This window comes from Apus apus, chromosome Z (assembly GCF_020740795.1).
Source record: "Apus apus isolate bApuApu2 chromosome Z, bApuApu2.pri.cur, whole genome shotgun sequence".
Taxonomy (NCBI): Eukaryota; Metazoa; Chordata; class Aves; order Apodiformes; family Apodidae; genus Apus; species Apus apus.
Genome location: NC_067312.1, coordinates 34,034,393 through 34,095,340, shown reverse-complemented (window position 1 = coordinate 34,095,340; position 60,948 = coordinate 34,034,393). Strand labels below are relative to the sequence as shown.

The 60,948-nt window shown below is 39.0% G+C and overlaps 1 protein-coding gene across 4 annotated transcripts; it reads left to right on the top strand.

Moving 5' to 3' along the window:
• Positions 1-3,917: 3,917 nt before the first annotated feature.
• ZDHHC21 (zinc finger DHHC-type palmitoyltransferase 21) lies at positions 3,918-50,032 on the top strand. 4 transcript variants are annotated; one of them, XM_051643088.1, is made up of 10 exons: positions 3,996-4,008; positions 4,584-4,663; positions 7,085-7,178; positions 10,475-10,678; positions 11,487-11,585; positions 14,523-14,634; positions 16,366-16,504; positions 29,507-29,623; positions 42,655-42,698; positions 43,256-50,032. In XM_051643088.1, exons 4-10 carry the CDS (start codon positions 10,525-10,527, stop codon positions 43,386-43,388), a joined length of 798 nt encoding a protein of 265 aa, XP_051499048.1. In that variant the 5' UTR covers positions 3,996-4,008; positions 4,584-4,663; positions 7,085-7,178; positions 10,475-10,524; the 3' UTR covers positions 43,389-50,032. The 4 variants fall into 4 exon arrangements, with proteins under 4 accessions (XP_051499049.1, XP_051499048.1, XP_051499051.1 ...); XM_051643089.1 differs by lacking the exon at positions 4,584-4,663 and having other exon boundaries at positions 3,918-4,008; XM_051643091.1 differs by lacking the exon at positions 29,507-29,623.
• The last annotated feature ends 10,916 nt before the right edge of the window (positions 50,033-60,948 follow it).

The window sequence follows — 60,948 nt, the reverse complement described above, 5'->3', positions numbered from 1 at the left end:
TGATTTAATATTTACAGAGTGCCAACAAAATTTATATGATGACAGCTGGTGGCTCCTGTGGTAATTTATAAACAGCAACAACAGCACAACACAGACATCAGCAGCTCCAAGAGGAATTCTACACTATTGTGCAATATTCAGCACCAAAGGATGTGGGTATTTTTCTGATTTTGCAGACTTCTAATAATCTTTGTGTAATACATCCATGTTGGACTTTATGTGAAATTCCTATTATGCAAAGTTAATATCTCCTTTAGGTGTGTTTTTTTCCTTCAGAATGGAGTTCACCACAAAGACTTATTGTCTATCAATCTGGATTTGATACTCTGGCAAAAGCATCAGGTAATTTCTATACCTTGAGCCTTTGCAAGTTCCATTGGGAAGTTCAGCACATGATTGTCTGCTTTTCTTCCAGCACTGTGCTTCCCCAAAAGAAATATTAACAAATGGGAACTGCTGTGCGGATGACTGAGCCAGAATAGACTGTTGCCCTTGTTCAACAACCTGTTTACTCTATACATCCATGAGTAGAAAAATAGTAAAAGACTTGATGTCCGACAAGTCCCCAGATGTAAAGACTAGCCATTATCAGTGTACCACTAGAGACATGCAGATACCTGGTATTAGACTAGAAGATGACATAATTAACTGATCCTTCTTCATTCTACAAGAAACTTTTATCAATCATACTACCCATCTTCCTTTGTCTCTCTATTATATTCCCCTGGTCCTTGGTTTCCTTTCCTTTGTTTGTTGCTTTTTGTTTTTGTTTCTTTACATTTATTCTTTAAATCAGTGAAAAGTTTACACAAAGAGCTTATTATGTGTTTTACATACAGGCATAAATTAATATGTGCATTTGTTGTGGAACGGAGGCAGAGGCTGTTTTTTATTTTCAACACCTTTCCAGTGATTTTTTGGTCACATTTTTTAATAGTCCAATTAAATAAGTCTGTTCTTTTCAATGCTACCTGTTCCTAGGAACATATGTAGGTTTTTCTTGAGGAAATGCTATCCTCAGGTTTACCTGCAACATGCTTCCATTCTCTTCCCAGACAACATCCAGTTCCTGCTAAGAATTTGTCTTTTCAGGTCAGAGAAAATTTAGCTTGAAAAACACTGAAAAATAAATCCCAGGAAGGCCCAAATTTTTTGACAAAAGCTTGACATCCACCTAAACACGAAACTGAAATTTTGGGTAATGTCTTTTCAGAATTACCATATTATTATTAAGTTTTAGGAAGAGTTCTCTGTCTCGTTGCTGATCATCATATCACTCTTCATCCATTTAATCCATCATTGTGTAGGAAAAATGCTCCAGGGCAAAGGCCCATCAATTTAGAATGGGAACCGTGCCACTCAGACAGATGGGGATACCTTTGGGTAGCCAAAAGATCATGTATCTGCATCAGCAATGGGTGCTCAAGGCATGATTCCCAGCTGGGAACACTGAAAATGCTGTCCATTACAAGCTGTCTGTGGCTTTTAGCCACTGCAAATCCCTTGCGGGTCAGAATTATCTTTTAAAAACAAAAATTGGCTTCCATGGCCATATAAGGGTCTTTCATGAGAAAGAGGCACAGCAGGGGACCTCAGCGTCATGAAAAATTCACAAAGAGTCCATGCCAGCCCAGGGAGGCTAGGACACAAAGTACATAATTAGAAGAACAATTCTTTATTCAAGCACATGGGTTGTCCTGCTCGAATTGGGGCACAGTGAATGCAGTTTTACACATGGTTCTAATACTTTTCAAACATTCAGATATAACACGATTTGACCACTCTCTACTTAATGTATACCTACTATCATTTTGAAAAGCAACGGTCATTCTATGGTGCCATCATACATCTGCTTCTTTCTTCATCTAGGTGTCCCTGGAGCAGGTCTTGCTGCAGTTACTTAACTATGGTGCCAAATAAGGGGAAGGTTCCATAGGAGTGTTGGAGGGGATGGAATGTTGAGCATTATCTTGCTAGTCCTAGGGTATCCTTTCTTCTTTGTTGTTGAAGAATGGCTTGAGCAGCAAGGCCATGGGTCCTTGCTATCTCCTTGAGAGGCCTTGAGAGGTTAACACAAATAGCAGCTGTACAAGCAATCTCTTTTTTAGCCTAACACAAGTATAAACAATCTCTGTGCTATCTTAAACTAACTCAAGGACAAGGTAGTGAAGTAGAATAACAGAAAACAAGGAAGAACCCTGGAACTCAGTGTGTATGTTACTATCCAGTAAAATCACTACAAGTAGTTACCATCCAGTGAAATCACTACAAGTAGTTACTATCCAATGAATTCACTACAAGTAGGTTTGGAAAAGGGTATAAAAGTAACACTGTGTATTCAATAAATCGAAGCTTGCTTTATCAATCACATTGATTCTGAACTGCTTGCTTCCCTCGCCGCCGGCACTTTGTGGATAGCTTTAAGAGTCTGAGAAACAAAATGTTCTTCTCTTTCTTGAAGTGAGTTGGGCCCTTTAGTTATGCTGACTTACCCATGATTATGCAATATACAAGGTAAAATACATATCTCTTAAGAAAGCAAATACGATGTCATACTATTAAGAAAGTTTATTCAATTTCATACTATAAAAACTTATTGGAATAGTAGCTAGGAAATGAGATTCACATGACAGGAGCCAGAGACCAAGGCAGAGGCCTTGTCCACAGAACTTGTTTTGTCAGAAATCGCAAAAGTACAGGATAGAGACAAAGAAGAGTGATGGACCCGTCTTGACTAATGCCTGTGCTTGGGAATAAGCTGGTGCCAGAGCTCATGGCTTGGATGTGCATACACTTTGCTGGATAAAACATAAGTTGGACAGCCAGGTCCAAAGAATTCAGTTGAATGGAGTTAAATCCAGTTGGTGGCCAGTCACAAGTGGTGTTCCCCAGGGCTCAGTGCTGGGGCTGCTCCTGTTTAATATCTTTATTGATTATTTGGATGAGGGGACAGAGTACACCCTCAGTAACTTTGCAGATGACACTAAGGTGGGTGAGAATGTTGATCTGCTTGAGGGGTAGAGAGCCTCTGCAGAGGGATCTGGACAAGCTTGATCCATAGGCTGAGGCCAACTATATGAGTTTCAATAAAATCAAATGTTGAGTCCTCCACTTGGGCCACAACAACCCCTGGCAGCGCTATGAGCCTGGGGAGGAGCGGCTGCAGAGCTGCCCAGCAGAGAGGGACCTGGGGGTGCTGACTGACAGCTGGCTGAACATGAGCCAGCAGTGTGCCCAGGTGGCCAAGAGGGCCAACAGCATCCTGGCCTGCACCAGGAACAGTGTGACCAGCAGGACCAAGGAGGTGATCCTGCCCCTGTATTTGGCACTGATGAGGCTGCACCTCGAGCACTGGGTGCAGTTTTGGGCACCGCAGGAGAGGAAGGACATGGAGGTGCTGGAGAAGGTGCAGAGAAGGGCAGCCAGGCTGATTAGGGGTCTGGAGAACAGTCTTTTGAGGAGAGGCTGAGGGAGCTGGGGCTGTTCAGCCTGGAGAAGAGGAGGCTGAGGGGAGACCTCATTGCTCTCTGCAGCTATCTGAAAGGAGGTTGTGGTGAAGTGGGTGTTGGCCTCTCCTCCCTGGTGACCAGCGACAGGAGCAGAGGGAATGGGGTCGAGTTGTGCCATGGGAGATTCAGATTGGATATTGGGAACGATTTCTTCACAGAAAGAGTGGTGAGGCATTGGAACAGGCTGCCCACGGAGGTGATGGAGGCACCATCCCTGGAGGAGTTAAAACACGGACGTGTTGTTTTGGGAGACGGATCAGTGGTGAGGGCCTGTAGGGCGGATGCTGGGACTCGGTGACCCCGAAGGCCTTTTCCAACCCGGACGATTCCGCGCCCGCCCGCCCCGCATGCGCGGCTCCAACGGCGGAAGCGGAAAGTGCCGCTGGGGCGGCGGGGGTTGGGCGCGCGCGGGGGCGCGTGCTGCGAGCGGCCGAGGGGGCGCCCGCGGTTGCCATGGAGAGCGGGGGCGAGGGGGGCGCGCGACCGGCCTCGCCCAACGGTTGGTTCCGTCGCGTGCCCCGGGGCGGGGGAGGGGCGCGGGGGGTGGGGGCCGGGGCCGGGGCCGGGGCGGGAGGGGCCGGGCTCCGGGGGGCGGCCGTGGCGGCCGCGCTGGCGTGGAAAGCGGCTGCTGCCCCCCCGGCGCGTTTCGGCCTGGTCCTGGGAAGGGGTAGCGGTGGTCGGCGTCCTCCGGGGTGCGTCTTGGACGCCGGCTTTGCCCGCCTTGGAATCTGCGTTGGCGGCCGCGGAGGGCGGCTTTACCTGTGTTAACTGCCGCCTCAGAAGTGCTGTTACCTGAAGAGAGAGTGGGGGGAGGGAAGTGCCTAGAAAACTGCACGAATACCTCACTGTCTACATAATAAAGAAAGGCTGTTGTCATTTCTATGAAACTCCAAAATGCTGGGTTTTTTTTCTTTTCTTTTTTTTTTTCCCCTAAATGGCGAGGCGGGCGTTCACTGCCCTAGAGGTAGTAATGGGGGCGGTGTGTGGATTGTCGGGGCGATGCGCTCGGGTGGCCCCGCACAAGGAAGTGAAATGCCCTCTGCCCTTTCTTCGTGTCACACTTTCGTTTTCCAGCTGCAGCAGGTAGTGACGTGAAGTTCTGGGTCTCTGTTCCCTTCACACTGAAGATCCAAACAGTGATGCGGTTTATAAGCGTACGTTAAATGTCTGCAGGTGGCTTGTTGGGTCAGCAGTGTGTGAAGGTATTGTTCATGGGGTTTTTAGCAATGAGGACAGTGTGTGTATGCGTTAATATCAAGCCACATCCCACTCCAAGCTCGTGTGGCATCTCATGAAGGCAGTGGGTGTTTACAGGTAGGTCTTGCAAGATCCTATCTATAAAAAGAATGGATCACCTACCTTAACCAACTTGTCAACAGCCACCATACAGTGGTACCAAGGTTTCTACTAGCAACCATTTTCTGCCAAGATGTGCCAGATACATGGGGTTTTGTTATGGCAAAAATATGCTGTTGCTTGTGTTAACTGTTTTTTCCGGTACTAGTTATGTTAAATGAAGAGCTGTGAAAGGCATAATGGCAATTCTAATCTGACACTAGATAGCATCACATAAGTCACTTCTTTAAAGTGTAGTTGCAAGTAATTTACTTGTTTGGTTCAAGTAATTTATTTTTTTTTCCCTAGTGAAGTGTATTTTTAGTGGCAGTAATTCTTAAGTTTTCAGGAAAGGTACAGGTCTAAAACCACTGCTAGATCCACAAGTTGCAGAGGTTGATGATTGTTATGGCCTTGCCTGGGCTAGAACAAATGTAGCATTGTGTCTCTAATGATTCTACTCTCCCGTCCTTTTTCTGTCTCCATTTCCTAGGATACAGACTTTATAGAAAGCGGTGTTTCTCTCACTCTGGAAGTGCATTTTGTATAGTCCAGTGTTCAGTTTGTGTGGGGTATTAAAATTGTGTTTCATAGTTAACCAGACTATGAGTTATTGATCTGTGTAATTCTGAACTTGTTTAAGCACATGGGATTTTCTGGAAGTCAGATTTCACAAATCTTATTTTCCTTACTGAGGTAGAAATCCAGGACTAAAGTGAGGCAGAATGTATAGAATTTTGTTTTTTAGTTATATATCAATGCAAAACCTGTAAAAGTGCAAGAAGCAGAATTTCATCAGAACCAGATGTCATTATTCTCAGGATGAAAAATTGAGTAGTGCTTGTGTTGTCTATGTATGAAACAGAATTTTCCAAGTATGTATTGTTACAGTCTTTGTGTGAAGTTGTATATTTTTTTTTAAGTTTGAGTTCAAATTAGTCTATTTAAACAATCTCTGTTTCATGTTAACTTTTCTAGTTAGTGCAAAGCTTTCTTGTTTCTTTGAAGGTGACTTTCTGGCTACCTGTCTCATTCTGTGGTCTCATTATTCAGTGAACATTGCATCAGAATTTGAGGTGATTGTAGTGAACAAATGCTGAGTTTATGATACCAGTAGTTGTGCTGGGCAGAAAGAAAAGAGTTAGGAAAAAATGCCATCCAGACATCCTGTAGTAAAAGTACTTTTTGGAAAGGCAAGAGCAATTCATGATCATATAAGAAAGACTCGGTCAAGTTTTGGCACATCTGAAGCTTTTCATGGCCACAGCTACTGTTTGCTTTTAAATGCTTTGTGCTTGAGATGTTTATTTAGAAAGAAAAAAAAAGGCTATAAAGGTAAGAGAAAAGAAAACCACAAAACCTCCAACATCAGTGTTTTGTATTTTATCCTACATTAATTATTTTGTTGGACAATTTTTAGGCATTGCATGTATGTATACTGGATGTATATGGATATAAATCACTCAGTTGTTTCTTTTCAACTAATTTGTTGTAAACTTGCTCGTAGACTTTTTTTCTTCTATGTATTGTAGTTATGAGAAAATATGCCTCCTAAAGAGCACGTGTTTGAGATTGGTCTACTTTTGATGTTGTATTGGAAAGTGTAAATATAGATTATTTTTTTTAAAAGTATGTTTAAAAAGAGAAGACTATAAATTCACCTTGTCGGCGAGTGAGATTGGAATCTAGTACTTTCTACCTAATCATCATGTTGTGCATGTGTTAGGTGTTCTTTATTTCCTCCTCCACTCTTACCTATTTATATCTAGTATGTAAACCAAGAGGGAGAGGGGAAGAAGCTCGCTTTGGTGAAGGAAATGAGTATCTTAACAGTGTTTATGCAGTATTGCTGGCAAAAGTGTAATGAAAAGTGTAACACTTAATTTGTCATTATAATAGACATGCAGGAACCAAGTGTTTCACAATTTAGAGCAAATAAAATACACTGACAGTAGTGCAGTTTTATAGAGATCTTGCTCTGAACACTCACATCCTTCTAAATGTATGTTAAAATTGTGAAATGTCCTAGAACTGAAATTTAAGGAAAGCTAGTTATAATCAGCATGTCAGTTAAGATGTAAGAGGCAAAGGGTCTGGGTATCTCTTTAAACAGTTTGTGAGGAAGTTGTATCAGTGACGTGCAGTGTGAAGAACAGAATAGGAGCTAATCTATTGTGTACTGCCTTTCAAACCATTGATATTGATTACTTGAGTATCACACTGTTTTCTGTCTCTTTCAGAAAAGATACAGAAGATGGTGAAAAATCTCACTTTCTTGAGAATGAGGCCTTTTTTTGCATAGTTCCAACTTTGTTGTGGAACTTGCTGTCCAAGGTATGGCGTTGGGGTGTGTGTGTGTGTTTGTTTTTGTTTTGTCTTGTTTTCTGTTGTGTTGGGTTTTTTTTAATTATGGAAGTGAATAATGTACTACAGGAAAATGGTAGGCATTGAGTTGTAAAAACTTGGGATGTATTTCCATTATAGACATTACTGCTTTCTGCAGGATCTCGCTCACAGCTTACTGCTCACACAGTATACTTAGAAGGTCACTTGGAAACAAGTATTTCATTATTTATATCTCTCTGTTTTGTTTGTTAAACTGTTATTTCACCTTCTGAGGGAGCGCTGTGAAATCATGGAATCTCTGCTGCTCTGGTAGGATGGAAAACAGATGGTTTCCTCAGTGGTCTTTAGTGTTTCTAGCTGCCTCTGTTTTTTTTGTCCTCTGTGTTTTTGTCAGTCTGCATGATTTTCCCTGCATAAATCCATGCTGACTACTCCCATTCATCCTCTTGCCCTTTACATGCTTGGAAACAGTTTCCAGGGTTATTTGCTCCACCTTTCCAGGGATCAGGGTGAGGCTAACAGGCCTTTTGTTGCCTGGATTCTCTGCTTGGCCTTGAAAACACAGTTGACGCTTGCTTTCTTGACTGCTCTGGGACTCCATCCATCAGCCTAAAAATTTCAAACGTAATTGAGAAAGGCCTGGCAATGACAGGACCAGCTCTGTCAGCGTTCTTAGTGGTGTCTCATCAGGTCTCATGAGAGTGTTATGTCCAGTTTGTTTGAAGTTTTCTTTATCTGATTCTCTTTCACTTAGATAAAATCTTTTTTGCTCCAGACTTTCCCACTGGTCTCAAGGGCTTGGGATTCCAGAAAGCAGGTCTTACCTGTAGAAAGCAAGGTGAAGAAGGTGCTTTGACCTTTTTTGTGTCCTTTTACCGGGTACCCCACCCCATTCAGCAGCAAGCCCTTTCCCCTAGCCTTCCTTAACATGCTCATGTACCTCTTCAAGACTTCCCTTTTGACTTCCATATCCCTCACCAGTTTCAACTGCAGGTGGACTTTAGGTTTCGTAACCCCATCCCAATACACCCAAGTGATATTTCTGTATCAAATGTGTACGTGTACTTGATGTAGCCCCACTTCACCTCTGTTTTCTTGATAACAAGATCACTATTATCCAAAATATCCTGCATCCTTTGATTGCAAACTCCAACCACCACTTCCTCCCTCAGTCGCAGGTCACCACCTCTCACTCTCATTGTTCCTACCCTTAAGCCTTCCTTTAGGAGATTTACCAGCCTGTTGGCAAAGATACTTTGACTCCACATAATGTCAGGTGGATCCTGCTCATCCTCTCCCACAGTTACTGATCCTCAGAGAAGGTCTTATGGATGTAAAAGCAGCGTCCCAGCTTTTGACACAAGCTGCACAAGCACTTGTTGGTCTGTGAGATCTGTCTACTCATCTTCCAATCTTTCACCTTCACCAGCATGAGGGAGAAGACACTCACTACCTGGTCCCAAAGCCCTGGTCCTCATACTCCAAGCTATGTAGTTATGATTCATATGCTCCTGGTTCTCCTGGCTTTATGCATGATGACTCTATGAAAGAGCAGATGAAGGTAATAGTCTGAGGGTCAGACTACTACCAACTTCAACTTGCCAAGTGACAGGAGATCCCTCTGTCCCTGCAGCCGGGAGTTTCCTGCCAATGTTCCTTCCCACATCGTGCCCACACTGCCACAGAACTTGAGCACAGCCAGCTTGGAGTCTTCAGTGGACAGAGCTCCCTGTCTTTGCCTGCTGCCAGGACTTGGAACCTGCTCTGTAGATCAGAGCTACAAGCAGAGCATGAGCTGAAGCTTGCAAACTCCTCAGCTTCCTCAGACTTGGCATCTCCATGTCTAGCTTGACAAGCTAAGGCTCTGCCTTCATCTCCCTGGTGCAGTGGGGATTTCTGCAGGGTCCCGGAGGGGATCTGACCCATCTCCTTTTCAGCATTTCTGATGTTCAGTCTGCTCACCTCCCACAGCTTCTCTGCTTGACGAGACAGATCCTCCATCAGTGCATGCTTAGAGGGATATAAAATATTTTTTAGTTCTAAACCTGCTGGTTGCCAAAGCTAACTTAAAATACTTTAAGCCAGTTTTAAGGGCACAGTAGCCGTATTCAGTATGCAAAGTGGATTTGTCAAACACGTGTTAGCAAAATTGATGCATTTTTAGGATAAGAATAAGCACTTACTACTCTGCTATACTTTGCAAATAATATTGCACTACAGTACAGCAGACAAAGGTTTATAATACACAATGCATAGGAGAAGTGTGAAAAAATGTCGTGCCCTATTAAGGTCTGATTTTGATTAGAGATCTAGAAAAAGAAAAAAACAAGACTTTATTGAAACTTACAGATAATAATAAGCAGAGAAATCATGAATGCAAGTGAGGATAAACATACATGAAGCAAATAAACAAAAGCCCTGAAAACAGGTGTCTGACTGATAAACAAGGTGAAATATCAATGCAGTAGAAGTAGAAGCTGAAAGGAATGGAAGGAAATCCAGAAAGCAGGGAAACTGATGGGTAGGAGAATAGCCTGGGGTTTATGTGTGAGTTGCAATATTAAAATATGTTTATTAAGGCAGCCTGATAACATAATAGTTGTAATATTTTCCTTGAAGGAAGTATGAATATGAATAGTTCATATGACCTAGTGCGGTGTTTTTTATGGACATCAGTTAATGAAGCTCTGAAGTTCATACTGCAGGACTTGGTGGGCATTCTTCAGTCTAAAACAAAAAAGAGTACTGTGGTTCCTTTCTCTTTTGGTTTGCTATAAATGCTACAAAGGAGTTGCTTTAAGCAGGGAAAAATGACAAATTCCGAGGCAAGTTTATGACTCTTTTAGCAAACAAGCTTTTAAAAATTCATCTGGAAACACATTTGGGAGGTGGGACAAATCCTTGTCTAACATAAATAATTCCCTGTATTTCTTACTTGCTTTGCAACCTTTTAATTTTGTTGGGAAACTTCTTTAATGTTTATATCTTTTGCTGCTGACAGTTGCTTGCTTTACCTATTACTTAATAGTTGTCCCAGGTGTTTGTTTTACTTGCATCTTAATGATAATGTTACTTTTTAGCAAGATAGAATTAATTAATGAAATAATAAAATATTCTCCTCTTGGTACTTGGAATAGTGTGTATGAAATATCTGTAAGTTTTAGTTTAGTTCTTTAAATCAACAGCTGGCAGTTGTTGGGTTTCCTTTCTATTTGAATGTATGTAGAACCCTGTAGGTTGCATTATACTAGTTAATTTACTTTTTCTGTTTTGTTTATCTCTAGGATAATATTTTTGTCCTGCGTTGTGACAGATTATTACCTATTTGTATTCAATGGGACGAAGAATTCACTTTGTGGTTGACCCTCAGGGTTGGTGCTGCATGGGTCTGATTATCTTTGTCTGGCTGTACAATACAATCTTCATTCCAAAAGTCATCCTTTTTCCTCACTATGAAGAGGGACATATTTCAGTCATGGCAATTTTGTGTAAGTCAATTTAACTTACTAGTAAAAACAGTGTCTTTTGGGCAGTAGTTAATGTATGTGAGGAAGTTCAGAAACTAAAGAATAAGGTGATGGATAAGGGGCAAGATACAGAATGAGAGTACTGGGATGCATCCTATTTTTTTTGTGTTCTGAGAAGTTGAGATGTTTATTTCATTTATTTCAAAGGTGCAATGGTAAAACTTGGTTGTGTGGAACCAAGAAAAGCACTAATATGGCTTTCAGACTCTGTAACTAAAACTTGGTGACAGAATTTCAGGCTCATGAGTCTTAGTTCTTGTCATAATTTGGGTCATTTGTACTGATGGTTGACAAACTGAGTTTTGTTAGTTTTGTCATATGCCCCTGGATGGGTCAGCTAATGTGCATTATGCTAATAGGTTTTTCTGGGCAAAAGGCTTAAATTGTAATTTGGCATCAGCTTTAAAATGGAGGTGTATTACTGGGCGTGTCCTTTCACATAGGGGCTTTGAGGTCTTGAATGATTGATGCTTATTTGATAAGACAGTGGAGGAACTTCTTAAATGCAGTAGGAAGGTCATCGTGGCATTCCACTGGTGCTATCAAAGCAAGTGTTTGCTGCTACCTCTTCTTCTCCCTTTTTAAGACTGAAGAGTATTTAATATTGTAGACTACGTAGTACCAAGAATATATCTGGAATTGAATGAGAAGGCTGAGTAATTTCCAATTTAGTGCTGCTGCATCTAGATTTTTGCTGCAGTGTATAGTAGGTACTTTGTACACCTGGAAAAGACTTAATATGGCTAATTTTTTCATTTTTAATTTTCAGGTTATTACTTCTGCTCTGTATTTTGTATAGCTTCCTTGCTAAGAGCCTCAATAGCTGATCCAGGAAAGCTGCCTGAAAACCCAAAGATACCAATTACAGGTACATTAAATTGTTTCTATGTATTTGAATAAAAGTTATTTTAATGCCCTCAAAATAATTAGGACTGAGTGTGATTTTGTGAGATTGGATTGAAGCCATGAGCTGTCTCTGCTGAAGCCTATATTCTTAACTAAATTAAAACTGCTATGTCATTGTTTTTATCTTGCAAGTTTCTAGCAATTTACTGAAAACGTTTTTTTCAAAACTTGTATTCTGCCAGAAGTTTAGCTGTTTAGAAATTTCTGCTAGGAAATTTTTCCATGGGAAGAGTTTTTTTTGCATCCTAGACTTTCCAGCACACTGCTTTACTTCTAACTTGATAACACTTAATAAAATATGTTTAGAGATCATTAGTCATTGTAGTTCTAAAGCTTTTTTGTGAGTAAATTTGTAAGATTTTCAAAGTGGTGGTAGAAGGAGCCTTTATGCTGGATTTTACCTGTGCATTTTTTACACGTTTTTTTCAGGGACTTACATTTGTATGGGCTGTTAACTAAACAAATTTGACACTAATTACGTTGTGTTACTGCAGAGTAGCAACTTAACATTTGAGAATTCCCTTCTTTCGTGGTGAATTTATCCCTCAACTCCTGTATGTTATCCAATACTCCAGAAGCAGGAGGAAATTTTAAACCTTAATAATTCTCCAGAGAGAAAGCCTCTATTTTTCTTAACTGTCTGATGCTATTAAGGTCCTTGTCTAATGCTTTTACATAGCAGTTTAGAGTGAAGTAGGGCTATTAAACAGTATGATCTTTGTCACAGCAACAGAAAATACTTTTTCAATGTAGAAAATGCATCAAATGCAGTGAGAGATGAATATTTCTGTCTTGTCTTGGAACTTGGTGAATACTAGGAGTGACATTTTGCTGTCTCTTCCTGATGTTAGTGAGAATGTAGGATAATGTGTTTGGAAACATGGTCTGTGTAGCTTCAGCACTGATGTTATGATGTGCACAAAGTAGGCAGCAGATAGTAGGAAGGGATATATCTACTGAGGATTCAGATGTGAAACACTGATTGCAGAACATCTCATATCTGTTCTTTCTGCACCTGGTAACTGAGCCTGTGATCCAGTAAGACAAATGATGGCTCAGATTTGCATTAAGCTGCAGAATGAACAGTATGCAACGCAAGCTGGAGAATGGAGACATTCAGTACAGTTACAGATAATTACATATATGAATGAATGTTGATTTACCTGCAAAATACCAGGACTGCTACAAATTCCCTTTTTGTGCAACTGTGTATTTCTCTTTGAGGAGTCCTGTTGAATAGTTCTCCAGCTTCTTCATGATGCATTTGTCTCATAACACAGTGGTACTTCATAGGTACTTCTGAGGATGGAACACTTAGGCTTGACTGTGACAATGACATTATTATTTTGGTGTGTGTTAAATCACAATTTTTGTACTTTCTAAAGTAGCATTTCAGTTCTCTGGTGTTCTCTAGGTTGACAGGAAGATACATTTTTCATGGTATAAATTGTAGTTAAAAATTAAGTTGGGGTGTTTTAGAACTGCTGGTAGCTGCCTTGTTAGGGAGTGACACCTTTGTGACACTGGATTTATTGGAACAGATTGTACATGTCAGTTTCCATCTGGCATTTCTACTAGTTTAATGATCTTGGATACTGGGCTTTTTTACTTACAGTGTCCAAATGTTGTTTTGCTGCAAGAAAGACAAGATTAGAGCTGTCTGCAGGTGGCTCAGAAGTGCTAAATGTAACTTATTTTGTTTGCATAGAGATAATGCTTTACCATACAGAATTTCAGAATACTCTACTGTAAAAGCTAGGCTTATTTCCCCCCCCTAGGATTTAAGAAATTTCTTTGCATCAGAAAGGTTTTATTTAGTTAGAAACAACCTGTCAAAGTATTTGAGATTCTCAGTTATGCAGCTGTTTTCCTTAAAGACAGAAAATAAATGTTTTTGTGAATTGGACTGTTACAGTGTTGGTGTGATTTATTTCCCATGTGAAGATTAACTTTCCAAATATATAATCTGAATTCTCTTTTTTTAAAGCTTCCTTTAATTTGGGTGGTGCAATTTCAGATAAATAATAAGTGAGCTGAGAAACAGTAGAATCATAGAGAGGTTTGGGGCTGAGGGGACCTTAAAGATCATCTAGTTCCAACCCCCCTGCATGGGCAGGGACACCTCCCACTAGACCAGGTTGCTTAAAGCCCCATATAACCTGGCCTTGAACACTTGCAGGGAGGGGGCATCCACATCTTCCCTGAGCAACATATGACAGTGTCTCACCACCCTCACAGTAAAGAAAGTCTTCCTAATATCTGATCTAAATCTACTCTCTTTCAGTAGCTCATGGCAGTTCCAAGTACTTAGTATGTCTGGAGGTCACCTTAAAGAATCTCACACTGAGTATCCAGAATAGTGTATGTTTTTGAATACAAGCCTGTCCTCTGTCTTTTCCTTGGTTGCCTTACATGTAAAATTGGATGTTACGGGAGATGCAGATCCACCTGTGCTTTGATACGGAACATGCTACTGAAGTGTTCATTTTTAATTTTTTTTTTAATTTTAGTTAGCTAGCTTTGAGAAATGCAGATAGCAGTATTTCCTCAGGAGATAGTACTGCAGTTCTTTGTAGCAGATATGTTTTTTCACAGTAGACATGTAAGAAAATAATTGAATTATCGTCTTCCTTGTTTGAGTGAGCTTTTTCTCTGTACTAATTACTCCCTAGAAATATGTAGGTGGAGAGAGGATTTTGGAGGAGAAAAGTGGGCAGATTGGCAGCAATTTCTTCTGGTTTAATTAAGGTGACAGTGGGAAAGGTTTTTTGTATGCTGCTTACCCTTCTCAAATCATAATAGAAACTTTTTTCTCTTTAAATCAGTAGCATACAAATCTAGCATGAGTGTGCTGTACCGAGTTTAAATCTCTCTAAGGTATCTTTACATTTTCACCTAGAACGAGAATATTGGGAATTATGTAACAAATGCAATATGATGAGACCAAAGCGTTCACACCATTGCAGTCGTTGTGGACATTGCGTGAGGAGGATGGATCACCACTGTCCATGGTAAGACCAGAACATTTATTCTAACAACCTACTGTTGTTGTACTCAGTCATTCAAAGCTCATGGTCTTGACTGTTGCGCATCTGTCATACTTCTTTCCCAGTAATGCTTAATCATTTAGGCTTTTAAAGCAGGGAAAGAACAGCTTTGAGAGTTTCTTGTATCTACAAGTAAAACTGACAGTAAGAACTGTTGCAGTGTAACACTTTATCAATGTCAAATTGTTATATGCCATACAATTTTGGAAAATTCACATATTTTGTTTAGAGGATTGGAATTTTTATTCCTAAAGCTGATCATTGTGGATTTATTTTCATTTGTTGCAGCTTAGTTTTTGATGCTGGAAAAGTATTTTATGTAGGAAATTAAACAATATTTATGTTTCTTGAATTGAAATAAAATAGTTTCAACATAAGAGGGGATGCTATTTATAATAGTATAAGCAGATAATGTTTTTTTGGTTTTTAGTTTACCGAATGGCTGCACTGAGTAGAAAATATTACTGGCTTATACCATGCCCCACTTGTCATAGCCTCTCTGATTTTGTAGTGAAACTGCTTATTTTAGTGTTCTGTAACTAATTTCAGTCAAAATGAACTAATCTTGCTAAAATCTCTCTTCAAACTGATTGATTGTAACTTAAAATGAAAACAAACATTTGCTAGTAGTTGTGAGGTATTCTTTCCAGCAAGACAACACTGATGAGCTGCAGAAGAAAGATTTGACATCAGGATCCTCATGTGTTGATTTAGTGATTTTTCAAACTACCCTTTTTGTTAATTGTTACTCCAGGAATGGTGCCAGTAGAGCACTTTAGTGATTATGACTTAGCTTGGTGCTGATATCTGTGCCGAAGCTTTAATGAAATTTCACACCTACCATATTTCTTGCATCAATATCATTTATGTGAAGCAGACTGGACCTCAGTTTCAAAGGTTTTTAATCTGGTACTTATTCTAGAATGCTTGTAGTTCCTTTACTCCTTTATTTTAGAGTATGCAGGAGTTTCTGAATAGAGATTCTGATTCTGTCTTCTGTATCTTAGGTTCCTTCCTAAGGCATGCTTACAGGTCATTGAGATACCCTGTAGTCACATTTGTTTCAAACCATTCATTTTTATTTCCAGTTTTTGGACTCTGCATAGTTCACAACAAGTGAAATGTGTTGAGCAGCAGAAGATACACATATTACTGAGAAATATTGTAGACTTAACAAATAGTTTTGTTACTTGAATATTACTTAAAATTCTAAGAGCAGAATCATAGAATCACAGAATGGTTTGAGTTGGACTGGACTGTAAAGATCATCTAGTTCCAAATCCCCTGCATAGGCAGGGACATCCTCCACTAGACCAGCTCCCATTCAGACTGGCCTTGAACACTTCCAGGCTGGGGCATCCACATCTTCCCTGGGCAACCTGTGCCTGTGTCTCAACATCCTTACACTGAAATATCTCTGTTGTGTGAATATACAGAGAAATATGTCTCCTGCTTGAAGCAGTCATCTCAGTAATGCAACCTACAATTTAAGTGGCAGTGTAAGGAAATCACTCCTTAAAGGAACTGTCATCTCTTTTATACAGACCATCACTTTGACTAAGAATGGAGTGATTACTTGGTGGTTCTTGTATTTGCTCTGTAAATAATCATAACTTCTATTATTCACAATGTCATAACTACAGTGTTAAAGTATTTTTAGTTCTGTCTTTATATGTACATTTTGTTTCTTTGCAGGATTAATAATTGTGTTGGTGAAGACAATCATTGGCTGTTTTTACAGCTATGTTTCTACACTCAGATCCTTAGTTCCTATACACTGATACTTGATTTCTGCCATTACTACTATTTTTTGCCTCTGAAAAAAGAAAACTGGGTAAGAATCTGTTTTCTCTACATCATGAATAAATTGCTGGTACTGCAATGCAATTTATTTTGGTATCTAATTACACCACCTGGTTCATTTGTTGATGTGAAGAGAATTCATGTAGATGTTGTCAAGGGAGCAAATTAATTTAGGCTAACTAACAAAATACCATTCTAGAAAAGTATATTATTTCTATGTGTTAAAAACACAATTGTTTTCTTAGAAATCTAGGAGAGAAGGAACCAGTTGAGTTCCTTTAGAAGTGATTAGTGAATACTGAGAAGCAAGGTGACTACTTTAGGTGTATTCAAATATTGTTTTACTTTCTCCAAAGTAGATTTATGCGTAGTATATATATTTTAAGTCCCTGTTTAAAAGTGTTTGTATCACCAGAAAAATTAGAAAAAACATACGATCACTCTGAAAGGAGAAAAATATATGTTAGTTTGGAAGCAATATTTTTTGTGGCTTTGAAAAGATCATGTTGGTTCAGGGAGAATGAATTTTGGATTGTTGTACTTCAACTCTGCTATTACCATATTTTCACATCTTGTAATCAGCAAAATGCAGTTGAACACAGTTACAGAGAAGACGGACTTACGAATTGAAACAGAGTAAAAAATTACAGGATTCCTTCCATTATGGAATTGTAGCTGTGAAGTCCCTAGTGCTCATTTATGTCTATTAGCCATTAAGTTTAGAATATTCAAGAGCTTTTCTTGAAAGCTGCTGAATGCTTGGAAGCCTTAGAGCAGCAAAGCTTGGTACTCTTTCTTTTGAAGAAAATATTATGAGATCTTGCTCTTAAAATAGTATTAAAAATTCTACCCAAAATCTGAAACAAGCTTTGTATTTGTACTGGACTATAACAAATACAAGCACACTAAAGAGAAAAACCTAGAAAACGAGTTTAAAACTTGTTCAAAATTAGGTGCATTCCAGATGTCCTTAGTGAAGAGACGAAGACCATCCCAGAAGTGTACTCTAAATATTTTTGAGATTCTTTCTAAGTATTGAAGTGCTGCAGATTTTTTTATTCCGCTGATTCAGGTCCGACAACAATGCTCTCGATCCCCTCCCCCCCCACCCAGTCAGGGAAGGAGAGAGAGAAAAGGAGAGAGACTTGGCTGGATTGAAAACTAAACTACACAGCTTTAATTAAAACACTAATGAATCACACAAGAAAATACATACAATTATATACAGATATATTCAGATATGGGCAAAAGCCTCTCGCCTCCCCCCACCCCCAGCAACTCCCACAGCACTCCCCTGAAATGGCAAGAGTCCCGAGAAATCCCGGAGCCGCTGCTGGAGAAAGCGGAGAGTTATGAGGGTCAGGAGAGCTCGTGCCTAAGGGTCGGCGGTGATGGATGAGCAGAGTCCTCCCCGGACGCCGGCCATGGACGGAAGAGAGCGGCGAGAAGAAGGAGGAAGCTGTCTTCTAAGATCTCTGTCCTTCCTCTGAGCTTACGTAGATATATGGAATGGAATATCTTTGGCCAATTTTGCTGTCTGTCTAATTCAGCCTCCCACGGGGGGGGTCAGAGATCTCCCCATAGTGTCTGAGCCGGCAGAGTGAAGGTGTAACCTTGAAGCCTCAGTAGTTAGAAAAACATTCCACTGTCTTATCAGCCTAGCAGAACACACAGTTGCTAGCTAAAAGAAAGCTTACTGAAGGAAGAAAAAGTCAGTGAAAAGAAAATTGGCTTAATCCTGGCTCAAACCAGTTGATGTGACACCTCAGAATACTCCTTACTAGTGATGTCACATCCATCTTTGAAGGCTGTTGGAGACTGGCCTTTGATTATGGATAAGGAAGGTCCCATTCTCCATTTTGTTGAACAACAGTATAAAATAGAAATACTGCACTTCCTGGAGAATTCTACTTCTGGAAAAGAATGGAGCATAGCCGTCCAAGCTCTCTGTTTCCTCCCGTATCAGTTTGCAGTGGATGTGTTGTTCCAGGAAAGTGTATAGGAAGATGATGTGTCAAAGGAGAGCTAAAAATGTGGGAAGACTGTACTCCTTGGATCAGCCAGAGCTGAAAAGTTCTTATATTTGAGTTCGTATTTACCAACTTTTTTATCATAGGCAATGTCCCAAGTTGAGGATTTTTTTAAATCTCTTTTAAAATAGCTTCTATTGTAAAGGAATTTAATTATTTAATTTTTTCATCTATCTAAATATTTCCATTTAAATTGGAAATAAGGGACTGTAGAAATACAAAAAAAGATAAGAATGTGCTCTCTGCTTGGAGCATTGTTCAGTAGATTCTACCCTGTAAACTGAGACAGACCTGTAAAACTTGTCTCTTAAAATGGAGTACTCATGTTTTTCACTTTGTTTCTAATTTGATGCAGATGGATTTTTAATATTCATGCTCATCTCACCTGGTGAGAATTGAGTGAGCTATTTTGATTTGTTGTAGCTACATGCAAGTTAAAAGGGGTGTCAAATTGCAGCCTTTCTGTCTTAGTGAAGAAATCTGTTGTCTGAGTAAAATTTCTCAGATACTGTACATTTTGGGTTTTTGGAAAGGTAATATTTTTTAAAGGTAACACTGTAAATGCCTTTGCTTCTAGTTTCAGTAGCTTTGTAAAGTTTTTTTTTAATATATAAACTAAGTAAACCTGCTACCTTTCTGGACAGAGTAAAATTGTACTTTCTGTGTTCTGAAGGCTTCTTGTGCGTGGGGTTTGCTGGTTCAAGCAACAAAGCCTCTCAGTGATAATGATCTGACTCTTGGATTGGGTATTGCAGTGCTTCCAGAAGGAGTCTTATTTTCCAAAGATAAAATCTTTGTATTAAATTGGTGGTGCTTCTTTAATAGTATTATTTTGTTTTTGTTGTGACAGTGCCCTGAATATTCTATCTTAAATTAAGTACTTAAACAATGTGTAGATAACAAACCCAAGTTTTGTTTGTTAGCCTTGCTTTTTGAAAGCAGGAAGGAGAACCAAGCTTTGGCTTGCAGGTGGTCTGTGGAAGAGAGGAGAAAGGAAATCATGTTTACTTCAGACACTTTACAACCTCTAAAAAAGTAATAACAAATAGTTATTAATAACAGTTCAAAAAATGGATACCTATAAAACTTTGTTCTTAATGTTTTAACTTGATGGTTATTTTCAAGTCTTTGGGAGAGAGACACACTTTTCATATCTAGCCTTTAGAAGATGTGACAGGTTAGGAGGCAGAATACATAGACAATAATTATTTAAAATCAGTTTATAGTAGTTGCCTGTAGAGTGGATCGGGTTCCCATATTTGACTGCCTAAATTTACACATAGTCATGGAAAAAAGAAGTACCCTATTCTGTTTAATTTTATTTTGTTCTAGATGTGTGGGTTTTTTTCCCGTTGTGACACAGAATAATTTGTCAGAATTACGTAATTTTGACATAAAATTAACAGGACCAATGGGAAGATTTGTTTACTATTACTTAGGTTCTAGGCAAGCATCCTGTAAGATTCTTTAGTCTTTGTATATCAACTAAAGCTGAAGTACGACAGCATTTCAGAGACCACAGTACCGTCTACTTTTCATGGAATTGGTCAACCAAGAGCTGTCTGAATTGACAGAGGCTACTGTTTAGCACAAGCTAAATAATGATAATGATAGTTTTTTTTCTAAAAAGCCATCTGGAACTAGCTTAATTCCTGCTCGTTAAAAATACTTGTGAATTTTTTGGCGGTATGCCTTCATCTTAGTTTTCATTCTTTGGATATAAAATAATGCATAATGCAGAAGCAGAAGAATTTAAAGTTATTTTAATGCAGTTGTGAATAATTGTATCACAGTATTTATTAATGCATTATGAAAATCAGATCACGGTATGCATATTACTATTTCCTTCTGAATGAAAAATTGTGTTCATATTTTTGAAGGATTATGTAAGAAAGAACCCAAACACTTTTAATTAAGCATGGTAAGATAGAAGCTATTGGGGAAGTCACTGCAATATAGATACAATCTTTCAGTTTCTGGTCTTACACCTGAAAATAGCTTTATAGTAATCTTGGCTCCTGTAATTGATACACTGTCAAAAAGATGGGTTGTGGTTATTGCATGTGTTTGTCCAGCAGGAGGCATGCAATAACTGCTAGAAAGGAAGGAAATTTTTATGAAATTGATTATGAGAGATTATGGTTATAAGAGATCCTAGCAGAAGAAAAAAATATATTTTGAGTGAAACAGCATATGAGTTACTTTGTTAGCTTTGGTGATTTTCAGAGGCTCAGACTGGAACATTCTTAATTTCGCATCCTTATTAAAAAAAACAAGGTCAGGAAGTCTGTATCTTTTAGGAAGCATTCAATATTGTGGATAGTGAGATGAGAAGAATAAATATTAATCTTCTCATGTCTATGTAGTTACTCTCTACAGGACTGTGCTGGCACAGATTCTATACACAAGTGGTAAAGCAGAAGAAAATAAATGCTTTGGCAGTATATTTTACCTGATTCATAGAAAGCTTTTTATCTTCTTGTGAAAGAAGTTTCTGTGATACATCCTGTTTGCTAGAATTGTTGCTAGAAAGAATGTCACAGCAGAAACACTGACATACAAAAAATAAAACTAAACCAGAGAAAATGAGTTTTATTTTTTGTCCTGGTTCTGCAATTATCCACTGCATAATATGAAAATGCTGTTTCTTCACGTAATTTTTAGTGTTCTGAGCTCTACTGGTAGAGGCATTGAGGGAAGCATTGAGGAGACCTGCTCTGTCTGAGATTCAGCTTTCCCAGTTCCAGATAAAAAGTGTTGAGAAATATTCATTAAACTTAGTGAGAAATATTTATTTCAAAATTATGTAGTAATTAGTATTACAGAACTACAGAATAACTTAGGTTGGAAAAGATCTTCAAGATCATCTAGTCCAACCATTAACCCAACTCTACCAAGTCCAGCACTAAGTCATATACCCAAGCACCACATCTAGACAACTTTTAAACACCTCCAGGGATGGTGACTCCGCCACTTCCCTGGGCAGCGTGTTCCAATGTCTGACAGCCCTTTCAGTGAAAAAGTTCTTCCTTATGTCTAGTCTAAACTTCCCCTGGTGCAGCTTGAGGCCATTTTCTTTTGTTCTTTCACCAGTTACTTGTGAGAAGAGACCAGTGCCTACCTCTTTACAATGTCCTTTCAGGTAGCTGTGGAAGGTGATGAGGCCTCCCCTCAGCCTCCTTTCCTTCAGACTAAACAGCCCCAGCTCCCTCAGCTGCTCCTTATAAGACTTGTTCTCAAGGCCCTTCACCAGCTTCATTGCCCTTCTTTGAACACGCTCCAGTACCTTGAGGCCTTTCATGTATTGAGGTGCCCAAAACTGGACACAGTATTCAAGGTGTGGCTTCACCAATGCTGAGTACAGAGGGACTATCACCTCCCTGGTCCTGCTTGCTACATTATTTCTAATACAAGCCAGGATGCCATCAACCTTCTTGGCCACCTGGCCACACTGCTGATCAATCAGAACCCCCAGGTCACTTTCTGCTAGGCAGCTTTCCTGCCGCTCTTCCCCAAGCCTGTAGCGTTGCCTGGGGTTGTTGTGGCCCAAGTGCAGGACCTGGTACTTGGCTTTGTTGAATCTTATACAATTGACCATAGCCCATCAATCTAGTCTGTCCAAAACTCTGTGTAGAGCATCCCTAACTTCGGGCAGATCAACATTCCCTCCCAACTTGGTGTTGTCTGCAGACTTACCAAGGGTGCATTCTGTCTCCTCATCAAGAACATTGATAAAGATGTTAAGAAGAAGTGGTGCCAACACTGAGCCCTGAGGAACCCCACTTGTGGCCAGCTGCCAGCTGGATTTAACTCCATTCAGCACCACTCTCAACCCAGCCATCCAGATGGTGTTTTACCCAGCAGAGCATGTGCCTGTCAAGCCATGAGCAGCTAGTTTTTGTCATCAGAATGCTGTGGGAACCAGTGTCAAAGGTAGACAACATCCCCAGCCTTTCCCTCATCAACCAAGTGAGTCACCTTGTCATAGAAAGAGATGAGGTTCATCAAGCAAGACCTTCCTTTCATAAACCCATGCTGACTGGACCTGATCACCTGGTTGTTTTGTATATGGTGTGTAAGGGCACTCAAGATGATCTGCTCCATGACCTTCCCTGGCTCCAAGGTCAGACTGACATGTCTGTAGTTCCCTGGATCCTCCTTTTAGCCTTTCTTGTGGATGGGTATCACATTTGCTACCCTCCAGCCCACTGGGACCTCCCCAGTTAGCCAGGACTGCTGGTAAATGATGGAAAGAGGCTTGGTGAGTGCATCCACCAACTCCTTCAGTCCTCTTGGGTGCAACCCATCTGGCCCCACAGACTTAGGGGTGTTTAGGGGGTGTAGCAGGTCATCGACCATTTTGTGAAGGTCTCATTCTGCACCACCTCCCTGTTTTCCAGCTCAGGGGACTAGGTGTCTAAGGAACAGCCTGTTCTATGGCTGAAGACTGAGGCAAAGAGGGCATTTAGCACCTCGGCCTCATCCTTTGTCACTGTGTTTCCCCCTGCATCCAACAAGGAATGGAGATTCTCCCTACTCCTCCTTTTGTTATTAATGTATTTATTGAAAGATTTTTTTGTTGTCTTAGACAGCAATAGCCAAGTTGAGTTCAAGTTGGGCTTTGGCCCTTCTAATTTTCTCCCTGCATTGCCTGATTACATCTCTGTATTCCTCATGAGAGGCCTGTCCTCTGTTCCACAGGCATAAACTCTTCTTTTTTTCCTGAGCTCTAGCCAAATTTTGCTATTCAGCCATACTGGTCTTCTTCCCTGGAGGCTCATCTTTGGGCACAGGGGGACAGCCTGCTCCTGGGCCTCTAAGACTTCCTTCTTGAAGTATGTCCAGCCTTCCTGGACTCCTTTACCCTTCATGGCAGTCTCCTGAGGGACTGTGTCAATCAGTCTCCTGAACAGATCAAAGTCTACCCTCTGGAAGTCCAAGGTGGCAGTTTTACTGACCCCTCTCCTTACTTCTCCAAGAATTGAAAACTCTGTAGGTTCATGGTCACTGTGCCCTAGACTTCCTACAACTGTTACTTCCCCCATAAATGCTTCTCTGTTCTTGAGCAGCAAGTCCAGGAGGGCACGTTCCCTGGTTGGCTCCCTTACCAGCTGTGTTAGGTAGTTATATTCCATGCACTCCAGGAACCTCCAGGACTGTTCTCTCTCTGCTTGGTTGTATTTCCAGCAGACATCTGGAAAGTTGAAGTCTGCCATTAGGACAAGGGGTAGCAATTGTGAAAAGTCTCCCAACTGCTTAAGAGTATTTTATCCACCTCCTCATCCTGGTTAGGTGGTCTGTAGCAGACTCCAACCTCTATATCACCCTTGTTGGCCTTTCCCTTGATTCTTATCCATGGGGACTCAACCCTATAATCACTCATCAATTTTTAGGCATTCATATGTCTCTCTGATGTAGAGGGCCACCCCACCACCTCTTCTTCCTCACCTGTCCCTTTTGAAACTCCTGTTGTGTGAGTCATCCCTCCAGGCTTCTGTGATGGCAACTATGTTATAATTCTCTTGCTGCACAGTGGCCTCCAGCTTCTCCGGTTTATTGCCCATGGTGTGTGCATTGGTGCAGAGGCACTTTGGCTGGGCTAAATATTAATTTAAAAATATAATAATATAATATTAATTAAAACATTTGAAATATGTATAATCCAAAGTCCATTTGTAAGGAGAATCTAAAGGGAGTCTTTTGTCTTATGGTCATGAAATAACCTACAGAATATGAGTTTTAAAAAAATAATAATTTAAAAAATTGAAATTTCCTTCTCAGTGTTCTGCAAATCCAACATAATCATGCTCTTGTCCTGTATAATTATAGGGACAGTGTGAGTACTGAATGAAGCTTAGAAAGTGAACACATGGTTTGTAGAGAAAAGATAGAAAAGACTAGGAAGATAAAATTTTGTTAAAAGTTAATAAATTGATGGTGTCATTATTCTGCAAAGATAGTAAGGCCATTTGTTAAAGTCTGTTCTGGTCTGAAATTATTCCACAATTACCACTTTGGATTGAACTCGGTGTAGACAGTTGCATTTGTAATCAGAGTGCTATTCCATTTTTTCTTTAAATCAAATCAGTCATGAATTAGACTTAAAAATTACTCATATAGTAGACATGAAATTGTCCTGAATCAAAAAGTGCTTTACATAAACTTCAGTTGTTAATAATAAATATATTTACAAAAGGGCTGATTAAAATGCAGCTCAAGTTCTGTGAATTACTTTTTTTTAAACTTGAGTGAATTTTCTCCCTTGTGCCTCTCATCCCTCTTTACTCCTGCAAAACCTGCAGTCTATTTTTTTCATTTGCTTTTTGAGTCTGACAGCCGTGGGGTTTTTTTTGTTGTTTTATGATAGCCATGTTGATAGACTAACTTCATCACCATGCTAGGACAGACATCCCAGGCCTTTGCAACTGAGAACAGACATACAGGTTAGCATGTGTTACATAAGGTATCCCTTCCCCAAGAGAAAGGTGGAGTATCTTAACGTATTTTGTTAATATATTAATTTCTGTGTATGTTGTGTTTCAGAAAAGAATTGAGAATGAGTAAGTTAGTCTTAATGAAAATTTATGAAGATTGTTTTTCCCCTTTGTCTCTTCCATCCATTTTTATAAGTACCCAGCTATCCTTGGAGTTTGGATGCATAGAAATAGTGGCTAAAGAGAACTTAAGAACCTTTGGAATAAGCAACATACAAGGGGAGGGCACATCTGAGCTGCATAGGAAATGCTGAATAGGAATACAATGGCAGCAACCTTTGTGAACTGAAGTTCTCACAGAGCAGTTAGGCAGTGAAGCTGGCAAAAATGAATGTAAACAGGGGTTGCCTAAAGGGCAGCTCTCACATTGTTAAATCTGTAGTTAAACATCTGTGCCAAGGCCACATAAACGAGCCTGGTCCAATGTGGGGAAAAAAAGTTGCTATGGGACAAAACTCCATTGTGCCATGAGGGAGAATTCATGCATTGGTGATGTTAACCTGAGTGTGCTTATGCTTTGTGGCTCAGTCTATGTAGTAGTCTAAGTAGTTATTTCTCTTAGCACAGACAGTGTGATTTTGGAGGTTGGGGGGCAGGCTGTCTCAGTACTCATCTTGAGATTGGTGAGTCCTAAATGGTGTTTGAACAAGAGGATCTGTTCAAAACACATTAAAAGAGGGATTGATTAATTATGGACTAGTCTTGTGAGGTCATTTATTATACATAGATTTGGTTTCTTAGTTGGGAAAAATGTTTTTGTTGGTTCTGAGAAGGAATAATAAAAACAAACTGGGTTGAACTTTTATGTAAAGCAGCAACATCCTAAGTGTATGAAGAAGGGAAGAGCAACTGACATCACCTACCTGGACTTCTACTAAGTATTTGTCCACTGTTAGCCTCCACTTGCAATCAGGCTTTTGCACTGGCCAGATTGGACTGTTGAAGGGTGAGTCCTGCTGATCACTCCCTGGCTCTCTAATTGCCCGATCAGCTTATGAATGGGGATCACAGAGTCTCTGTTGGTGTGATATTGTCGTCTGTGCACTGTTGAAGTGGCAATTGGCACCTGTTGATCTTCAACCTTCAGCAACCCCATCAGAGAAGAGTCATCTGGAAGGCCAGGCAAAGTATGTAGCTGTTCAGCGTCCTCAGTCTCTACAGCTGCTATACCAAAGGCCCAGCAGTACCCTTTTGGGTCACAGAAGTATCTTTTCCTGAGACAGTCTATGCCAAGGATGCAGTGTTAGTACTGGGACTGGTGCTGTTTATTTTCTTTGTCAGAGACATGAACAGTGGCATTGAGTGCACCCTCAGCATTGGCTGACAACACTGAACTGTGTGGTGAGGTCGACATGCTGGAGGGATGGGAGACCATCCAGAGGGACCTTGACAGGCCTGAGGGGCAGACCCATGGTAATTTGATGAAGTTTAGTAAGGCCAAGTGCAAAATCCTGAACATGGGTTGGGGCAATGCCAGACACAAATATAGGTTGGGCAGAGGATGAATTGAGAGCAGTTCTGAGGAAAAGGACTTGGGCATGTTGATTGATGACAAGCTCAACATGAGCTGGCAATACGTGCTTGCAGCCCAGAAAGCCAACCATATCCTGGGCTACATCAAAAGAAATGTGGCCAGCAGGTCAAGAGAGGTGATTCTCTCCCTCTACTCCTCTCTATTGAGACCCCAGCTGCAGTACTGTGTCCCGTTCTGGAGACCCCAGCGCAGGAAGGACATGGAGCTCTTGGAGTGAGTCCCATGAAGATGATCACAGGGCTGGAGCACAGACTGAGACAGTTGGGCTTGTTCAGCCTGGAGAAGAGAAGGCTCCTGGGAGACTTCACAGCAACCTTCCAGTACCTGAAGGGTGCCTACAGGAAAGCTGGAGAAGGACTTCTTACAAGGGCATGTAGTGATAGGACAAGGGGCAATGGTCTTGTACTTGTAAGACGACAGATTTAGGTTAGACATTAGGAAGAGATTCTTTCCTGTGAGGGTAGTGAGACAGTGGAATGGCTTGCCCAGGGAAGTTGTGGATGCCCCATCCCTGTAAGTGTTCAAGGCCAGAATGGATGGGGTTTTCAACAGCCTGGTGTAGTGGGAGGTGTCCCTGCCCATGCAGGGGTGTTGGAACTAGGTTGTCTTTAAGGTCCCTTCCAACTTAAACTATTCTATGATTCTGTTATCATCATTATCATTATTATGACTGAATGAATTTTTAAATGGTCTTTTTTTTTCTGTTTTCATAGAGTCACATGTTTCTACTTCAATGCAGAATAGTGAAAGTAGCTCTGTTATTAAGGTCTTGATTACCAAAAGACTATTCCTGCAGATACTTCGTTTTCTATAGAAAAATGCTGTTCTTTCTGTACAGATTGCTTGGTGAGGGCTCAGTATTGATTTCCAGATCATCATTGCCTCCGAGACTTTGGTTCCCTTTGTGTTGAGTAATGACTGGAAAAAACACTAGTGGTGTCACCTCTTCTCCCAAGTAATCCATCAGGGAAAGGAAAAGAGAAATGAAAAAAAGGAAAAGGAGACAGGGTAGCATTCTTTGATGTTCATTTCAGTATGAAGGGTCTTTCTTTTTCTGTACTTGTAGCTTAACTATGAGGTAGAAGAGCCAGATGCAAAATGCAGCCTGCCTTCTTTATTCTAGGATTTTCAGTTGTCATGTGTTGGAGCATGTCCCTCTTTCCTGCTGAAGATGTTGTCTGAGAGAAGGAACATGTCTCATTAGAATGTTGGGGAGATGCTAAGTGCTGTGTGATGAACTTTTTTCTAATGGATGAGTGTGATATTAGATCCAGAATAATGTGAGTTCACTGTTGGCAGCTCTTCTCTCAGATTTCACTGTGTTCTGTCAGGTTGAGTTTGAATACAGCAAAAAGTTTCTGATAAAATAAAACAACATACCTGTGAAGAGAAAGTATTTTACAGCTAGTAGAACTTGTGTCTTACTTTGCTTTTCTTTGAATCTTTGGTGGACTGATTGGAAAGGGGAAAAAAAAAAAACAAACAAACCCACTAGTATGGATGCTTTTATTTTGAGTTGATTTATCTTTGAATTAACTTGTAAAGTGAGTAAGAAGTGTTGTGTTTTGTTTTTTTTTTAAAAAGGAAATTAAGCATATATTTTCTACAGCAGCAAGAAAGGCCAATGCTAACAAGAGCTGTTACCAGTTGAGAAAAGACTGATTGGGTTTGCTTTTTGTTTTAGCTGGTTGACTAGTGTTTTCTGCTTGTTCATTAAATACTGATTTTCTTCCCAGCTTCAGTAGCCAGTGTAAACTTTTTTTCCAGGGTTTATAGTTTGAATCTTCATGGAAATAATTTAATTCTAAAATCAGACTCTTTTACTAAATATAATTTGCTTTAACTAATCTCTGTTTAATTAAAACCCAGTATTCCTGAACCTAAGAATTCCTTTTTCTCTAGTTCTACAGGTCGAATGTAAAGAAAGAAAGATCAAAAACCCTGGATTTTTTTTTTACTTTTTATTTTCCTTTTTTCTTTTTTTTCCCTAAATTCATTTCATGTTAATCTTCTGGTTGTAATTGAAAGTTTTCCTGAAAGGTTTTAATAGTTTCCTGCTGTGAAGTGGCTTTTCTAACTGGAAAAGCATATGTGTACATTCAAACAACAGCCTTGAGAACATAATCAAAACTATTTATAAGAGAGTAGGTGTGTTAACTCATTATCAAAGGGTAAGATGGGGTGTGAACTTGCAGTACATGTGCAGTAACTGCCATGTGCAGATGTTTTCCCGGGATAAAAATAAGGTGTTTTATCCTTTGAAAAAGTTCTACAAAACTCTCTTAGCTTTTTCATATTTTCTGCTGGGTGAAGGCAGGCTTTCCAGAGCAGCTGATACAGTAAATTTATTCCTCCTGTACCCTGAGACAACTTGGTTGGGCACCCATATTCAAAGTTATAATAATCCACTTAAGGCGAACATTTAAAATATTAAGATAAGTTTATTTTGGGTAATACATAGCATTACAGTGATACCAGTCTAATACAGTTACTTTGATTCTGTTGGTATCATCTTCAAGAGTCAAGCTAGGAATGTTATATTTATTACAGAAGAGGTGATGTTAAAACGAAATTTGCTGTGGCTGTGAATTGAGATACAGGAGTCTTACAAATCAGACTGTTCAACAGAATGATTTCCTTAAGTTTTGGAGCTTGTGTGTAGCAGTCTGGCACAGTTTGAGGTGGAAGATTGAGGAGTAACCCATTTGCGCTTAATCTACTCCCAAAACTTATATAGCCAAATGAGGTTTTTTAACAGTCTGGCAAAAAACCTCATCTGTTCACATGTATAAATAAAAGATTACTGATTTAGCACATAAATATATGAGTGCTTTACAGTGCACCTCAAAAATCCCATATGTGCCTTTAGCTATAAGTCTTCAGGAACAGGTCTAATCTAGTATTTCCAGTTGGTTGAAAGACTTAAATTAATTCAAAAGTGCTGAAGTCTCTCTCTTCTTTCTGTTTTGTTCTAGGATGTTTTTGTATTTAGACATGAACTTGCTCTCCTAAGAATATCTGCCTTCATGGGTCTAATAATATTAATTGGAATAAGTGGACTTTTTTACACTCAGCTAATGGGTATTTTCACTGTAAGTATCTAATTTTAGAAACACATTCGTTTCACTTTCAATAAAATGAATAAAGCAGAAAAGTGGGAAAGGAAAGAGTATTTTTTAAGGAAAGAATAGAAGGAAGTACTTGCACTATGAGGCACCTATTTGGTATGTGCTCTGCAAAGAAGTCTTACGAAGCCCACTAGCAAGGGTCTAATAATTCACCTATCCAGTAAATTTCCTGATTTTTGTTATGAAATAAAGCCATACATTGTTACGGAATTTTTCAGTGTACAAGGTATGTATGCGATTTTATTTTTATTTTTATTTTAAACATATGTCTCCTTTATACTTTATATATGGTCTTCTTTATACATTTTGACAGTGAGGCCCACTGATAAATCATGCATTCTGAGAACGTGGACTTTTTTGTTAAATGTTTTAATAAAGATGCTTATGTTCATATCTCTTCAGTTTCTAAACTGTGGAATGGAATAATGTACAATTTACAGTCCAAACACACATTCTGTATTTTAAGATACAGAAAAATGTCCTCTGCATGGAAAAAATTTCCAGTTAAATGAATTGGTAGTATAATAAATGTCTTCAAAAAACAAGCTTTTTTTGCTGTAGCATCCTGTTCTGGACATTAGAAATTTATCACTGCCAGTGAATGCATAGAAGTGTTTGAAGTACTGCAGTGTTGAATAGAGATAGTACATTAGTTTGATCTGGACATGTCTGAAAAGGTTTATGATCTGGGCTGCAGAACTTTTTTAAAAGACAGTAGTGTACAAGATAACAGCATCTTTGTGTCTACAACTAATTGAGATCTGCCTGAGATTTCATTTGGGATTTTGAGGGTTTACACAGTATTAAACTTTGTAGGTGCATAGTGGAAAACCTCCTAACTGTATTATGTATTATGTATTATGGTCAGCACTGTAGTATGGGGATTTGCTTCCTCCATAAGCACTTACTAACAGCTTTCACTAGCCAATGGAAAAGGCAGAGGTAACAGCAGCAGGTGAGTGAGTGGTTTCCTGCAGGCTCCCCAGAGATGTGCCTGTGATGCATAGAACAGGGAAACAAACAAACTGGGTATGCCCACCCACAGTGCTGAGTGCTCAGTGTGGAAAATATTCATGTCCTGTAGAAACAATGAACTGTGATCAGTGATATTCCTACTGTTACTGTTCAGCATCTAACCTCCCTGTATAAAGCAAATTGTATCTGAAAGAAGCTCTATTTGAAACAATGAAAACCTAACTTAGTATAAGGTACAGATGAAAATTAAACAGCAAAACATAATAATTGAAGTGTAATAGTGCAGACTTGAGGTTAACTTAGAATCTCAAACATTTTAAGGCATAGATACACAGAGTTAAAGCATTCATGTTATATTAGTTGCTCCATAGGTATTATTGAGATCATTCATTTCAGTGATCGCTGAAGATGCACAGAGATGTGTGCAAGTGAGGTGGACAAGAGCATGGACCTTTTGGCAAAGGTGAAGCAGAACTTCCTGCTTTTGCAGGAAGACACAAACATTTTCCTAGTTCATGCTCCATGCCTGTGCCTGCTGTTTAAAATCAAGCCAAGATTAATTCCGCAGTTCCTGGATAAAAGTTATTTTTAAATAACAGAGGCAGTCAGCATTGCAGCTCTGTGATCTAAACTTTTGACTGGTACATCCTGCCTGGATGTGTGGGCCCAAGGAGTTGTGGTGAATGGAGTTAGATCCAGTTGGCAGCTGATCACAAGTGATGTTCCCCAGGGCTCAGTGTTTAGGTCAGTTCTCTTTATTGTCTTTATCAGTGACCTGAATGAGGGGATCTAGTGCACCCTCAGTAAGTTTGTGGATGACACCAAGTTGGGCAGGAGCATTGATTTAGGGTAGGAAAGCTTTGCAGAGGCATTTGAACAGGCTGGATTGGTGGGCCAAGGCCAGTTGTATGAGGTTCAAAAAGGCTCAGTGTTAGATCCTCCACTTGGGCCACAACAACCCCATGCAATGCTACAAACTTGGGGGGAGTGGCTGGAGAGCTGCCTGATGGAAAAGGACCTTGGGGTGTTGGTTGACAGGCAGCTAAACATGAGCCAGCGGTGTGCCCAGGTGGCCAAGAAGGCCAACATCATCCTGGCTCGTATCAGCAACAGTGTGGCTAGCAGGAGTAGGGAAGGGATCATCGCTCTGTACTTGGCACTGCTGAGGCTGTGCCTTGAATCCTGTGTTCAGTTATGGGCCCCTCACTACAAGAAGGACATTGAGGTGCTGGAGAAAGTCCAGTGAAGGGCAATGAAGCTGGTGAAGGATCCCGAGCACAAGTCTTATGATAAGTGGCCAAAGGAACTGGGTTTGTTCAGTCTGGAGAAAAGGAGGCTGAGGAGGCTGACCCTCTTGCTCTCTAAACTACCTGAAAGGAGGTTGTAGCAAGGTGAGGATCAGTCTCTTCTCCCCAGTAACAAGTGATACGACAAGAGGAAGTAGCCTGAAGTTGAACCAAGGGAGGTTTAGATGAGATATTAAGAAGAATTTCTTTACTGAAAGAGTGGTCAGGCCCTAGAACAGGCTGCCCAGGGAGATGGTTGAATCCCAGACCCTGCAGGTATTTACAAGATTTGTGGATGTAGTCCTTAGTTCCATGCTTTGGTGGTGGATTTGGTAGTGCTAGGTTAACAGTTGGACTTGATGATATTTTCTAACTAAAACAATTCCATGATTCAGTGATTCTACTGTTACCAAATGAGTCCAGCAAGTTCAGGTTTGTTGAAGTTTAATGTTATTTATCTGTGTGTCACATGCTGCAAAAATTGTATTTTTGGAAAAAACCCCAAGATTTATCAAACTTTGACCCTTTTGTTGCAAAATTTCCTGATTCTCAAGAGGGTAAACTTGCTTTAATGTCATTATATAGTTTCCCAGAAACCAAGACAATAGTTTCTGTTCTAAGTAATATAAAGCTAAGGCTAACTTTTGCCAGGAATATTGATATCCATATTAAAAAAAGTCCCCAGTTCTCAGTCCTTTGGTATCTTTTACATGTAGAATGTGCTTTGCTTACTGTCAGTCACACAGAGGCAACTTGGGATAATGAAACTGCAGAGTTTTTTGTCCTCCCTTAGCATCATTAGTAATAAGGAACCTGGACTTGAAATGGCAACTTCATGGTTCGTTGTTTATGGTCTATTTTCACAGGCTGTACCCAAATGTAAATGATTGGAATGTGGTATGCATTAGGAAGTGTGAGAGGTACCCTAGGTCAGAGCACTCACGCTGATTCTTCTTATGTACAGAGGTTTATCCTTTTGCCGCTGTAGCAAGATAAAGTTGAATGCTTAGAATTAATTTGCATTAAGTGACCTTTGAGTGAGTCATTTTTATAAGCAGAGTTGCTCTTTGCTAGAATTGAGCTAAGTGATAGCTTGACAAACCATAAAAATGAGCAGAAGTTTTTAATAGGATTTTAAGGAGTAATGCATTTTCCCCTCTTTCATAGATTTTTTCAGAAGTCAAAAAATGTTATCCAGCTGAACATGTAATGGAAAGGATATATCTGATACACCCCAGCATGTTTTTCTGGAACAAGGCAATACCTAAAATAGGAAGGCAAAGCTTCACATTGTGAAGTGCAGGTGAAATACTCTGCTGTGTGTGCTGGCACTTTCCAAAATTCTGTGTTGTTGTGCAGTTGTCTGATCTGTGCCTGTCATTGTTATAACTGTAGATCCATTATGTAAAAATTCTTTTAAGAAAAAAATTAATATATTCTACTGTTACCCTGTTATATGTTGTGTTCAGCAGATTCTAAGATGTTTGGAAAAAAATGTGGTTTCTGGTAAAAAGGAAAACTTTGTAACCTGTGTACTCAGATTTGGCTCTTTCACAATGTTCTTAAGGCTGTACTGCTTGAAAAGGTGATTAATAGACCAAGTTCTCTAATATGCAGTAATTTATCTGAGTATTTTTATCTCATCTCTTATTGTAGTATCACTGTTGGGGTATCATTAAGACAAGGCTATTCATATCTCATTTGGCGGTCCAGGAAGCCACAGAGCAAGGGAGGTGACTTCATACAATGAGAGAACAGCTGGCTGGCAAAAACTTCTTAGAGGAACTCTTGACATTACTAGTTTTGATGAAGACGAGAGCAGCTGAGATGGCCTCTGTTTATGAGACAAGTTCTTTCTCCCTAGAAACTAGTGTACGTGAAAAACACTTCTAGCAGAAGGGGCAGGTGGCTCTTTTCATCCTCCTTCTCCAATTGCTTTTCCCAAGCTCTGTTTACCTTGCACTCACCGTCATCCAGAATTTTAACTCTTCTTCATCAGCTCGCTCTTGAGAAACTCTTATTTGAATGCTTCGGAAATAGAGGTATATAAATTCTCTCTAATTGAGAAGACTCTAAAATAGAATTTTAAGACCCTAATTTAGGAACCCTAGGATCCTTAGAAAATACTCTTCTTAAAATCTCAGCATAACAATTATGCTTCTTGCTTACAATTTTCATGTGTCTAGAGATCTTAATGGAAGAAATCCATTCCACCCATGGAGAAGGCACTGTCTAATGTAATTTCCAAAATGGTCACACGTTTATATCGCATGCCTGCTTATCTTCCATGCTTGGTGCTAGCTTTTCCAGTCCTCTATTCCTTGTAATTGCTCGTAGTGCAAGTTTGAATTGTATGTTCTTTAATTGGAAACAAGCCTGTATTCTTACATTTGCAGACAGCATGATGTTTTTTAGTGACTCTGCTTGAGAAGAAAAGCAAGTTTAGAATAAAACAGTAAGGAAAAAAATAATAATAGTCAGTTTCAGTCTAGAAAAAATAAATGTTCTTCTACAGAATTCTTCTAAAGAATAACAGCTTTTCTTCTTTTTTTTTTAAACTTACTTGTACTCCTACTTCAGACTACTTCTAACTGCAGACCATTATTCCTCTTTCGCCTCAACCACTATAGGATAACAAGATAGCTCTAGTATAGACACTTTCAAACTTCATGAAGGTGGAGAGGATTTTTTTTTATTTGGTGGTTTGTCATAAATAGTAAAAATACTATTTATAGACAAATTATCACTTTGCTTGAGATGGATAGTTCCTTTTCAGAAAGTTTTTAATTTTTCCACCAAAAAAAATCAAAACATCCAATGGACAATCTATTGTCCATACCCATTAATGACATTGTATCGCGATGGCAAATGCAAAGTTAATCTAGAAAACAATATTTTGCACTTAACCTGGAAGACAATCTTGAGGAGGACATAGATCTGTGTTACTCAGTCTTGTTCCCAATTACTTTTTCCCTGCATTTATCCTCATATAAAATAAGAAAATTTAAGTGGAAGCTAAATCAAGTGGTATCCAGAAGCTTGCTTGCTCAAGACATATTTTCTTGTCATATTTTTTTAAGAAATCTCTCTTATTTGGTAATTGATATGCAACAGACACTTGTTTTTCCAAAAAAAAGAAAAAAAAATTCTTAACTAGCCTTTTTATTCTTTTATTTGTAGGAAAATACATACATTCACCTTGGGGTGGGGGCCGGGGGGGGAAAGGTCTGTTTTATCTAGTACAGATTGCATCTGATTTATGATTGTAGAAAGTAAAGAGCTGCAATTCCAGCTTTTGAAAAATGGGAACTGCCAGGGTGTTTGTGTGTATATTAGTACAAGACTAGCCCTGGCATTTGTATTTCTCTCCCTCATGTTTGTTTTTGTCACTTCAACAGTTAAATGATGTTAAAGAACAGTTTTTCTATTTATATAGTGAGATTCCAATATTTCTTATGTCTGATCTACAAGGCATGACTGTAGAACAAGTAATAAATAATGCAGCATGCTTTATTAAGCAACGGCTTGTCTGATTATTTTGATTCTTGTTCATATCTAGTGAGGTTTTAAATTGCATCAGACACTACTAAGAAATATTCAATATGCTGACCTTTTGTAAGGGCGATGCCTTTTGCATATGTGAGGTTTTCTTCCTCTTCAAGATCTTATGCTGTTCTTTATTTTGCTGGCCACCACCTGTCTGAAGCAATCAGCGATTTCTTTCTGTTCCTCTGTACAAAAAGAAAATCCCTTCTTCCCATGAACAGTGGAAGGTAACAGGATAATCAGTTCAGCAGTGATCCTCTGATGTCTTTGCGGGAGTCCTGTAAAGCGGATTATCTGTGACCCAGATAAAATAATTAGAAATTACTTGGACATGTACAAATAACTGATCTACTAATCTCATTTCCAATGTTAAAAAAGGCCTGTCTCTCAACATAACAATACCAGATGTTTCAGTTAAACAGCATCCTTTGCAGACACTAATCTGAACCCTAATTTTGAAGGATTACCTTAGATTGTTTTTTATTTCAAACACTAAACAGTTTGTGTTTTCATTTTTCCACATGTTCAAACAAAGTATTTACGTGGAATTAAAGACATTTTCTTCATTTTTTTCCGGTATAGTCCATCAAATATGACTTTGTGTGATTTTTGTTTGTTACCATTGTAGAGAAAACTTTTCATTCAAATTATTTGATAATTAATTTGTTTCTCTGTGCAGAATTAGAAAATGGATGGGCTTTTATAAATTCAGTAGATACCATGTGGTCTTTGTGCAAGGTAGTGGCTGCATTATCATAAACTAAGTGGACAGTGACTTTATTAATTTAATTAATTCTACCAGGGTTTCCTGTTAATTAACTGTTAGAATGGTGTACAGTGATATGCCAATATCCTGGTCCACCAGTACTGTGTGGATGTGGTACAGAAGAAATTTCACTTTACTTGCTTTGGGGAGGATGGAAGGGAAAATAGTTTTAACAGCTGCTGTTCAGCAGTCTGTCTGGTGCATAATACAATACCTTCCACATAAAAGCCTACCCTTATAAGCATTTTAAAATGTTATTTGCTAAGTGCCATGATTTATTATAATTGTGGTGTTCCTTCTTTCCACCTGCAAATAGCAAGTATATTTCACTATCATTTTTTTGTTGTTACAAATAGACCCATCTCCCCATTAACATCTTGAATTTAATAATGACTGTATTTTAACTCTTTTACTTAGGGTAACTGATATTTAGAGTGAGCATGTTGTAAGGAACATTATTCATTTTGCTCAGGGCTTCTTTTCTTCTCAAAAGGACAAAACTTAAGCAAATTGGAAAAGGATTAAAATTGTACAAATTAATTTTCTGAATGTTTATCCCAAAGGAATTTTATCAAGCAGTTGATTTTCTTTAGGAATACATTTCATATAACACTATAATGCAAAAATAGAAGGCATACAATAAAAATGCCTGTGAAAATGTAGAATGCTTTGTGTAATTTTATGACAGAAAGAATTTTATGAAGGTTGAAATGCAAAATAGTGAAAATCTAACTGCAGTAGTTCTACTAATAAAACCAAAGGATTTTAAATTCTTTGCATTTTTCATAGGATTGATCCACTGGTTTTTTTAATGTACAGAGTGCACAAGTGATCTAGTTCTGCTAAAATGCTTTCTGTCTTTAAAAATAAGTATCTTACAATGAAAAATATTGTAATAATATCTTTAATCAAATAATAAAATAAATACTATTTTGATTAGTGAAACACTAAGGGCTTTTTCTGGCTTTTTAAACGCAGCAGAAATGTAATCAAGAAACTATTAACCCCCATAATTAAGTTTAGCACAGAAGAAATCAGGATTGGAAGTGGAAATTAGGATTCCCAAGCAAATCTACTCTTTACCTGGCTATAATAAACTTGTCAGATGTGAAGTAATTGCAGAGGGAGAGAGTAAAAGGTATATAAACTATTAACCCAAATAGTAATTTGAAATCAGTGACATTAGAGAAAATAACGTTAATGATGCCTGTTTGCATGTGCCACTTTATCCTTTCTCCTTTTTCTGTCTCTACCTTTAATTCACCTATTGGTAAATCTTCTATTAGAAGACTGCATAAAGTCCTGGAAATTAAACTGTCAGGAATTAGTAATGTCCTGGTATTTGATTGGGATTTTGTTAACTGTGTAAAGTTTTTTGTATCTTTATTTTTCTCAAATGGATTGACAATTTGTTTAAATTTTTTTCATTAATGTATACTAAAATCTTAAGACACCTATTTACCATCAAATAAATTTTTATTTAGAAAGCCTCTTTTATGACCTATTTAAAATTTAAGAATAAATTTAAGTGTAAGACACACACTTAAGTGTCAAAAGATCTCTTATGTTTTATTTAGATCACTACTACATGATTATGGGGAAAGTGGGGATAATTTATTGAAATTATTTACAATATTATTAAGGAAAAGCCTAAGTTAGAAAACCTAATGCAAGTTACTTTATGCTGTGCAGAGGGTAAAAAAATACCATTCCAAAAAAGATCCCTTGTTGGTCATCCAAGGGAGAGGTCCTTTTACAAGTCAGTTATTTTTCTGAATAGTAAAGAAAGTACCTTTAAGCAATAGAAAATAAGTAACTCTAATAATGGTGTTCTGAGGGCTGAGCACATTTTGTTTAAATTTAGACAACAGATCATTAAAAAGGCTTCTGAGTAAGAAAAGTTGACAGGTAGCTTTTCTAAGCATTTTTCATAATATTCTTGTCTTAAGGATGTGTTTTTAAGTATCAAGAAAAAGAATGTTTTGTCATGTCTGTTACTGTTATGCAGCTGTCTGCACTTAAACCATGGATTTGAAATAGACTGAAAAGTGGACAAATGTAAACTCAAAAATGTAATTAATGCCAAAAAGGAAAAAACCTGAAATATGACATGTTCAGTATTTTATATTCTTTAATTGCTCACCTGTCATTTACACATACACATTTAAAGGATGTTAGGTAGAAGGAAAGAGAAAGTGTATTGTTCAGATAGAGGATGTGTTGTCTCACAGTTCTGGATAAAAGCAATGGCTGCAAATCCAGGAAGGCTTGCAAGTTGTGTTTGTTTTCTCTCTTTCTGCTTTATAATACTTTCCTGCTGATTCTTATATCCTGAGTGTTTGAAAATACTACACTCAGAATGCGTGACATAATACTTACATTCTTCTGTTGCGAGTATTACAGAAAGCTGTGCTGATTACGCATCACTTTGAGCAAACAAAGAATACTGAAGCAGAGATTGTGGCTGCATGCTTTGGAGTTAGTCCTGTGAGTTACAAATTACAGTTTCTCCTTTGGAAAACATGAACTGGTAAGAAATCAGAAGAGATCAGAAAGAAATTGATTCTTTCTGTGTGCTTCCTTCCATGGTAGATTAGTTGGTGATGAATCCCATCCTATAGCACAGTTTGTTGAGCAGAGCATGCGATATTTTTAAAAAAACCTGTTTTGCAGGCAGTTGGTTATGCTAATTAAAAATGTAGGTGTGACAGATAAATTCCTCTTAGTAGCTAATACAGGTGCGCTTGTTTGCAGTTAAATCTGAAGTTGTTCTGCAGAATTCACTTGATGCCCTTACATTTGTCTCTCCATTCCCCTAATAACAGTCTTAGCTGTGGTAGTAGCTTACTTCACTTAGAGTAGACAAGCTGCTCTTGCAGACATTTAGTAAGTCCTCAAAGCAAAAAAAGAGTTGCCATCCCCTCAGCAGAATCTGAACTCTTTGCCCTTTTCCTCTTATTTTGAAGGTATGTATTGTTAATGATTGCTGTGTTTATTTCCCCTAATCTCTTTTGCCTTTCTCACTAAGGTATGTTTATTATTATTTGTTTTGCTTAGTGGCTTTAAGATGCTTATGAACGAGCATGTATCACTGAATAACCAGGTGCAGGAACAATAGTTGTTACCAGTCTGGATTATGACTTTGGACGTCCAGATGACCCATCATTTGAAATTAATCAGTTGTGCGTTCGTAAATTTCGTCTTGTCCGCAATTGTAAATGTTACAGGATTTTTGGAGATGAAGATTACCAGGACTGAATAGATGTTTGCTCATACCAAGCTATTTTCAATTTTTGGATCGGTGCCAATTCTCCAAAAGGCTTTAACATCAGCATTAGCTGTGAATCTGGAAAAAAAAACAACTTAGGAGAGTTCTATTTGTATTAATAGTAATCCAAGCTGATAATAGATGCAGACAGCCAAAGCCTCTTAGGCTGAACACAGTAATACTGATATTTTAGCAAAACCTTGTTAGCCATTGAATGCATAGTTAAGAGAAATTATATTCTAGTTGAAAAACATTTTTGAGATGTGTTAATGAACAGAACCCTTGTCATTAAGAAGTAAAGGTTATTCTGATCCTCCTGTCTCCAAAAGAAGAAAAACTCATCTGTCTAAGAAGACAGCTGTAAATAAAAGCCAAAACTCAACTGTGGCCCTCTCCTTTTCCTTCCTCTCCTGTCTTCAGAGGGGCTACCAAGTTTCCTCGGGTGCTGTGAAGTTTCACTTTCATGCGAAGACGTAAATCGGTTCAGTCTGAAATGAAAGTCTATTTTGAATGAGCCCAGCTGCTTGGCAGCAGTTTTGGGAGAGGGAAGCTGTGAGGGGAATTTGGTTTCTTAAGTTCTGTCACTAGCACTTGATAAGCAGCTAACTTCAGAGAGATGTTTCACTCCATTTCCTCTAGACCTAGTTCACAGCTTTTAAAGTGTGGCTCTGGAGGGAGGGAGGGAGGAAGGGACAAAGGGACAAGAGCAGGGAGGAGGTAGAGGAATTTCCCTTGAATTCATATGCAAATAAAATCCTTAGGATTATTTAAAGGTGTGGAAGCCTACAGTCTTTTCTTACAGACATTTTCTGCAGTTCCTGTTTAGGTGCTTTCACTTAGTTCATTAATGTAATGGTTTGTATCTTTGAGGTGAACACACCCCGATGAGGATCTTTTAGGTCTTGGTAACATGCAATTATAACAATTAAAAAGAAATACAAACCCTAGTTCCTAATCTGGGAATTCCTCTAAAAATCCCAAATACAGTATTTTAGGGAGCAGTACAAATGTATTAATGAATAAACAATGTGAAGAAACATAGCAAAAAGCCATATATAAGGCATGATTTTGTTAGGTTACTTCTACACCCAAAACTTGTTGAAGGTTCTTTTTGTGAAATTTTAGCATAGATAGCTAGAAATCAATTGCAGCTTTGACTAGCTTGCTACTGTTGTTCAAAAAATCATTGGCAATCATTGCTTTCAAACATAACAATATTATTTTGTACTCTCAGGTTATTAGCTTCAAGTTGACCACAGGATAAGTCCTAGAGCAGAGATATTTTTGCAGTTATGGATGAAGCTACAGCATCTCCTGAAAACTCAGTTACAAACTCACTGACATCTCATGGAAATAATATCTGTGTTTAGTTAGTTCTTTTTACTCTGAAAGCTGTGTGTGATTTACAGTGGTCAGAAAAGGTAGTATTTGTTCTGGCAAGAGCTGGACAAAAAGTCTGCCAAAGCAAGTGGAATATGTGGTAGCTGTGCAGTCAGGTCCTGCCCTAAAGAGTGTGGCTTGTGTTTTGTAAAGCTTTCCTGCCACCTGTAGCAGGTGAGGTGGAATATGCTAGAAAGGCCCATGAAGTGGACAGGAGAAGCAGTTAATCTGTGGAAATCAAAACAAAATACTGTATTTGCAGTCTGCTGCCTCCAGCCCTGTCCTCTCTTGCTATTGAGCAGTTGTTCAAATCCACCTCATGACAGGGCCAGAATGGTAGGTTGGTAGGAGAAGGGGGACTTCCCTCCTTTGCCATATTGCCTCTGGAATTCAGCTGGGTAGGTCGTGGGCAGAATTTTTTCCATTTAGCGTGAGATAAAGGATCCTTTTCCAAAACTCATCAGAGCTGGGAAGGGGTTTTAGAAGGACAAACTTTGGCAAGGGTAGTTGAAGACAGCTGTGTCTGGTGGAGCAGGGAAGTATCTTCCTATACATAATTTCCCACTTGCACTTCATCCCAACCCTTCTAAGCTTTATGAAAGATGGTGGCAGAATCCCAGCAGTGCTTGCACTGAACAGGATGCACTGATGGCAGGAACAATCAGTATGGGTTTAGTGATGGGTAGTGTTTTCAGATGACAATGAAGTTGCAGCCTAATAATTAAACCACAGCCTTAGTGTCTCTGTATGGCTGTGACAACAGAGACTAGCTCTTGGTTTCAATCAAACACTTGTGTAAGCTGACAGATGCATTATGTACATGCCTAACTGAGTGAACAGTAAAGGGAAATATTAAGCTGCCAGGAAAAGGAGATAGGACCATGAGAAATATTTCTATTATTGTCTTTTAGACCTCATGAGTGATTTTGGGACAGAATGAACTATGAATGTCCATAGAAAACACTAATACTTCTGGTGTTAAAATTGATACAATGCAAGCTTTTTTGTTGTACAGTGCAAAAGTGAGATGAAAGTACTATTCCTGGTAGCTTTAAAAGTTTTATTTGGGGGTGATCTAATTTTTTAATTCTAGAACTTAGTGACTCATTAAATTAATCATGTTCAGAAAAGTAAATATTAATTTAATTTGCTGTTCATTCACTCTGCACAGCATTTCGATTTTCCTGCACTTTAAAAGAGCAATTTTTACATTTGATATTTACCTGTAGAGACTATAGAAGCTGATATATTCCTAGTGGTGGTGTTTGCATTGTAATACTCATGAAGTTAACATTTTTTAAACTCAATAGCTCCTGCTTTTCAAAGTACTATATCTGCTCATAGTTGCATTTTACAAAATGTTCCTGTGGTTATCTCAGTGGGCTACTCCAAGTCTGGAAAAGGTGATTGTGAAAAGTATTGCAAGAGTTACACATTACTTACACACATTACTTCTGAATGCCCCATGAATTAATTGTAATATCTGAATTAATTTTGGCTGTATCAGCGCTCTAAAGTTTTGTTGACATTCTGTGGTATGTGTTATCATAGTAAAACTACACGGTATAGTTTCACGCCGTGTTTGTAAAAGTTGTTTAACAGAGTGACTGAGTAAATTTGTGCGTATAATCTCACAGCTGTTTGAAATCAGGATCACATATGAGTAATATGTAACCTACTGGATGCTCTGCTTTCATTAGTTGCTTTCATAATGACTTTAACATTTAGGAATATAAATAAATACTCTTTCATTGTGTTTTCTTTTCTTCAACAGGACACTACAAGTATAGAAAAAATGTCAAACTGTTGTGAAGACATGTAAGTGCTGTAATATTTCTATATTTCTTTGCTGAAAAACTAAAGGAGTAGCTACTTTGGTTTTTTAGTTTGTTTTTTTTTGTAACAGTGTGAGAAAGAGAAGGCACAGACAGCACTTCGTTAAAATTATTTTGCATGGTTCTGTGCCCTGTACTTCCTATCCCTAGCAGCAGTTCACTTTCTTTTAATGAAGGTTGTACACAAAGTAGCCTCACATTATCACCGTACCTTCCCTACCCCAAGCCAGTGGAACTGTATTATCTTTCAAAAGTACAGATCAAAGACACTTTCTGCTGTGTTTTGATATACATGTCATTGATTCTGAGAGTCTCCTCTGCTTCAAACGTTGCCTTTGGTTGATTGACGACACAGATAGTTTATGTTCTCCGAAGTTAAGTCACAGCTGCGTGCTGTAATGAAAGAAAAGCTGTATTTGTGATGCTGGGACACAATTAATCAGAATCCAGTAATGGATCCCTAGCCAACCTGCATTGTTCTAGCTGACTGAAGTGCACTGTGGGCGTGCTGTCTTTCACTAGTAATGCTCTCTTCTGTAGATCGAGGCCCCGAAAGCCATGGCAGCAGACCTTCTCAGAAGTTTTTGGCACTCACTGGAAGATCCTGTGGTTTATTCCTTTCAGGCAGAGGCAACCACTACGAGTTCCCTACCACTTTGCCAGTCATGTCTAAACAGATGGATGCTGGGCACAGATGGGTCCTCCATGCTGGAAGTGCGTTACAGGTTTTATGATAATAGGACTATGACAGTCTTCAAGACAATTAAAATTCACCCACCAATTGTAGGCATCACAGTATGCCCCAGGCTTTATTTTCAAAGTGGTCTTGATTCTGTTCTGAGATTAATGCCAGTTCTATGTTTTACTTTAGGCATATTTACTTTCAAATTAGCTTTCCAAGGGGATTTCACTCATCTTTGAGACTAATACCAAGACCAAGTGACTGGAATGCAGTCTTATTCTATTTGTTTGGTACTGTCTCTTTTGATTTTTACTTTTTTTGGTAGGATGCACTGAAGTTTACATTCATTTTTATCTTTCTCACTAAGTGTCTTATTCTGCCTTGAAATTTTTTTGGTGTTTTTATCAATGGATCTAGATAATATTCATGTCTTTTTCTGCTACGCGTGTTTAAAATTCCCTGATACTCCTTTTTATGATGTGCAATAGTAATCCTACAGCACCACACTATAAAAGGTAACATCTAAAACTGACACAGACTTCTTCCAAAACCTTTTCTGAAGAGGTTTTTATGAATAAACATAAAAGTTTGTGTTAATAGAATCTTGCAGTTACCTGTCTGCATAGATATGATCTTAGCAAAAAATGTTAGTGTCTTTGTGTCAGCAAAAGTGAGGAGGTGTTCTAGGCTAACACATGCAGATAGAATGCATGTTTTCCCTATATTCCAAGGATTTATTTGCAATAATTCAACCAAGAAGTTGTATGGTGCAAATACTAGAATGATTACTTTTTAAAAATGCAGATTTAATTAGTTAGCAGAATGTACCATAAAGAAGAGTATATTGTCAATAAAGTTATACGTTTTACATTTCTTGTTTAGTCATGATTAGATGGAATTGGTCTGAGTTTCTGTATATTAGATATATATGTGAAAAAATTAAAAAATATTTATACATAAATACTGATTTTGCTACAAACATGTATAGTAAACTATGTTAACTGATTTAATAGGGTACTATGTTGATAGCTTGTTGCTGGCCCTTTTAAGTACAGAAGTAATTAACCAAAGAAAGCATCTTTATGATTTCATCTGGTAAAATTACAGTTCCCGAATTATGGCTCAGTTTTGCTGTATCTGGAAAAATTATGTGCTTTCTTGTAGTCCTTTGTATTTATACTAATATCAGCATGAGATAATTTTTTTTGAAAGTTCTGTGAAATTTTTATGAGAAACCTCATAAATCTCATAAAAAATCACAGCTTCATTGTTTTCAGTTGTGCTGCTCACACTGTTGTCTAACTGAACAGGACTAGGATCCACCTTAAACAGCATTCATGCAACAGGATAATAAAAGGCATAAAGTCAGAACGTAATATGCATTGATTCTGTTTGGAGAAAGTGATTGTGAACAGTTCATTCAAAAAGAAGGGCTAGATTTGTCATGAGTGGTATTCATAATGAAGTTTTAGATGAGCTCCTTTAAAATCTTAACACCATCACTGCTGATGTTGGGTGTCCATTTATTGAATTAACAGATTTTGATGATCCACTGACAGTTCCAAAAGGTACATCAAAAAGTACATCTTAGAAAGTACTTGAATTTTAAACTGTTGTGGACTTCTAACATTTAAGCCAACTTCACTTTCCCTCTCCTTTTAAAAATAAATGCAGTATTTTCTTCATTTAAATTTCAAGCCTATAACTTCAACCCTTTTTTTTCATGGCATCGTTAGGCACGACATTAGAGTGCCTTAAAGATGGTGTTGGAAATTAAAAAGAATGTGCATTTACATTATTAAGTAATGGCTGTATTCTCTCTCTTTTTTTTTCCTTTTTTTTTTTTTTTTTTTTATAAAAAAAAGGAATTCCACTATTACAGTCTCCATGAAACACATACGGGAATAACAGCAGTTTTGTTTTATGTGCCAATATTTATATGGGGATATAGCAAGAGGGTGAGGGATAATGGCTTTAAACTGAAAGAGGGGAGGTTTAGGTTTGACATTAGGAAGAAATTCCTCACTGTGAAGGTGGTGAGACACTGGAACAGGTTGCCCAAAGAAGTTATTGATGCTCCCTCCCTGGAAGTGTTCAAGGTCAGGTTGGATGGGGCCCTGAGCAACCTGGTCTAGTGGAAGGTGTCCCTGCCCATGGCAGGTGGGTTGAAACTAGATGATCTTTAAGGTCCCTTCCAACCCAAACCATCCTGTTTCTATTATTAAATCTGTTTTGTGACTAGAATATAATAGGTCTTTTAAAGGTTTTTATCCTAATCAGTTATCATAGTTATATCATACTGTTCTGAAGCCTCCTCAGAAAGGGAACCAAGAATTTAACTATTTTTGATACATAAACTGTGGGGCATGTAGTTGTTTTGTTTTCTAATATTGTTTCCATTAATTTAACCATTAACATAGAACCACATCTGTAATACAGGCTCTGCTTGACACGAGGAACCTTAAAGAGCGTGTTGAATTTGTGTACCTGTTATACAGTGAAATGACGGGGCCGCTAAATTTTGTCTGCACTGAGGGGATAAAACCGCGCCGCGCTGCCCCGCTCCCTGCGCGCCCTCTGCCGGCCGCCCTGCATGCCGGGTTCGTCTTCAGTGTCTTCAAAGCCCTTAGACTTCCCCTTCAAACAACAAATTCTAAACTAAAAATGAAAAATCTGTGAATTCTAAGGCGCTTAAGCTGAAGTGGCAAAAGGAAGAACCTTGAAGCTGAAGTGTCAGGTGTACATTCAAGTAAATACCTAAAAATCTTTCCTGATACTCCAATGGAAATATTAAGTTCACAGGTTCACAGTTTCTTATGTTTTCATATGGTTGTATTTTTGTGGTAAAAATATTTTTGTTGCCATCTCCCATTCATCCTTAACATTAGAAATCAATATGTAATGTGATTAAAGCAGTTTGTTTTTTACCCCATTTCCGAGTATGTGGAGTAGAGAAGGGAAAATCTGGAAAGGCTTTAATTTTAGTAGGCACTGGGCTTTATTCTTTGAATGCCACACCTCTAAAAGTGTAAAAGTAATCAAAAGATATTTTTAAATTTTACCCAATGACCGTATCATGTTATTAGTTTGCTAGGGCAGTGTTTCTGAAACTGAATTTCAGAAGGTTGTTTCAGCAGGAAAAGATCAGGTAGACTTGAAATCCTTTAAACCTTGAAATCCTTGAAGTCCATTGAACCTTTACTTTGAATTTCCACTTCTTCCCCTCCAAGTCTGCTTCACAATTTTTTTATTTAGTAGAAACTGCATTCTTAACATTAATTAGTGCTTAATTAGTGCCTTGTTATTAATTTAAAAAATCTTACAGTATTAATTAATTTCATCCCAATGTAACATTAGAACTACATATGCTTTATTGAGCACAGTGGATATTGGGTATGAACTTAACAATACTGCATTTCCTTAGGGGTTCAAAGAGAAGGCAAATCACTAATGAAAAACAATTTGAAAATGGTTGAAATAACTGGTGTATTTGTGGTATGGGGTAGGCCCTGCTAGGACTGAACAAGGCTACCATGTCATCTTTTCCTAATACCAGAGATTTGAAAAATAGTGATGTCTAAAATAAAATATTTTTAGTAAACTGTCCTCGGATCTGTTATTTAGAAAGACAGGTTCCCTCAAACAGCTTGTGAAATAGTTGAGATACGCAATTATTTTCAGTCTTGAGGAGGTTTCATGAGTAAGAAACTGTCTTAGAACCAAATGGTAGGAAAAATTTTGAACTAGGCAGCTGCCTCTTTTTTTTTTTTTTTTTTTAAATTGCAAGTGGACTAATGTGAAGGGAAGATTCATAAGAGCACAGAGAAAATGGAGATCTCCCCTCAGCCTTCTCTTCTCCAAACTAAACAATTCCACCTCCCTCAGTCTCTCCTCACTGGACTTGTTCACCAGCTTGGTTGCTCTTCTCTGGACTCACTCCAGCACCTCAGTGTCCTTCTTGTCACGAGAGGCCCAAAACTGAACACAGGATTTGAGATGCAGCCTCAACCGTGCTGAGTACAGAGCAACGATCCCGTCCCTACTCTTGCTGGCCATACTATTCCTTTTCCACCATGCAGCTTTCCAGCCACTCTTCCCCAAGCCTTGCATGGGGTTATTGTGGCCCTTGTGGAGGATCTGACAATGACCCTTGTTGAACCTCATACAATTGGCCCTGGCCCATTAATCCAGCCTGTCCAGATACCTCTGCAGAACCTTCCTACCCTCAGGCAGATGGCACTCCCACCCGATCTGGTGTCATTGGCAAACTTACTGAGGGTGCGCTCATTCCTCTCATCTGGATCATTGAAAAAGGTATTGAACAAGACTGGCCCCAAAACTGAGCCTTTGGGGACACCACTTGTGACTGGCCACCAACTGCTTTTAACTCATTCATCACAACTCTCTGGATTTGGCCATCCAGCCAGTTTTTTTCCCATCAGAGAGTACACTGGTCTGAGCTATGATTCACCAACTTCTCCAGGAGAATGCTGCGGGAGACAGTGTCGAAGGCTTTGCCAAAGTCTGGGTAGACCACAGGCTATCTCTCATCCACTAGGTGGGTTACCTGGTCATAGAAGGAGATCAAGTTGGTCAAGCAGGGCCTGCCTTTCCTGAACCCATGCTGGCTGGGCCTGAACTCCTGGTGGTCTTGCACTTGCCATGTGAGTGCATTCAGGATGAACCTCTTAATGGTTTTCCCTGGTACCGAGATCAGACTGACAGGCCTGTAGTTCCCCAGATCCTCCTTTCAACCCTTCTTGTAGATGAGTGTCACACTGGCAAGCCTCCAGTCATCTGGGACCTCCCCAGTTGGTCAGGACTTCTGATAAATGATGGAGAGAGGCTTGCTGAGTTCTTCTGCCAGCTCCCTCAGTACTCTCAGGTGGATTCTATCTGGTCCCACAGATTTGTGAGTATCCAGGTGGCGTAGCAGGTCATTAGCTGCTTCCTCATGGATTGTGGGGGGGGGTGGTTCAGCTCTTCATCCTTAATGTTCATCTTACAGTTGCCCAACTTTATTAAGTAAATTGTAATTTTCAGAAGTTACTAATTTGTTCTTTGTTTTGTGCTATAGTAGGCAATTGTATGCCAGTATAAGGAATGTAAGTGGCAAAGCATTTCTGCAGTACTGTGAAAGAGAATCTTTTTCAAGTCAGCTTTGCATTCAGATGAAATGTATGGTAATACAGTGACTTTTCTGGTAACCTGAAATTGTTATTCAACATAAACCACTTTTTGGTAATCCATTATTTACAGTATTTGGCCAGCCTTCCTGCCAGGAGTACATCACGTATAGCAGAGTTTTCTGTCACATATTTGAGGATGCTGTCACTTAGATACATTATTTAATTTGGCTATCTCCTCTACCCTTTATCTTCATCACACACTCAGTTTTGCTGCAGCTCACAAATAAGAAGCCAATGTAGGTTTTTTGGAACAACTATATCACAAAGACAAATGCTATCGAATGGCTCTTCTCAATATGCCAACTGGAAATACCTCTGCATTCCTTAGATGTGTTTTCTTTGTATGGTGGAGTCTTGATCTTTCTGGACAAAAATTCTTGCTTATTCTACATATGTTCCCATCAGTAATACTGTATTAGCACTGCTGAACTATTCTTAAAGTAAAAACTAAGTGTATTTTCTCATTAATAAGAATTGCATAAAGCAATATGAATCTTAATTACCACCTAGGACTTCTCATTCAATCCTGTACTTCTACAGTTGTGCTATGTGTGCAAGTGTAAATCTTTTTTTTTTTAGCATTGTGTATAATAAAAACACTTTTCTTTACAGTCTTGTATTCAATTTCATGTTAACTGTGAGAAGACAGATGTACTGTTCTGGTTTTTTTGCACTTCAAAAAATTACTGATTTTTGTTTAGCTGCAAAAATCTCATACCTGATAGTAAGGTTTGAATCTAATTAAGTGATCTGACTGAGCATGTAGCTGCCCAGCAGCACCAGTAAAAATAATCTTAGAGAGGTTTGTATACATGTAGCACAGACCCCATGCATATGCTTCTCAGAGCTTGTTCCTTCACAGTCAGACCATTATTCAGTATATAATTGAAATTGGTTTTACCTTGTTGTTGCCTGAGTCAGTATCTCGTGAGCTAAGCCAGTGCATATGCAATGTTCTAGGGCTGCCACAGTTACATTTAGCAGCTGGAGATCTATGGCTCTTGTGCCCAAAAATAACTTTTTTAATTTGTCTAGTTGTGGTACTTAAATTCTCCCATGCTTAGAATTTTAAGAATAAATCTGATTTGCTGTGGATCAGTCTTTTTTAACAGATGTAACTGTTTTAAAAGTAATGTACTAGGCTGTTCTTTGGTTGTTCCTGAGACTTTATTTTACCCATTTCTTTGTAGACACATGGTTAATAAAACACCAAGTGGGATGTCATGGCAAATCACATTGTCATCCACATTCAGGATCACTCAGAATTCACATTATTGTGTTTAGGATAAAACAACAGATGATATAGATAGGGCAATTTTGACATAGATGCAATCTTTTGCTTTAAAGTAATTAGGAGACTATGCATGCAAAATACAATACTAGAAATATTTGTCTATGCAAATTATTTAAAATTGTTTATTAAATTAATGTACTGGTTTTAAAATATACTGGTGTTACAAAGGATTATTTCATTGGTCTTTAAAGGTATTTAAAACAGATGAAATGTGACAAATTGCTGCTTGATAAGCTGTTTATATAAAAATATAATTACTGTTGTTACTACTAGACGTTGTCAGGCACCTAATTTTCATGTTGACTGGTTAATATATGTGGTTTTTAAGGTTATTAGTTTTAACAGTTAAGAGTGCAGAAAATAAATCAGGAGTTGTCTTCTACATAAGTAAAAATTAATTCAGTTATTTCTTTTACACTAATAAATTGAACATGATTCTCAGTCAAAATGGCACAACTTCAAAACTGGGTAATGTCAAGTGATGCTAGGGGTTGCTTTTGGAAAGAGTCAGTACTTCTAAATACAGTGTCTGTCCTTACGTGACACACTGTGTGACTGAATACTTCTGAAAGCATTGTTCTTCAGAAGATTTTTGTACTACTTTCTCAGTGGCTGAGCATTTGAGCATCAAGATTCATTGAAGTACTTGTATCTGTGGGCTGCAGGAGGCCTAGGACTTTGGTTCTGCTGAAAATACTCAGTGGCATTTTGTGTGTTGCCAAGCTACAGCAGAGTGATTAAAGCCAGTTGTTGCAACAAGAGTCATCTAAGTATAACCTGTATAATTGTAAGAATAATTCAGATTTACATTAGAACATGTGCTTTTTGAGTTAGAAAATATGAAACTTTAATTGTAATTTATTTGCATTTCTGGCTGAGTAAGTACTTCCATGCACATTCACAAGACTGACATACTGTAGATCACAGCATAGTTTATAGGTTAAAAATTGCCACTCCATCTCCTAAAAAGCTTCAATCTAAGCGCCAGGTAGCAAATGAATATTGATTTTTGCAAATTAGCATTCTGAATGTTGTAGTTCACACATGGGCATGGAATTGAGTTTTAAAACTTGATCTATTTTTTATCTTGACTATGTTGAAACAATGCTGAATAATAATTCATACTGGCCTTGTTACAAGGCCTAACACTGGCTATGCCTGAATGGGTAGTGTATGAGATGAATGGATGCATAATATAAAACCAGGGAAGCTTACTCTGCTATTCTATTAATCAAATCTAAAAGGGCAAGAATATGTCCAGCTGAGAAACAGTGTATTGTCTTTTATTTATCTTTATTTTATTCATATGCTATTTCTGTTTTTTCATTTTTGATTGATTTAAGTTATAGATAATTTTTCATTCTCATTGAGATTTTTTATATACTGTATTTTTCATTTGTTTTTTAGAAACCTGATTTTTAAGTTTAAAAAAATATCAAAGTTTCTTTCTCTCCTCTGGATTTTAATTACATTGGCTTAAAGTTGTGTAAATATTTTGCTAATATTTTCCAATTTTTAAAATAAGATTTTTCTGTATCTTTTAGAAGTTAGTCTCATTACTTAATATTTTTTATTGTGGCAAGGTTAAGCTATAATCTCAAATTATAATTTTTGAAAAGTGAACTGTGAAAAATCACTGAATAGTTAGTGAGGCATTTACTATGTAAGCTTTGTTGCTTGTTTTTAAGAGAGCAACTGAGTGCTGGTGGTTGCACTGAGAACTTCCTTAGGATTATCTGTTGGAATAACACCACTAGTTACAGTATTGGTTGCATTTCTTGCCTAAATAATTAAATAATAGGTAGACAGCTGTACGGCTGCATTACCCACCCCTTCCCTTCCCTGAATAGCACAGAAGCTGCTCAGTATGGTGTTAGAAGTAGTCTCATCTATGGAAGTAAAGGGAGTATTTTAGGCACCTGCGAAGACCCACTGTAAGAATAGAGAGCTGAAGAAAAAAGCCGTCTCCTCTGGACATGTTCCAACAGGTCCACATCCTTCTTGTGCTGGGGGCACCAGAGCTGGACACAGTATTCCAGGTGAGGTCTCACCAGGGCAGAGTAGAGGGGCAGGATCACCTCTCTCAATCTGCTGGCCACACTTCTTTTGATACAGCCCAGGAGGGAGTTGGCCTTCTGGGCTGCAGTTGCGCACTGGGGGCTCATGTCCAGCTTTTGATCCACTAGCACCCCCAGGTCCTTTTCCACAGGGCTGCTCTCAAGTGTGACCTCCCCCAGCCTATATTTGTATCTCTAAGATCTAGTTGATCTCTGCTATGAAATTTAGTTAGTTTACTATTTACAAAATATTTACCGACTTCTTTGAGTGTGTGCTTTCTTTTTGATGAGTGGAAACAGAGATCTATTCCCACATGCCCCAAAAAAATAATTTTAATATATACACTGCAGTATTTTAGTGTCTAAAACTCCAGGAAGTATTTATTGATCTGTTTTGTCCTTTTATAAACTGAATGAAACAAAGTATCCAATAGTACTAGGGCTCCATACATTCATTTTAAGAGGCTGCCAGGTAGTGTAGATGAACCAGTGCATGAAAACACTGCTGTAGGCTGACCATTTACCCATATGAGCTGCAATTATATTAATATGCAAGGGAAATTGTAGGGAAAATTGGCCTGAGGAAGGATGGAGGATGTGTTAGTATGAATAAAATACAGGTAAGTTAAATAATTTTTAAAACCCAACAGGCCAGAATTTCTATCAGTCACAGCACATTCTTTGTATGTCCTCTAGTTTCACAATGTTTTTCTCATTAGACTTCTCCTCTCAGAAACATTCTCTTTGCTGAAGTTTAAGATTAGACACAGACAGCAACAGGCTTTATATGCAGTAAGCCAAAAAGCTGTGCATTAGTTTCTCAAAGCTGAGCATAATATGAACTGGACAGGTGCTGCAGAGGAATAATTACTTTTTCAAGCCTGAGTAATAATTTATCCCCACACATAACATGATCTTGCTCTTTAAAATACGTTTCACAGTGCCACATTTTTTTATTCCATCAAACTAGGATTTTCCAATAGCTGCAGCTAAAATTCCTGCTTCCACAGTCTGTTGGCTGGCATTTGGGGGACAGGATCCCTCTTTTTTCCAGGTGGAGCAAGTGCAGACAAGTAAATTGAGCGCTACAAAGGTGAAATTTGATTATTTGGTTTGATAGCTAATAGATGCTAAACCACTGGGCTAGACTGCAATTCTGGGACTGGTTCTGCCTTCAGTTCTCAGTGTGACCACCGGTTTTCGTGGGTGGAGCTGCAGTGCTGAAGGGGAAAGCTGCCACCCACTGCTCAAGCAATGCTGTGTGTGCTGTCGCATCCTGTGACACAGAAGCCAAGGCCATAATCACATAGAGGATTTCCAGAGCTCTGAGGACAGCCAGAGCAGTGTGTCCCCTCTTCCCCAGGGTACCTCTGCCTGAGGAGCTGCTAGCTTGCAAGATTCATCAGCTACAGCAGCAGCCATCGCTACACTATGGCTATAGCAGGTGATTGTGCATATCATTAAGCAAGGAATTGCAGTTAGAGCAGTTCCCTGGGGTATTTGGTGCTCCTGCCAACTCTGAGCACATCTTGGGTGCTCATGATTCCTGTTCACAAAGTCCTGACTCTCACGGCATCTTCACTGGAGGTGAGAAGGCCAGTATTCACTGCTGTAACATCCTTTTCTATAGTAGATCCACAAGTGCTTTCTGCGTCAGTTATGCTAAGACAAACATTGTTAAAAGTGATAAAAGTTGTGCTGCTGTAGCTTTCTGACAAATGTAATGTGAAGTTTGTTGAGTGATGCTGAAAATCACATGTGTTGAAGTTAACTATCTGACTAGGGAGTGACATTCTGCTCAGTGTTTTTTGAAATCTCAAGTTAAGCACACACCTTGGCTGTTGGCAAAGTGGTTCTGAAATTGCATTTTCGCAGCCCACAGAAATCAGGTTGCCGAAAACAATTGTATTTAGCAACACTGCAACTATGTTATTTCAGTAAGTCCATATCTCCACTGTCACTAATGGTTCCTTTCTGTTTATTACTTTGTCTCTGGTGGTATAGCATGTGGCATGAAACTCAATATTTAGTGCCACAGGGTAAGTTTGTCATTTTAAAAACAGGCCACAATGAAATATTGTAGAATTATTTACATGTAAAAACTATTTATAAGTAAAAACAGTGATTTTTTTTCACTAAGTTAATAATAATTTTCACCTAAGTTGTTTGTAAGGAATAATGCTAATGAAAATAATGGATGAGGCTTTGTGCACCCCAGTCTAGTGTGAGGTAGCCCACAGCAGGGAGGTTGGAAGCTGACGATCTTTAAGGCCCCTTCCAACTTTGACTGTTCTATGGTTCTGTGATTCTAGGATCCACTAGACTTCTAAATCATCCATAAGTTTATGAAAGGAATAACATTTTTCCTCTAATTAGCCAAATGTAAAAGGAGATAATATAATATTATTCAAGTAAGAAATTTGTTTGGAAAAAAATTGAGGAAATCAGTTTATTTTTTAAATCAGTAATAACCATAAAGGTAGGGAGATGTCAAAAACTAGCAGGAATGTCATTACTTCACACAAGGGCTAGATTAGCATCATAGTCCAGTAATGCAGATTAGGAGGCAAGTAGCAAATGTTTAATCCATTGTAACAGGATTACTTGAAATTACCTGCCTAAACCCTAAGAATTGTAAAAGACAGATTTTGAAACAAGAAAGCTGACTATACATTTCAAATGGGGGCAAATATATTACCAAAATTTTTCTATCAGTGATGCTGGCTCTTTTACTGTTCCCTGGAGTATGTAAGAAAATACGTAATTACAGTTTTGATAAATCCTTCCCAAAGCATGTCAGGAAGGTGTGCAGGCTACCCATATATTCATAGCAAACATAGAAGTAAATATGAACAGGTGTTTAAAACCTGAGGGGCTGAAGATGCACATCTGGTTTGCTTTAAATTGTCTGAATGAGACGTAAAGAGCTTTTTCTCCAAGGCATGACCCTGAATTCTTTCCAACGTCAAAATGCTTCTGGTTCAGAGTGATAGAGAGATGCAAGAAGCAGTGCGATTCTGAGCGAGCAAGCTAACTGGTTAAGATTAGTCTTTACCCTTTCTGCTTCCATCAGTTCAGATGCTTTTGTTCTGCTAAGCACAGCTCCTTAGATCTTCCTTGTGGAATTGTTGAGGTATGAACAAGTGTATTGTAATGGGACACACAGTCCACTCTTCTCAAGTCTTCCTGCAAATTCCCTAGAGAGCTGACTTTTCAAAAACTAGACATTTCAAGTCTCACAAAAATACAGATACTTGAAAAGAGAAGATGTAGCATTAGTGAAATTGTTGAACTTCAACCGCAGTCATGTCTGATTGATCAGGTTTCCCACTTGTGTGCCTTTTTCAAACCAGCAAGATTTCTCTTTGTCTAAATCTACTAGCAAGTAAAATACATATCTATAGACTTCAGAGAGTCTTCCCATTAAACTGTAACTGCTGTTTTCTGAAAAATTTGCTCAAAGACTGATAAACTGATAAAGCCAGAGGATATTGTTACATCTAAGATGTGTCACTTGCTAGATATCCTATTTTGAATTATTAGAAAAATAATTACAAAACAAATATCAGTCACAATTGAAATCAGTGTGCGGTATGAATGCATATGACCATTTCCACAGTTTTAGAGAAGTCTGAGCAAAACCACTACTCTTCTAAGCAGATCTTCACTTATGGTGAAAGGCAAATGGTAGAGAGCAGTATTTAGTCGAGACACCTCAAGAATTGCATATTTTGTTTGAAAAAGTCAACAACAGGAAATTTTCCTATAGTAATTTGACAGTGATTCTGAGTAAAGGAAGAAAGACTGCTTTTTTGGTGTGTTGCTTCAGCTCATAAAACTTTAGGAGAAAAACTAGGGGTGTGGATAGAAGAGAAATTTGCTTTCTCATAAAAGATATGTTGTAAATAACATGAATGTATGGCTTAAAGGGGGTGGAGGTGAAGGTAATATAAATGCATCTAGAATAGTGATGAAGCTGTTCTGTTGCTCCACATGTCCACTTGTCATTGTTAGGTCTTGTAAAGATTTTGGCAAACCTATCTTAAATGGACATTCATTTATAATTCTAAAAGTTTTTGAATGTGAAAATCTGTATTGTACTACAGTGGTAGTTGAGTAGAAAACCAGTGCTGTGTAATCTGAGCTCTTTTAATTTGTCATATAAAAGAGATGACAAAAAGAGTGCTGGGAAATCAGCTTGTGAGGAGGACAGCAACTGCAGGTCTACTAGTTTAGTGAGCTCTTTGCAGGATATGCACCTCTCTCTATGCGTTTTTTGTAGTTATTTCGTATAGGCCATGGATGTTTGAAGGTAAGAATCTATATTGTTAACTAAATAGCTTGTTTTGATTACTGTCAGCCAGACTAGGTGGTTTGAATGATTCATCCAATTTGTGTAATATGTCATTAGAATTATAAGTTGTATAGATGAATCGAGCAACATTATTATATGTAGGTCTTTCAGAAAACAACTTTAAAAAACAGTCTGTACTGAGAACCCAGAACCATTTTCAGACATACAATTATTTTTCCAGGTGCGAACTGAGTTAAATTTTACATTTCTTTCCATTTAAGCATAGCTTATTGTTCTCTGTCATAGCTTGCTGTTCTGTGCTGCTCCACTGGGGCACAGAAAGATGATTAACTGGAAGAATGCTGGGTTGCTGAGCTCCTGATTTCATACAACTGCTGAGCTGCATGAACTCCTAATTTACTATGTCGGCTCTTTCCTGCAGGTTTGGGGTACCTAATGTGGAAGCAGAGAATTTATCAGTTTGTTGTATTACTTCATGCTCTATCTACACTATGCTAACATTTATCTGGTAAAACTGGACAAAAAGAAAACACAGAAACACATTAATAGAAAAAAACAAACCCAAAACCAACCTACCTAAGCAGCCCAAAACATGTATGAATTCAAAATAATATAATACCAGGCATTGCTAACATTAAGCACATATGGCTGGGTACCTAGATCATGTACCTATAGTCACAGGGTTACTGAAAACTACTCAGTCCAGATAGTGCTTGTGTTGGGAAATCTCGGCTCTCCCTTATGGCACAAGACAGATAATTGTTTGAGGTCCAATGATTCTGCAATTAGTCCTGCACCAAAAGTCCAGGTAAAATACATCTGCATTGACCCTTGCTTACCTGGCTTGCCAACCACGGGCTCCAACCTGAGGAATAAGAGACCAAAATCAGCACATGTGTTAGGGCAGTGCCAAGCTACCAGCTGCTGACCAGAACTGAGCAGGCAGGAATGTGTTAGTGACCACTGAGTTGAAGAGAGTATCATAGCAGGTACAAACCTTCTAGCAATGGGACAGACACTGGCACAAAAAGACCTGCTAAGACATTATGAGCAAAATTCCTATACAGAGATTACTCCTATACCTCCTGCATGGGACTGATAATGGTGATCCACTAGAGGACCAAAGATGAATTGTCTTTATGCTGAGGAAGGTGTATGCTCAGTTCCTGAATAGCACAATCTCTGTGACCATCTGCAGCAGTAAAGACTCACAGTGCTGAGAATAATTATGCTGAGCACTTAAAAAAAGTCTCCTGTGCTTCCTGCTTTCCTGCAGCTAGGAAGTCACCCAGGGAGTCTGTTAGCATCCATTACAGGGTGGTGCCAGACCTGCCTCAGCATGGTGCTGAGTGAAGTCAGAAGTATTACCTAGAGTCTTGAGGGGATTATGATTACGATCAATACAAGTTAAGGAGCATCCCTTCTGCTGGAAGATGCTGTCAAGGACTTCAACAGTCCTGGGGAGTTAACAGGAAATGTAGCTCCTGGATCTCTCACATGTGAGATATTCTCCCAGCCCTGGTCCATTCGCCCCTTTTTTTCCCCTCTTTAATGTCGTATAACTGGGTGAGATCAGATTAACCCCTGCTCTGCAGTTTTCTGTTTACAAGTAAAACATGCTTTTGGGTTGTGAAGTCCAGGAGGATGTGAAACAGCAGAAGAATCCTCATCAAGGAGAAAGCATTATCCATTCTTAGCTGAGCAGCCAGGTGGAATGAAGATAATAATGAGTCTTACTCAGAGAAAAGCTACACTGATATCCCTAGATTATTCTCTGCAACACAGTTACATGATGCTCCTCCTAATAGTGGAGGCTCTGTTATCTGTGCCTTATGTCTAACTAATAGCAAACCCATTTTATGTTATTTTGGCAAAAGCATTGGAACAGAAACGAAATAAAAACATTCTTGGAAGAAACCAGATGGAACATTGTCTTCCCCTTTCTCTGCCATTTGTTTCCCGAGGAGTTTTGTTTCATCAGGTAAAACTAGTGGACACCATATTCCCTGCTCCAGCTATGCCCTCTCCAGTCCCTGCACAACACTCACATAATCACAGAATCACGGAATATTAGGGGTTGGAAGGGACCTCCAAAGATCATCAAGCCCAACCCCCGTACCAGAGCTGGACCAAAAAAATACCAAAACTAGGGCAGATCACTCAGAAAGCATCCAGACAGGTCTTGAAAGTCTCCAGAGAAGGACACTCCACAACCTCTCTGGGAAGCCTATTCCAGTGCTCTGTAACCCTCACGGTAAAGAAGTTTTTCCTCATGTTGAGGTGGAACTTCCTGTGCTCAAGTTTGAGTCCATGGCCCTTCGTCCTATCACAGGACACAAGTTAAAAGAGGTTATACCTGCCTTCTTGATGCCCAGCCCTCATGTATTTATAGACAGTAATTAGATCCCCCCTCAGTCTTCTCCTATTTAGACGGAAAAGTCCCAGGTCTCTCAGCTTTTCCTTGTAAGGCAAGTGTTCCAAGTCCCTTAATCATCCTCGTAGCCCTCCATTGGACTCTCTCATGTACATCCCTGTCCCTCTTGAACTGGGGAGCCCAGAACTGGACACAATACTCCCAGGTGAGGTCTCACCAGGGCCAAGGAGAAGGGGAGGAGAAGCTCCCTCGATCTGCTGGAGACACTCCCCCTAAAGCACCCGAAGATACCATTGGCCTTCTTGGCCACAAGGACACACTGTTGTCCCATGGATAACTTGTTGTCTACCAGGACTCCAAGGTCCTTCTCCACAGAGCTGCTCTCTAGCAGATCACCTCCTAGCCTGTACTGGTGCATGTTTTTCCTTCCCAGGTGCAGGACTCTGCACTTGCACTTGTTGAGCCGCATTATGTTCCTCTTTGCCCAGCTCTCCAGCCTGTCCAAATCTTGCTGAATGGCTGCACAACCTTCAGGTGAATCAGCCAACCCTCCCAGCTTTCTGTCATCAGCAAACTTGCTGAGAAGACACTCTGTCCCATCATCAAGGTTATTGATAAAGGTGTTGAACAGGACTGGACCCAGCACTGATACCTGAGTGACTCCACTAGTTACAGGTCTCCAGCTGGACCCTGCACCACTGACCACCACTCTTTGGGCTCTATTGTGTAGCCAGTTCTTAATCCATCTCACTACCCATTATTTTATCCCACATATTCTGAGCTTGCTCACAAAGATATTATGGGAAACTGTGTCAAAAGCCTTGCTAAGGTCAAGGTAGACTACATCCACTGTTCTCCCTGCATCTATCCATTCAGTCACACCATCATAGAAGGCTACCGGATTAGTCAAATATGATTTCCCATTGGTAAAGCCATGCTGGCTACTCCTGATAACTTCTTCTCTTCTATGTCCTTAGAGATTACCTTCATAATGAGCCTTTCCATCATTTTTCCAGGAATGGAGGTGAGGTTGACTGGTCTGTAATTTCCTGGATCTTCCTTCTTGCCCTTTTTGAAGATTGGAGTGACACTGGCTTTCCTCCAGTCCTCAGGCACCTCTCCTTTTTGCCATGATCAAACCAAGGCACCCACCATGTTCAGTCCTCCTGCCCCTGGGAGCATGGAGCATTTGCTGTCAGGGCCTGAAGCTGATGCTCAGCTACTTGAGAAAATCCTTGTTCTTCAGCCAGTTTTGCATCCTGTTCTTCATTCTTCCCATCCCAATTATGGTTTGCCATACCAAGAGGTAACCTGGACAATCGCTAGCTAAGGAGCAATGATTGCTAGTCCTGAATCAACCCCCCACGTCTAACTCAGGAAGAAGCAGTCCTCACACCTAACCAGCTGATAGAAGAAAAGCAACCTACTCCACATGTGTGGTGACTATGGATTCAGGGTCAGACTTGCTTGCTTTAGGGAGAGTGGCACCAGAAGTCCTTGCACAGAATTGGAAAATCAAGAACAAAGATCTTAAGTCTATCAAACTGGGAGCAAAATCTTGCCACCTCTGACTGATTACAGTCAAAGGGAATACCTGAGTTAAGAGGCAGCAAATACCTTGAAGCTAGTCTCCCCTCATGTCAAACCACCACTTATGCTAAAGATAAACAGTTATATTTGGAACAATTAAAGCTGTACAAGTGAGTGCAAAATGGCACTGAAATGAGTAGGGATGTGTCGAAGCAAGAAGAAAATATCTAACCTACTTTTTTTCTGAGATATTTTGTTTCTGCATATGAAATAAAGGAAAACTGCATAGATTTTGCTATAGAATTTAATATATCCAGTAATAAATTGTATTATGCTGGAGAAATAATGAATTAAAAATTGTGGGGGATGCAAGAAATAGAGCTAGTTGAGAGAACTTTGTGCTGACTGGAGACTAATGTATGCGTGACACATATTGTTTCTGAATAGGACAAGTGGCATGCTGGTCCCAGGGGTGGGTGCTGGTTTTGAGGAGCAGCAGCAACCCCATTGCACCTGCCCACCTCGGGTGCACTCGGCATGGCTGTCAGGGCATGACATCTTGGGGGACACGTGAACAAGGGACAGCTTGGCAAGGAATTACTGCTGAGGGCTGCATCTGGCTTCCAAGCCCTTGTTTCTTATGGTGCCCTAGGAAAGGGGGGCAATTAGCTGTGCTCTTCTTGCTGTTGGCCAGGTTTGCAGTGAAGTCTGGAGCCCTCTGCATTGTACTGTTGTTGAGCACGCTGTGAGCACCGAGAAGGGGTTTTGGTCCTGGCAGTTAAGGTTTTTCCA

Bases quoted from the DNA above. Each gene is read 5' to 3' on its own strand.
- ZDHHC21 (XM_051643089.1), top strand. From the start codon at position 10,525: ATGGGACGAAGAATTCACTTTGTGGTTGACCCTCAGGGTTGGTGCTGC. The intron at 11,586-14,522 runs GTACATTAAATT...ATTTTCACCTAG, and splicing joins CCCAAAGATACCAATTACAG to AACGAGAATATTGGGAATTA. The intron at 29,624-42,654 runs GTAAGTATCTAA...TTTCTTCAACAG, and splicing joins AGCTAATGGGTATTTTCACT to GACACTACAAGTATAGAAAA.